General features: G+C 52.1%; 2 protein-coding genes across 6 annotated transcripts in view; both read right to left on the bottom strand.

Moving 5' to 3' along the window:
- Positions 1-9,842: 9,842 nt before the first annotated feature.
- Positions 9,843-39,851, bottom strand: GIGYF1 (GRB10 interacting GYF protein 1). Of its 4 annotated transcripts, XM_073583683.1 has the most exons (26): positions 38,459-39,849; positions 29,960-30,018; positions 29,384-29,436; positions 26,970-27,099; positions 26,794-26,889; positions 23,188-23,299; positions 22,941-23,049; positions 22,826-22,866; positions 22,568-22,744; positions 22,267-22,487; positions 22,054-22,165; positions 21,630-21,812; positions 21,402-21,541; positions 21,174-21,324; positions 20,840-21,006; positions 20,285-20,376; positions 18,938-19,033; positions 18,460-18,560; positions 18,289-18,371; positions 18,076-18,204; positions 17,830-18,000; positions 17,586-17,749; positions 15,363-15,511; positions 15,104-15,258; positions 14,855-14,984; positions 9,843-14,676 (listed from the first exon to the last, which is right to left on the bottom strand). In XM_073583683.1, the coding sequence occupies exons 3-26, from the start codon at positions 29,416-29,418 to the stop codon at positions 14,624-14,626; spliced, it is 2,997 nt and encodes a 998-aa protein (XP_073439784.1). In that variant the 5' UTR covers positions 29,419-29,436; positions 29,960-30,018; positions 38,459-39,849; the 3' UTR covers positions 9,843-14,623. The 4 variants fall into 4 exon arrangements, with proteins under 4 accessions (XP_073439784.1, XP_073439783.1, XP_073439782.1 ...); XM_073583682.1 differs by having other exon boundaries at positions 18,076-18,198; positions 22,568-22,866; positions 38,459-39,851; XM_073583681.1 differs by having other exon boundaries at positions 22,568-22,866; positions 38,459-39,850.
- Positions 39,852-63,638: 23,787 nt separating this feature from the next.
- CAMTA2 (calmodulin binding transcription activator 2) overlaps positions 63,639-70,576 on the bottom strand; it is a 109,266-nt gene continuing 102,328 nt past the window's right edge. For both annotated transcript variants that reach the window (XM_073583679.1, XM_073583680.1), the window contains 2 exons: positions 65,531-65,605; positions 63,639-65,448 (listed from right to left, as the gene is read on the bottom strand). In XM_073583679.1, coding sequence (XP_073439780.1) covers positions 65,385-65,448; positions 65,531-65,605 — 139 coding nt within the window. In that variant the 3' untranslated portion in view covers positions 63,639-65,384. The remainder of the gene's footprint in view (positions 65,449-65,530; positions 65,606-70,576) is intronic.

The following is a 70,576-nucleotide window of genomic DNA, read 5'->3' as shown; positions in this document are numbered from 1 at the left end:
GAGTGCGGCTCTGCGGGTGGAGGTCGGTGCTGGAGGCTCCATTATCCTCTATGTGGAGTGCGGCTCTGCGGGTGGAGGTCGGTGCTGGAGGCTCCATTATTCTCTATGTGGAGTGTGGCTCTGCGGGTGGAGGTCGGTGCTGGAGGCCCCATTATTCTCTATGTGGAGTGCGGCTCTGCGGGTGGAGGTCGGTGCTGGAGGCCCCATTATTCTCTATGTGGAGTGCGGCTCTGCGGGTGGAGGTCGGTGCTGGAGGCTCCATTCTCTATGTGGAGTGCGGCTCTGCGGGTGGAGGTCGGTGCTGGAGGCCCCATTATTCTCTATGTGGAGTGTGGCTCTGCGGGTGGAGGTCAGTGCTGGAGGCCCCATTATTCTCTATGTGGAGTGCGGCTCTGCGGGTGGAGGTCGGTGCTGGAGGCCCCATTATTCTCTATGTGGAGTGCGGCTCTGCGGGTGGAGGTCGGTGCTGGAGGCTCCATTATTCTCTATGTGGAGTGCGGCTCTGCGGGTGGAGGTCGGTGCTGGAGGCTCCATTATTCTCTATGTAGAGTGTGGCTCTGTAGGTGGAGGTCGGTGCTGGAGGCTCCATTATTCTCTATGTAGAGTGTGGCTCTGCGGGTGGAGGTCGGTGCTGGAGGCTCCATTATTCTCTATGTGGAGTGTGGCTCTGCGGGTGGAGGTTGGTGCTGGAGGCCCCATTATTCTCTATGTGGAGTGTGGCTCTGCGGGTGGAGGTCGGTGCTGGAGGCCCCATTATTCTCTATGTGGAGTGCGGCTCTGCGGGTGGAGGTCGGTGCTGGAGGCTCCATTATTCTCTATGTGGAGTGTGGCTCTGCGGGTGGAGGTCGGTGCTGGAGGCTCCATTATTCTCTATGTGGAGTGCGGCTCTGTGGGTGGAGGTCGGTGCAGGAGGCCCCATTATTCTCTATGTGGAGTGCGGCTCTGCGGGTGGAGGTCGGTGCTGGAGGCTCCATTATTCTCTATGAGGAGTGTGGCTCTGCGGGTGGAGGTCGGTGCTGGAGGCTCCATTATTCTCTATGTGGAGTGTGGCTCTGCGGGTGGAGGTCGGTGCTGGAGGCTCCATTATTCTCTATGTGGAGTGCGGCTCTGCGGGTGGAGGTCGGTGCTGGAGGCTCCATTATTCTCTATGTGGAGTGCGGCTCTGCGGGTGGAGGTCGGTGCTGGAGGCTCCATTATTCTCTATGTGGAGTGCGGCTCTGCGGGTGGAGGTCGGTGCTGGAGGCTCCATTATTCTCTATGTGGAGTGTGGCTCTGCGGGTGGAGGTCGGTGCTGGAGGCCCCATTATTCTCTATGAGGAGTGTGGCTCTGCGGGTGGAGGTCGGTGCTGGAGGCCCCATTATTCTCTATGAGGAGTGTGGCTCTGCGGGTGGAGGTCGGTGCTGGAGGCCCCATTATTCTCTATGTGGAGTGGGGCTCTGCGGGTGGAGGTCGGTGCTGGAGGCTCCATTATTCTCTATGTGGAGTGCGGCTCTGCGGGTGGAGGTCGGTGCTGAAGGCTCCATTATTCTCTATGTGGAGTGTGGCTCTGCGGGTGGAGGTCGGTGCTGGAGGCCCCATTATTCTCTATGTGGAGTGCGGCTCTGCGGGTGGAGGTCGGTGCTGGAGGCTCCATTATTCTCTATGTGGAGTGCGGCTCTGTGGGTGGAGGTCGGTGCTGGAGGCTCCATTATTCTCTATGTGGAGTGCGGCTCTGCGGGTGGAGGTCGGTGCTGGAGGCTCCATTATTCTCTATGTGGAGTGTGGCTCTGCGGGTGGAGGTCGGTGCTGGAGGCTCCATTATTCTCTATGTGGAGTGCGGCTCTGCGGGTGGAGGTCGGTGCTGGAGGCTCCATTATTCTCTATGTGGAGTGTGGCTCTGCGGGTGGAGGTCGGTGCTGGAGGCTCCATTATTCTCTATGTGGAGTGGGACTCTGTGGGTGGAGGTCGGTGCTGGAGGCTCCATTATTCTCTATGTGGAGTGCGGCTCTGCGGGTGGAGGTCGGTGCTGGAGGCTCCATTATTCTCTATGTGGAGTGTGGCTCTGCGGGTGGAGGTCGGTGCTGGAGGCCCCATTATTCTCTATGTGGAGTGCGGCTCTGCGGGTGGAGGTCGGTGCTGGAGGCCCCATTATTCTCTATGTGGAGTGTGGCTCTGCGGGTGGAGGTCGGTGCTGGAGGCTCCATTATTCTCTATGTGGAGTGCGGCTCTGCGGGTGGAGGTCGGTGCTGGAGGCCCCATTATTCTCTATGTGGAGTGTGGCTCTGCGGGTGGAGGTCGGTGCTGGAGGCTCCATTATTCTCTATGTGGAGTGCGGCTCTGCAGGTGGAGGTCGGTGCTGGAGGCTCCATTATTCTCTATGTGGAGTGGGGCTCTGCGGGTGGAGGTCGGTGCTGGAGGCTCCATTATTCTCTATGTGGAGTGTGGCTCTGCGGGTGGAGGTCGGTGCTGGAGGCCCCATTATTCTCTATGTGGAGTGCGGCTCTGTGGGTGGAGGTCGGTGCTGGAGGCTCCATTATTCTCTATGTGGAGTGCGGCTCTGCGGGTGGAGGTCGGTGCTGGAGGCCCCATTATTCTCTATGTGGAGTGCGGCTCTGCGGGTGGAGGTCGGTGCTGGAGGCTCCATTATTCTCTATGTGGAGTGCGGCTCTGCGGGTGGAGGTCGGTGCTGGAGGCTCCATTATTCTCTATGTGGAGTGCGGCTCTGCGGGTGGAGGTCGGTGCTGGAGGCTCCATTATTCTCTATGTGGAGTGCGGCTCTGCGGGTGGAGGTCGGTGCTGGAGGCTCCATTATTCTCTATGTGGAGTGCGGCTCTGCGGGTGGAGGTCGGTGCTGGAGGCCCCATTATTCTGTATGTGGAGTGGGGCTCTGCGGGTGGAGGTCGGTGCTGGAGGCTCCATTATTCTCTATGTGGAGTGCGGCTCTGCGGGTGGAGGTCGGTGCCGGAGGCCCCATTATTCTCTATGTGGAGTGGGGCTCTGCGGGTGGAGGTCGGTGCTGGAGGCTCCATTATTCTCTATGTGGAGTGCGGCTCTGCGGGTGGAGGTCGGTGCTGGAGGCTCCATTATCCTCTATGTGGAGTGCGGCTCTGCGGGTGGAGGTCGGTGCTGGAGGCTCCATTATTCTCTATGTGGAGTGTGGCTCTGCGGGTGGAGGTCGGTGCTGGAGGCCCCATTATTCTCTATGTGGAGTGCGGCTCTGCGGGTGGAGGTCGGTGCTGGAGGCCCCATTATTCTCTATGTGGAGTGCGGCTCTGCGGGTGGAGGTCGGTGCTGGAGGCTCCATTCTCTATGTGGAGTGCGGCTCTGCGGGTGGAGGTCGGTGCTGGAGGCCCCATTATTCTCTATGTGGAGTGTGGCTCTGCGGGTGGAGGTCAGTGCTGGAGGCTCCATTATTCTCTATGTGGAGTGCGGCTCTGCGGGTGGACGTCGGTGCTGGAGGCCCCATTATTCTCTATGTGGAGTGCGGCTCTGCGGGTGGAGGTCGGTGCTGGAGGCTCCATTATTCTCTATGTGGAGTGCGGCTCTGCGGGTGGAGGTCGGTGCTGGAGGCCCCATTATTCTCTATGTGGAGTGTGGCTCTGCGGGTGGAGGTCAGTGCTGGAGGCCCCATTATTCTCTATGTGGAGTGTGGCTCTGCGGGTGGAGGTCAGTGCTGGAGGCTCCATTATTCTCTATGTGGAGTGCGGCTCTGCGGGTGGAGGTCAGTGCTGGAGGCCCCATTATTCTCTATGTGGAGTGTGGCTCTGCGGGTGGAGGTCAGTGCTGGAGGCTCCATTATTCTCTATGTGGAGTGCGGCTCTGCGGGTGGAGGTCAGTGCTGGAGGCTCCATTATTCTCTATGTGGAGTGTGGCTCTGCGGGTGGAGGTCGGTGCTGGAGGCTCCATTATTCTCTATGTGGAGTGTGGCTCTGCGGGTGGAAGTCGGTGCTGGAGGCCCCATTATTCTCTATGTGGAGTGCGGCTCTGCGGGTGGAGGTCGGTGCTGGAGGCTCCATTATTCTCTATGTGGAGTGTGGCTCTGCGGGTGGAGGTCGGTGCTGGAGGCTCCATTATTCTCTATGTGGAGTGCGGGTGGAGGTCGGTGCTGGAGGCTCCATTATTCTGTATGTGGAGTGCGGCTCTGCGGGTGGAGGTCGGTGCTGGAGGCTCCATTATTCTCTATGTGGAGTGCGGCTCTGCGGGTGGAGGTCGGTGCTGGAGGCCCCATTATTCTCTATGTGGAGTGCGGCTCTGCGGGTGGAGGTCAGTGCTGGAGGCTCCATTATTCTCTATGTGGAGTGGGGCTCTGCGGGTGGAGGTCGGTGCTGGAGGCTCCATTATTCTCTATGTGGAGTGCGGCTCTGCGGGTGGAGGTCGGTGCTGGAGGCTCCATTATTCTCTATGTGGAGTGCGGCTCTGCGGGTGGAGGTCAGTGCTGGAGGCCCCATTATTCTCTATGTGGAGTGCGGCTCTGCGGGTGGAGGTCGGTGCTGGAGGCTCCATTATTCTCTATGTGGAGTGCGGCTCTGCGGGTGGAGGTCAGTGCTGGAGGCCCCATTATTCTCTATGTGGAGTGTGGCTCTGCGGGTGGAGGTCAGTGCTGGAGGCTCCATTATTCTCTATGTGGAGTGCGGCTCTGCGGGTGGAGGTCAGTGCTGGAGGCTCCATTATTCTCTATGTGGAGTGCGGCTCTGCGGGTGGAGGTCGGTGCTGGAGGCTCCATTATTCTCTATGTGGAGTGCGGCTCTGCGGGTGGAGGTCGGTGCTGGAGGCTCCATTATTCTCTATGTGGAGTGCGGCTCTGCGGGTGGAGGTCGGTGCTGGAGGCTCCATTATTCTCTATGTGGAGTGTGGCTCTGCGGGTGGAGGTCGGTGCTGGAGGCCCCATTATTCTCTATGTGGAGTGTGGCTCTGCGGGTGGAGGTCGGTGCTGGAGGCTCCATTATTCTCTATGTGGAGTGCGGCTCTGCGGGTGGAGGTCGGTGCTGGAGGTTCCATTATTCTCTATGTGGAGTGCGGCTCTGCGGGTGGAGGTCGGTGCTGGAGGCCCCATTATTCTCTATGTGGAGTGCGGCTCTGCGGGTGGAGGTCGGTGCTGGAGGTTCCATTATTCTCTATGTGGAGTGTGGCTCTGCGGGTGGAGGTCGGTGCTGGAGGCCTCATTATTCTCTATGTGGAGTGCGGCTCTGCGGGTGGAGGTCAGTGCTGGAGGCTCCATTATTCTCTATGTGGAGTGTGGCTCTGCGGGTGGAGGTCGGTGCTGGAGGCTCCATTATTCTCTATGTGGAGTGCGGCTCTGCTGGTGGAGGTCAGTGCTGGAGGCCCCATTATTCTCTATGTGGAGTGCGGCTCTGCGGGTGGAGGTCGGTGCTGGAGGCTCCATTATTCTCTATGTGGAGTGCGGCTCTGCAGGTGGAGGTAAGTGCTGGAGGCCCCATTATTCTCTATGTGGAGTGTGGCTCTGCGGGTGGAGGTCGGTGCTGGAGGCTCCATTATTCTCTATGTGGAGTGCGGCTCTGCAGGTGGAGGTCGGTGCTGGAGGCCCCATTATTCTCTATGTGGAGTGGGGCTCTGCGGGTGGAGGTCGGTGCTGGAGGCCCCATTATTCTCTATGTGGAGTGCGGCTCTGCGGGTGGAGGTCGGTGCTGGAGGCTCCATTATTCTCTATGTGGAGTGCGGCTCTGCGGGTGGAGGTCAGTGCTGGAGGCTCCATTATTCTCTATGTGGAGTGTGGCTCTGCGGGTGGAGGTCGGTGCTGGAGGCTCCATTATTCTCTATGTGGAGTGCGGCTCTGCTGGTGGAGGTCAGTGCTGGAGGCCCCATTATTCTCTATGTGGAGTGCGGCTCTGCGGGTGGAGGTCGGTGCTGGAGGCTCCATTATTCTCTATGTGGAGTGCGGCTCTGCAGGTGGAGGTAAGTGCTGGAGGCCCCATTATTCTCTATGTGGAGTGTGGCTCTGCGGGTGGAGGTCGGTGCTGGAGGCTCCATTATTCTCTATGTGGAGTGCGGCTCTGCAGGTGGAGGTCGGTGCTGGAGGCTCCATTATTCTCTATGTGGAGTGGGGCTCTGCGGGTGGAGGTCGGTGCTGGAGGCCCCATTATTCTCTATGTGGAGTGCGGCTCTGCAGGTGGAGGTAAGTGCTGGAGGCCCCATTATTCTCTATGTGGAGTGTGGCTCTGCGGGTGGAGGTTGGTGCTGGAGGCTCCATTATTCTCTATGTGGAGTGCGGCTCTGCGGGTGGAGGTCGGTGCTGGAGGCTCCATTATTCTCTATGTGGAGTGGGGCTCTGCGGGTGGAGGTCGGTGCTGGAGGCTCCATTATTCTCTATGTGGAGTGGGGCTCTGCGGGTGGAGGTCGGTGCTGGAGGCTCCATTATTCTCTATGTGGAGTGCGGCTCTGCGGGTGGAGGTCGGTGCTGGAGGCCCCATTATTCTCTATGTGGAGTGCGGCTCTGCGGGTGGAGGTCGGTGCTGGAGGCTCCATTATTCTCTATGTGGAGTGCGGCTCTGCGGGTGGAGGTCGGTGCTGGAGGCTCCATTATTCTCTATGTGGAGTGGGGCTCTGCGGGTGGAGGTCGGTGCTGGAGGCTCCATTATTCTCTATGTGGAGTGCGGCTCTGCGGGTGGAGGTCGGTGCTGGAGGCCCCATTATTCTCTATGTGGAGTGCGGCTCTGCAGGTGGAGGTCAGTGCTGGAGGCTCCATTATTCTCTATGTGGAGTGTGGCTCTGCGGGTGGAGGTCGGTGCTGGAGGCTCCATTATTCTCTATGTGGAGGGGGGCTCTGCGGGTGGAGGTCGGTGCTGGAGGCTCCATTATTCTCTATGTGGAGTGGGGCTCTGCGGGTGGAGGTCGGTGCTGGAGGCTCCATTATTCTCTATGTGGAGTGCGGCTCTGCGGGTGGAGGTCGGTGCTGGAGGCCCCATTATTCTCTATGTGGAGTGCGGCTCTGCGGGTGGAGGTCGGTGCTGGAGGCTCCATTATTCTCTATGTGGAGTGGGGCTCTGCGGGTGGAGGTCGGTGCTGGAGGCTCCATTATTCTCTATGTGGAGTGCGGCTCTGCGGGTGGAGGTCGGTGCTGGAGGCCCCATTATTCTCTATGTGGAGTGCGGCTCTGCGGGTGGAGGTCGGTGCTGGAGGCTCCATTATTCTCTATGTGGAGTGCGGCTCTGCGGGTGGAGGTCGGTGCTGGAGGCTCCATTATTCTCTATGTGGAGTGCGGCTCTGCGGGTGGAGGTCGGTGCTGGAGGCTCCATTATTCTCTATGTGGAGTGTGGCTCTGCGGGTGGAGGTCGGTGCTGGAGGCCCCATTATTCTCTATGTGGAGTGCGCCTCTGCGGGTGGAGGTCGGTGCTGGAGGCTCCATTATTCTCTATGTGGAGTGGCTCTGCGGGTGGAGGTCGGTGCTGGAGGATCCATTATTCTCTATGTGGAGTGGCTCTGCGGGTGGAGGTCGGTGCTGGAGGATCCATTATTCTCTATGTGGAGTGGCTCTGCGGGTGGAGGTCGGTGCTGGAGGCTCCATTATTCTCTATGTGGAGTGGCTCTGCGGGTGGAGGTCGGTGCTGGAGGCTCCATTATTCTCTATGTGGAGTGGCTCTGCGGGTGGAGGTCGGTGCTGGAGGCTCCATTATTCTCTATGTGGAGTGGCTCTGCGGGTGGAGGTCGGTGCTGGAGGATCCATTATTCTCTATGTGGAGTGGCTCTGCGGGTGGAGGTCGGTGCTGGAGGCTCCATTATTCTCTATGTGGAGTACGGCTCTGCGGGTGGAGGTCGGTGCTGGAGGCTCCATTATTCTCTATGTGGAGTGCGGCTCTGCGGGTGGAGGTCGGTGCTGGAGGCTCCATTATTCTCTATGTGGAGTACGGCTCTGCGGGTGGAGGTCAGTGCTGGAGGCTCCATTATTCTCTATGTGGAGTGCGGCTCTGCGGGTGGAGGTCGGTGCTGGAGGCCCCATTATTCTCTATGGGGAGTGCGGCTCTGCGGGTGGAGGTCGGTGCTGGAGGCTCCATTATTCTCTATGTGGAGTGCGGCTCTGCGGGTGGAGGTCGGTGCTGGAGGCTCCATTATTCTCTATGTGGAGTGTGGCTCTGCGGGTGGAGGTCGGTGCTGGAGGCTCCATTATTCTCTGTGTGGAGGTCGGTGCTGGAGGCTCCATTATTCTCTATGTGGAGTGCGGCTCTGCGGGTGGAGGTCAGTGCTGGAGGCTCCATTATTCTCTATGTGGAGTGCGGCTCTGCGGGTGGAGGTCGGTGCTGGAGGCTCCATTATTCTCTATGTGGAGTGCGGCTCTGCGGGTGGAGGTCGGTGCTGGAGGCCCCATTATTCTCTTTGTGGAGTGCGGCTCTGCGGGTGGAGGTAGGTGCTGGAGGCTCCATTATTCTCTATGTGGAGTGCGGCTCTGCGGGTGGAGGTCGGTGCTGGAGGCCCCATTATTCTCTATGTGGAGTGCGGCTCTGCGGGTGGAGGTCGGTGCTGGAGGCCCCATAATTCTCTATGTGGAGTGCGGCTCTGCGGGTGGAGGTCGGTGCTGGAGGCTCCATTATTCTCTATGTAGAGTGTGGCTCTACGATTCGTGACCCCCGTCACGTGACGAGGGGGGCCCACAGAGTCTGAACTGCCCCGGGCCCTGGCTACCCTTAATCCACCCCTGTGGGCACCCCTAGACATCCGACCTCTCTGGGACGCTCATATTGACATGGGCAGCCCTGGACTCCCAGCCTGATGTGGGCACCCCTAGACATCCGACCTCTCTGGGACCCCGGGACGCCCATATTGACATGACCAGCCCTGGACTCCCAGCCTGATGTGGGCACCTCTAGAATGACATGGGCACCCCTAGACATCCGACTTCTCTGGGACCCCGGGACACCCATATTGACATGGGCAGCCCTGGACTCCCAGCCTGATGTGGGCACCTCTAGAATGACATGGGCACCCCTAGACATCCGACCTCTCTGGGACCCCGGGACACCCATATTGACATGGGCAGCCCTAGACTCCCAGCCTGATGTGGGCACCTCTAGAATGACATTGGCACCCCTAGACATCCGACCTCTCTGGGACACCCATGTTGACATGGGCAGCCCTCGACTCCCAGCCTGATGTGGGCACCTCTAGAATGACATGGGCACCCCTAGACATCCGACCTCTCTGGGACCCCGGGATGCCCATATTGACATGGGAAGCCCTGGACTCCCAGCCTGATGTGGGCACCCCTAGACATCCAGTCTCTCTGGGACCCCGGGATGCCCATGTTGACATGGGCAGCCCTGGACTCCCAGCCTGATGTGGGTACCTCTAGAATGACATGGGCACCCCTAGACATCCGACCTCTCTAGGACCCCGGGATGCCCATATTGACATGGGCAGCCCTGGAATCCCAGCCTGATGTGGGCACCTCTAGAATGACATGGGCACCCCTAGACATCCGACCTCTCTGGGACCCCGGGACGCCCATATTGACATGGGCAGCCCTGGACTTCCAGCCTTTCTGGTACCCCCTTACACGCCTGGTCTGACAATGGCACACCTGGATGTCTGGCTTCTCTGGGACCCCCCAGACTGATGTGAGCATTCCTGGATGTTCGGCCTCTCTGGTACTCCACGGACACCCACCCCTGGACGCTCGGACTGACGTGGGCACCCCTGGAAGTCCAGCCTCTCTTTGGGCCATGCACAAGCTATAACCTGCTCACCCGTTACCTAATCTGTACAATGCCGGCAACTGGGTATGGGGGGGGGGGGGTCTGTACTGTGATTGGTAGCTCCTGCTGCAATGGAAATCACTAGCCCCCGTGCTGTCCGCTGGGTCCGTGGCAACAGTGGCCACCCCAATCCCCCACCAGCAGAGAACACACACAGCCTTTGTACAGTCAGATTTATTATCACATTTTCTACGATCGGCAAATACATGGGCGACAGCTTAATATCTGCACAGAGAAGCTCTTTATTCATTATAGTGGTAGCGGCTCCATCAGATATCAATACAACGGCGCCATCCCGTGGTCATAAGGAAAAAACACCTAAACAAATGGTTCCTAGCCTCCAACCGACCCGCCGTGACCTCTGTGGTTCATGTCACCAACGTGCATGGAGTCCTAGGGCAGTCGCTGTTGTTGTCCTAGGTCTACGCCTAGCTGTGTGTGTGTGTTACTGCAGCGCTCCACCTCTGATCGCCATTCTCCAGGTCTATCCCTACGCCTAGCACTACATATATATATATATTTCTGCAGGGCTCCACCTCTGATCACCATTCTCCAGGTCTATCCCTACGCCTAGCACTACATATATATATTTCTGCAGGGCTCCACCTCTGATCACCATTCTCCAGGTCTATCCCTACGCCTAGCACTAAATATATATCTCTGCAGTGCTCCACCTCTGATCACCATTCTCCATGTCTATCCCTACGCCTAGCACTAAATATATATCTCTGCAGTGCTCCACCTCTGATCACCATTCTCCATGTCTATCCCTACGCCGAGCACTACATATATTTCTGCAGCGCTCCACCTCTGATCGCCATTCTCCAGGTCTATCCCTACGCCTAGCACTACATATATGTATTTCTGCAGCTCTCCACCTCTGATCACCATTCGCCAGGTCTATCCCTACGCCTAGCACTACATATATGTATTTCTGCAGCTCTCCACCTCTGATCACCATTCTCCAGGTCTATCCTTACACCTAGAACTACATATATGTATTTCTGCAGCTCTCCACCTCTGATCACCATTCGCCAGGTCTATCCCTACGCCTAGCACTACATATATGTATTTCTGCAGCTCTCCACCTCTGATCACCATTCTCCAGGTCTATCCCTACCGCCTAGCACTAAATATATTTATTTCTGCAGCGCTCCACCTCTCATCACCATTCTCCAGGTCTATCCTTACACCTAGCACTACATATATATATTTCTGCAACGCTCCACCGCTGATCACCATTCTCACGGTCTATCCCTACCGCCTAGCACTAAATATATTTATTTCTGCAGCGCTCCACCTCTGATCACCATTCTCCAGGTCTATCCCTACCGCCTAGCACTAAATATATTTATTTCTGCAGCGCTCCACCTCTGATCACCATTCTCCAGGTCTATCCTTACACCTAGCACTACATATATATATTTCTGCAACGCTCCACCTCGGATCACCATTCTCCAGGTCTATCCCTACGCCTTGCACTACATATATGTATTTCTGTAGCGCTCCACCTCTGATCACCATTCTCCAGGTCTATCCCTATGCCTAGCACTACATATATATATTTCTGCAGCGCTCCCACCTCTGATCACCATTCTCCAGGTCTAGCCCTACGCCTTCCACTACATATATGTATTTCTGTAGCGCTCCACCTCTGATCACCATTCTCCAGGTCTATCCCTACGCCTAGCACTACATATATATATCTCTGCAGCGCTCCACCTCTGATCACCATTCTCCAGGTCTATCCCTACGCCTAGCACTACATATATATATCTCTGCAGCGCTCCACCTCTGATCACCATTCTCCAGGTTTAATGTACAAAAGAAAAAAAATAAATGACACTGCTCTATGTTCTAGGTCTTGCCTGTAAATTACATCACGTCTTCCTATACTCCAGTCACATCCAGAGCTGCAGACACAAATCTACCGGCTTCGTGTGAAGGCTACACGATGCAGCCTGCTGTGAGGCATTATGGGAGATATGGTGTTTTACCAGGCACTGTATGGTTAAATGAAAAAAAAAAAAAGAAAAAACACAAAACTAAACACTACAACCCACACGACACAGCTGAGCGGGACCGATGCTCGGCAGCCGCGTGACTGCAGCTCTGGATGCAGCTCCGGTAGTGACTAGAGTAGGCCACCGTCCATAGAGCTTTAACACTCAGGTTAAGTCGCTACGTGGAGCCGTGAGGGTGTTGTAAAATATGCGACTACCAGAGGCTGCGACTATCCCTCTGTCCGCCCCCTAGTCTGGACACCACGTCATAAGCAGAGGGGTGCACATAATTCGTCAGACCAAGGTAGCCCAGTGACTGGATTCGCGGTGCGCAGCGATCGCTCGCGGCGAAGCTGACCTGCGAGCAGGTAAAGCTAATTCTGTTCACTTCAACCTTTTTTTTTCTTTTTTTTTTTTTTAATACTGAAATAAGGCAAAAATATCACAAAAAAACAAGAAACAAAAAACCTTAAAGAGGAATTAACCAGGCAAAATAGCAGTAGAGTGAACGCGGACGTACGCCATAACACGTACGGAGATGGAGACAGACCCCCGAATTACAGGACGGACAGGAGCCCGCACCCAGAATCCGGGGGCCACATATCGGGGTAGATACGGTCACACAGCCAACAGCCCGGCTCTGGGAGCGTACCTGCCACAGGTCTGTATGTAGGAGCAGGGGGCTGCGGCGGTACAGTATTGCGGTGTGCCGCCCCCCACCCGGCTCATACATACAGACGTTATATATACACATTATACATTCAGCACAATATACTTGTAATAAGCTGTACGAGAATTATATACAAGCAGTGAGCGCGGGGGCGTCACTGTACACAACCCCCAGAAAACAAGGGCACCGATTATATACACGTGGCCCCCCCATGATGGCGGGGCCAGGAGCAGCGGACGTGCTGGATACCAGCTCCTGCCCTAATACATTCTTGTGGGGAAGGGAAACATGAAGCCCACAGCAAACAGACGCTTTTCCCCCCCCTCTCTTTTTAGGCAAATTAGCGTTTTTTTTTTCCTTTGAAGTCCTATGTACACAGTATAGCTCCAGAAAGTTTGCAAGGGCTTTCTATTATTTTGGAGGGTGGGGTGGGAGACATGAAGGTCCCCATCCCGGGCCCCCGGGAAGTCCTAACAATGTCCAGCGGCCTTGGTCAGCCTTTAAACACTGCTTTGTCGGAGAGCACCTCCTGGAAGGGTTCACTTTGCGATTTCCCCCACTGGTGGGTACAAATCTCTCGGCCAGTCCACAGATAAACCCTTTTAGCTTGTTAGAAGGTGGCACTCCTGAAGTTTTCGTAGGGACCCACAGCCGCTAAGACGCCTTCCCGACTGCCGGAGAAGCTCCTGAAGAAGGTTCGTAGAGCTGGTCCCGTCTGCTCCGCAGAAGGGTGGCGGAGAGCGGCGGTGTCAATATTAAGGCAACGGCACCGTACACGCCCCAAAGCTACGTCGGCTTTTCCTCCGGACCCTTGAGAAAGTCTGTCCGAGGGGGTCCGTCATCCCATCATCTCCGCCATTGGTGTCCACGTTGGGACGGTTTGTAAACAAAAGCAGAATAAAAACATTAACTGAGGAGGAAGGGAAGAACACAAACGGTCTGGGAAATCAGGAGTAAGAACAGGTACCGGGTCCTCAGACAACAAAAATTAAAAAAATAGGTTCATAAAAAAAAAAAAAAAAAACAACACAGTCACACAGAAGGCAAAGGTGCAAATCCTCCAAATAAACACTGAAAGGCCCAAAACTGGGGGGCGGTCCCGTGTGGGCCCCGGACAGATGTGGCCGAGGGCCCCAAGTCCTGGCGCCCAGTAATGCTCCAGATCCTGCTAACAGCGTATGCCATCCTTCATGGGCATCGTCTATTGAAAAGTAAGTGCATCCTTTATGAGCAGAAGGGAAAATAGCACAATTTTTTAACAGTTCAAAAAGGGATCAGGGTTTTTTTTTTTTCTTTTTTTTTTTTTCAGCTGTTTTTGTAACAAAAAAAAAAAAAAATCACAACATTTTACATCTGTGCAAAAAATAACCATTAAAAATGAAGATCCCCCCTTCAAAATTGCTAAGTGCATTCTTCAAGTTTTGATGGATTAACCCCCCCCCTTTCGACCCTCCCCAAATTCGACAGAACTCAAAGCAGGGCGTTGCCGTTTTGCAAGAAGCGCTGAAAACTTTTTTTTCTTTGTTTTTAATTCCTTTTTTTTAATTATTATTTTTTGTTCTTTTTTATTTTTTTTTCTCTTTATTCTTTTTTTTATTTTTTTTTAAACAAAATATATTTAGCAAAAAAAAAAGAAAAATATTTTTTGAGGAAAGTGTATTTGGCTGTATTTCTTCTTTTCCCAAAATAATATATATATATATTTTTTTTTTTTATATTTTACCATATCCGTTGCCGGAATACTTAACTTTCATACAAAAAAAAAAAGAAAATGGAAGAAAAAAACAAAAAAAACAAAAACTCCAAAATCAGAAACTGTCACGTTAAAAAAAAAACAACTTAAGAAATTAAAGAAAGTCAAAAATACAAAAGGTCCATTTCTAACAAACAGTCAAAGGTCAATAAATCCAGTTTACCCTCCTTTCGGGTGTTTTTTTTTTTTTTTTTTTTTTTAATTTTCTTAGTTTAAAAAAATATATTAAAAAAAAAAGGAAAAAAAAGAAAATTAGATTTTTGATCAGTTTCTGTAAAGTGCATTTTTTAAGGTGCTTTAAAATGAGTGCATTATGTTTAGGGGAGTGGGGAGGGAACGCAGACGCCCCCCCCCCTCCCTGGCTCTGGGTGGGATTACACCCACCCCCTCCTTTTCTAAGTCTCTGCCCCCCCTCGTGCGGAGGAAGGGTAAAGTTTGCAGTGCAGTACACCTGCCGAAAACAAGAGAAGTCGGCAGCTTAGGTAAAGATGGCGTCAGAGGAAGACGAGCGCCTCAGTAGTCGTCGATAGCTTCCATCTCGTTAGGGGAGCCATGTAGGGAGTAACCTGGGGGGCAAACACAAAAATAATCACTATAGCAATGGCTGGACGCCGCGTCATGGCAGGTCCTCCAGTGCACAGCGCCCCCCAGCAGTGACTGTGATGCCCCTCACAATATGGGCAGGGCACCACTAAGGTGGGCAGGGAGTTGCATGGTAAGGGGCCGCAGGACCACCATACCTACCCAGTATGCTGGGGTCTGAGTGTAACATGTGAAACCGCCTCTTCATCTTACTGCTCTGGACGTCGTATCCGCTGCTCGGCTTGGAATTCTGCGGTGGTGGAAACATGGAGGGCGCTAACCAGGCGGCTTCCTGCAGCGGGAGAGGGCGAAGGTGAGGCATCATGGCTGCTCCTCACCTAACATTGTCTCCGTAACTACATGCAGTGTACCGCTGTGAACACAGATCTGGGTGTGACTGGAGGACCCTACCTGCTGACGTTGGCTGGCTTTGTACTTTGCTCGTCGTTCCAAGAACTGTTTAGCGAATTCTTTGGCTTCAAGTGTTTCCCCAAGACAGGAGCGGATGTAATCATGGACGTCGTACGGAGACTCCAGTTCTTTCAGGAAGGCCACTAATGTGGGGACTGAGGAGAGAGGGACACAGAAGGCATCAGCCGAGCGGCCACAGGGGGACGTCAGCGCGGGCACAGGGGGACGTCGGCGCAGCCAATTAACAGCAGCATCTCACCGTCCAGGTTGTTGGATGTGTTCAGGATGTGTAACATTTGCTCGCACCACTGAGTGAACCCGTCTGAAGGCTTAATTCCCTGCAGTAGTTTCAGGAGCTTCTCCTCGTCATCTGTTTTCTTGCGCCGGGCAGAAGCAGAATACGAGTCACTGGGGGTGAAAGAAGCAGTTCAGGGTTGCAGGGCTGGTGGGGCTGGAGTGACACACAGGGCTCCGGGAAAGGTGGTAGAGCGACACACAGGGCGGCGGGGGGTTGGGGGGTAGAGCGACACACAGGGCGGCGGGGGGTTGGGGGGTAGAGCGACACACAGGGCGGCGGGGGGTTGGGGGGGGTAGAGCGACACACAGGGCGGGGGGGGTAGTAGAGCGACACACAGGGCGGGGGGGGGGTAGAGCGACACACAGGGCGGCGGGGGGGTAGAGCGACACACAGGGCGGCGGGGGGGTAGAGCGACACACAGGGCGGCGGGGGGGGTAGAGCGACACACAGGGGGGGGGGGGTAGAGCGACACAGGGCGGCGGGGGGGGTAGAGCGACACAGGGCGGCGGGGGGGGTAGAGCGACACACAGGGCGGCGGGGGGGGGGTAGAGCGACACACAGGGCGGCGGGGGGGGGGGTAGAGCGACACAGGGCGGCGGGGGGGGGGTAGAGCGACACACAGGGCGGCGGGGGGGGGGTAGAGCGACACACAGGGCGGCGGGGGGGGTAGAGCGACACACAGGGCGGCGGGGGGTAGAGCGACAGGACAGGCGGGGGGTAGAGCGACAGGACAGGCGGGGGGTAGAGCGACAGGACAGGCGGGGGGTAGAGCGACAGGACAGGCGGGGGGTAGAGCGACAGGACAGGCGGGGGGTAGAGCGACAGGACAGGCGGGGGGTAGAGCGACAGGACAGGCGGGGGGTAGAGCGACAGGACAGGCGGGGGGTAGAGCGACAGGACAGGCGGGGGGTAGAGCGACAGGACAGGCGGGGGGTAGAGCGACAGGACAGGCGGGGGGTAGAGCGACAGGACAGGCGGGGGGTAGAGCGACAGGACAGGCGGGGGGTAGAGCGACAGGACAGGCGGGGGGTAGAGCGACAGGACAGGCGGGGGGTAGAGCGACAGGACAGGCGGGGGGTAGAGCGACAGGACAGGCGGGGGGTAGAGCGACAGGACAGGCGGGGGGTAGAGCGACAGGACAGGCGGGGGGTAGAGCGACAGGACAGGCGGGGGGGTAGAGCGACAGGACAGGCGGGGGGGTAGAGCGACAGGACAGGCGGGGGGTAGAGCGACAGGACAGGCGGGGGGGTAGAGCGACAGGACAGGCGGGGGGTAGAGCGACAGGACAGGCGGGGGGTAGAGCGACAGGACAGGCGGGGGGTAGAGCGACAGGACAGGCGGGGGGTAGAGCGACAGGACAGGCGGGGGGTAGAGCGACAGGACAGGCGGGGGGTAGAGCGACAGGACAGGCGGGGGGTAGAGCGACAGGACAGGCGGGGGGTAGAGCGACAGGACAGGCGGGGGGTAGAGCGACAGGACAGGCGGGGGGTAGAGCGACAGGACAGGCGGGGGGTAGAGCGACAGGACAGGCGGGGGGGGTAGAGCGACAGAACAGGCGGGGGGGTAGAGCGACAGAACAGGCGGGGGGTAGAGCGGCAGAACAGGCGGGGGGTAGAGCGGCAGAACAGGGGGGGGTAGAGCGGCAGAACAGGCGGGGGGTAGAGCGGCAGAACAGGCGGGGGGGTAGAGCGGCAGAACAGGCGGGGGGTAGAGCGGCAGAACAGGCGGGGGGTAGAGCGGCAGAACAGGCGGGGGGTAGAGCGGCAGAACAGGCGGGGGGTAGAGCGGCAGAACAGGCGGGGGGTAGAGCGGCAGAACAGGCGGGGGGTAGAGCGGCAGAACAGGCGGGGGGTAGAGCGGCAGAACAGGCGGGGGGTAGAGCGGCAGAACAGGCGGGGGGTAGAGCGGCAGAACAGGCGGGGGGTAGAGCGGCAGAACAGGCGGGGGGTAGAGCGGCAGAACAGGCGGGGGGTAGAGCGGCAGAACAGGCGGGGGGTAGAGCGGCAGAACAGGCGGGGGGTAGAGCGACACACAGGGCGGCGGGGGGGGGGGGGGGGAGATGGGAGGATTACAATGCTATGCAGGTAATAAGGCCAATTCCCTTAAGCGTTATGTGCCTCCAGCAGAGAATGGCGGCACACAGTCTGACACTTTATGGCAGCACAGGAGATGGGCAGTACTCACGTCAGTGATGGGCTACTTCTGCTGTTCCTTAGGCCTCTGCTACTCGCCCCAGTTTTGACACTTTCCTCCCAGGGGCTCTTCTCCAGGCCACCCCACAGAGATCCTGAATCAGAGCCCCACTGCGAGGGAATGATGGGGGCACCGGACATCCCAAGACCTCCATGCTGTGGAGGAAGACAATGAAGTCAATGCAGCCACCACATGCATACGCCACATCCATCCACCATATCCATCCACAACCCACCGTCCTTGATGACTGCGCTCTCTGCTTCAGCATCTGTCCCTCACGCTCCTGCATTTCCAGCATGGCTTTGAGAGAGACCCCTTTGCCGTGAGCGGCCCACATCGGCGATGAGGACGATGACTGCCCGCTCTGCTGGATCAGTTTCAGAAGCAGCTCTTGCTGTTGACGACACTGGATAAAGCAGAGGGATCAGGACCTCGGTGTAAGGAAGCTTCAGGGTCCAGGGAACGAATGAGGACCACTCACCTGCTTCCTCCTGTACATCTCCTCCTCATCCCGGCGCTTCTGCTCCTCCTGGCGCCGCTTCTCCTCCCTCCTCTTCCTCTCCTCCTCCTCTCTCTTGGCCCTGAGTTCAGCTTCTCTGCGCTCCTGCAACTGAGAGACACCTTATCAGCGTGGCCCCCCACACCCACCGCGCTGCCCCCCACACCCGCCTTGTCCATGTGCAGACATTGATACCTTCTGTTGCAGCTGCAGCTGCTCCAATATTGGCCCCTGAGATACGGCAGTCACTGGCAGGTCCCACAGAGCGGAGTCCCCACCTGGCAGAGAACAAGTGGGTTACTGGCCGGAGGGCAGAGCCTGTACCCCCACCCCGGGCAGATGTCACACCAGAGCGGTGACACTTACCTGCTGTCGATGTACTTGAGGTATTCAGATCCCACAGGGATCCAGTGTCTGGCACAGAGAGAGATCGGTTCATAGCGGGGAGGAGGGCAGCGTCGGACCCCCTGCAGGATAGCACAGAACAGAGGAGTTAATAGACAGAAGTCTGGAAACATCAACCACGAGAAGAGGACAGAGTAGGGAGGAGGAAGGGATTAAGCAAGGGAGATTCTCCTGTCTGCCCTGCAAGTACAAGGATTGGAGCAGCGCTCAGTCTTACGCTTCTACCGCGGGGTGCATTACAAGCAGCTGACTGACACTCTGGACTACCCCCACCATGCTCTATGGGGTGCATGCAGATTAATAGCCCCCACATGCAGAAAATTTATCCAATCCAACAGCGCCCAGGTCAGTCCGTTTCCATAACAGAAGGCGTCAGTCACTGACTAGTGTCTGTTGGGGGAAGTAGTAATGGGCCTGACGGGTGAAAGGAGGACACTACCTGGATTTTGAGGGGTTCAGTTGCTGGAGAAACAGTGTCAACTGCTGCTGTTGCTGAGCGGTTAGATCACTGGCTTTCTGCTGAGAGTACTGCTGCCTGCAGGCGACACGAGCATTAAGAGTGATCTACGGGAAGAGCCTATGCTGCAGGAAGTAATGGAGCACAGAGATGATGTGCGGGAAGAGCCTATGCTGCAGGAGGTAATGGAGCACAGAGATGATGTGCGGGAAGAGCCAATGCTGCGGGAAGTAATGGAGCAGCACAGAGATGATGTGCGGGAAGAGCCAATGCTGCGGGAAGTAATGGAGCACAGAGATGATGTGCGGGAAGAGCCAATGCTGCGGGAAGTAATGGAGCAGCACAGAGATGATGTGCGGGAAGAGCCAATGCTGCGGGAAGTAATGGAGCAGCACAGAGATGATGTGCGGGAAGAGCCAATGCTGCGGGAAGTAATGGAGCAGCACAGAGATGATGTGCGGGAAGAGCCAATGCTGCGGGAAGTAATGGAGCAGCACAGAGATGTGCGGGAAGAGCCAATGCTGCGGGAAGTAATGGAGCACAGAGATGATGTGCGGGAAGAGCCTATGCTGCAGGAAGTAATGGAGCACAGAGATGATGTGCGGGAAGAGCCTATGCTGCAGGAGGTAATGGAGCACAGAGTTGATGTGCGGGAAGAGCCAATGCTGCGGGAAGTAATGGAGCAGCACAGAGATGATGTGCGGGAAGAGCCAATGCTGCGGGAAGTAATGGAGCAGCACAGAGATGATGTGCGGGAAGAGCCAATGCTGCGGGAAGTAATGGAGCAGCACAGAGATGATGTGCGGGAAGAGCCAATGCTGTGGGAAGTAATGGAGCACAAAGATGATGTGCGGGAAGAGCCTATGCTGCATGAAGTAATGGAGCACAGAGATGATGTGCGGGAAGAGCCAATGCTGCGGGAAGTAATGGAGCACAGAGATGATGGGCGGGAAGAGCCAATGCTGCGGGAAGTAATGGAGCACAAAGATGATGTGCGGGAAGAGCCAATGCTGCGGGAAGTAATGGAGCACAAAGATGATGTGCGGGAAGAGCCTATGCTGCATGAAGTAATGGAGCACAGAGATGATGTGCGGGAAGAGCCTATGCTGCATGAAGTAATGGAGCACAGAGATGATGTGCGGGAAGAGCCTATGCTGCGGGAAGTAAAGCAGGGTGGTGGACAATGGCAAAAGCGAGGGTAGAAAAGGTAAAATGTGAAGGGTAAAAGGTATAATAGAGATGAACAGGAGGCAGGAATAATGAGAAGACTTACACAAGAGAAGGGAAATCCGGGGGTACAAGAGCAAGCACACGTTATAGCGGCATTACCTGCTGATGAGCTGCAGCAAGTACTGATGTTGCATCTGCTGATACAAAGCTAATTCCTGCTGTTTTTTCAGGCACTGCTGATCAATGTTACCCTAGAAAGAAGAAAAGATGCGTTACAGCCCCTGCTGGGGGTACTCTATCCGCAGGGTAGGAGGGCGCATGCGTTCTGCATGGCATGTGTCATTACGCGGTTTCACGGCACCGCGGACGGCAGACAGGCGCGTCACGGCACCGCGGACGGCAGACAGGCGCAAACTGCGCGTCACGGCACCGCGGACGGCAGACAGGCGCAAACTGCGCGTCACGGCACCGCGGACGGCAGACAGGCGCAAACTGCGCGTCACGGCACCGCGGACGGCAGACAGGCGCAAACTGCGCGTCACGGCACCGCGGACGGCAGACAGGCGCAAACTGCGCGTCACAGCACCGCGGCCTAGGCTCTGCTACATCAGCATCCAGCAGAGACCAGCCGGACGGCTCACTGTGAGGACAAATAATCCATCAGACTGTTCAACATTTGGCAAAATAAAATTCTGAGAAATGCACAGGACTCACCAGCAGGGGCGGCGGAGACGGTCCTGGGGCAAAAGGTACCCGACCCCACATCTTGATGACCTCACCCAGGGGCTGAAAGCCCTCGTCACAGCCTCTCTTCACCAGGAGTGACATGGTGAAGTATCCTGCCTGGCACCACTCCGCCATCTCTTGAGTACTGAACGGACCTGCGGGCAGCAGAAAAAGAAGGTGGTCAGATACGAGCAGCGGTGTGTGATGCTGGTGTGCGAGCCACAGTCAGCAGTGGATGCAGCAGAAGTACGAGCACTCCACGTATGTTGCCCTATCCTGCATCCACCACCAGCAGCAGCAGACCATCGGACACAGCGGGCACCTTGGATCTCCCCCTGAGGGTCCTTGTAGAACCACTTCATGGCGGCCTCATGGGACAGGGGCAGAGCAGCAGCACTATGGGAGCGGCTGGAGGAGAAGCCGTCTTCTTCTAGGGAGGAATCTTGCAGGGAAGCCACCAACTTCTCGGCCTCCTTTGAGACACACAGAGGGGACATCGTGAGGTTGAGCCGGCCAGGCACAGCGATGGCAGCAGCGGGGAGACACCTACCTGCTGGAGATGTTTCATGCCTTCGTCCTCCTCCGGATCCCCCACAGAAAATTCAGTAGCAGCAACTGTGGGTGGAGATGGAGGGGTCGGCAGAGAGGAAAGTGGGGAGACGGAGGAAGGGACAAAGGCTCCAGGGTTTCCTACAAGTCAGGGGCAAAAGAGGAACATATTGTGGGTGGTCTTCAGCCATCTGAAAACCCGGACCAGCACAGGTGTCCCACCGCTCACCATCTTCTATTGAGCACGGTGGAGGCTCCACCAGGGCCCCATCCTCTCCATTTGTAGAGGTGTCGTGGGCGTGCTCGCTCTCCTCCGAGTACACCCCAGCAGCCCAAACAGACCCGCTCTGCTCCGGAGACTGGCACGGCGGCTCCTGCTGAGAGTCCTCTGAGGCGGCCAACTGTTCATCACCTGGAGAAAGAGTGCAAGAGTCAGGAGACCGCTCCTGAAATACTCTGCGCTGCAGAGGACCTCACTCTTATCCTGTGATCTCCCCAAAGATGCCAAAACATTGCTTCCCTGAAATCATCTGTGCTGCTGGAAGATCCTGTGCCCTCACAGGTGGTCTGCACAGTCTACATCTGAAATCCTCTGTGCTGCTGGAGGATTCCATACCCTCCCACCCACGCGGTCAGCACCCTCCTGCCCTTACTGATCATTCCGGGCCGGTCTGCACCTTCCTCCGCCCGGTCCTCATCCTCCTCTTCCTCCACACCCTGGAACTCCAGCTCCTGCTCTTCCATGATGGTCTCTTTGGGGCTTTTCTGTGGAAGATAACAGCCGTTATTGTTCTACCAGAAGAGCCCTCCTGTAACGACGGCCTTGTTACTGCTCCACCTCCGGTGATGACCCACCGTCCACTCACCTTGAAGGATAAGAAGGCCCCGGAGGAATCGAATGTTCCCATCTCGTCGTCCTCATCCTCCATGCACCACTCAGGAAGCCCGTCACGGTCGTCTTCCTGTGCGTTTTCGCCACCACGTCCACTTCCTCTCGGGGCAGCACTGCCTTCTTCGCGCACCATTTCGAAATCAAATTTCCGCCGCCGGTCCCCGTGCTCCCTCCATCCTGCGGACCGCGGCCCCTCTGAAAAGTAAAACACGTGACAGGTGAGATGCACGAGCCCCAGCAGAGGCGCGGGTCACCGGGCCATCAACGGGACCGACCTGTGCTGCCTCCAGGGCTCGTAGAGCGCCAGCGGTCGTCTCTCCGGGAGACGGACAGCCTCCAGTTGCCTTCCTCATCCTCCTCTTGCCCATCACGCAGGGTGCGCCAGTTGTCACTGTCTGAACGAGCAAACTCTTTTCTCGATGGTACCGCGCTCTCCTCAAAGCCCACACGCACTGCAGGAGAAGAGGACCAGAGTGAAGAATGCATCCAGGATAAGGGCTCAGGGATGGGGCGGCTTGAATCACATGACGTACCGGCTTCCCTCCTGATAGGCTTCTCAAACCTCCTCTCCCCTCTGAAATGAGAGTAGCAATTACAAAGTGACCCCAGAGCCCCCCGATGTGCGCCCATAGGGAGCGGTGCCCCCACCTGTCATCCCAGCTCTGGCTCCGGTGAATCTCCCGAGCTCCACGGCCAAATCCAGAGTCTCCATCATCCAGAGCTCGCTGGTAGACAGCAGGATCCCCACGGCCGCGGCCTGAAGGAGCGGACAGTGATCAGCATGAGTGCACGCAGCGGACCCTCAACTAGTGACGCCTGATCAGCGGGGTCCAACCGGTGATACAGAAGGAGGCAGACGCAGACCTCCGATCACCAGACATTTATAGAGCCTTACCCCGGCCCCGTGCGGTGCCCCGGCCTCGGCTCACCCCTGTGGGGGCCGGGGCTGCTCCTTTCCCCATCAGTCTCAGCACAGGAACGCTGTTCACAGACAGGGAGAAGTTCCTCTGCAAAGAAATGTGGAGAAAAGTGGTGAAGGCTGGCGGGCGAGGGGGAGAGAGCGCGAGGGGGAGAGAGCGCGAGGGGGAGAGAGCGCGAGGGGGAGAGAGCGCGAGGGGGAGAGAGCGCGAGGGGGAGAGAGCGCGAGGGGGAGAGAGCGCGAGGGGGAGAGAGCGCGAGGGGGAGAGAGCGCGAGGGGGAGAGAGCGCGAGGGGGAGAGAGCGCGAGGGGGAGAGAGCGCGAGGGGGAGAGAGCGCGAGGGGGAGAGAGCGCGAGGGGGAGAGAGCGCGAGGGGGAGAGAGCGCGAGGGGGAGAGAGCGCGAGGGGGAGAGAGCGCGAGGGGGAGAGAGCGCGAGGGGGAGAGGGAAAGAGGGCGAGGGAAAGAGGGAAAGAGGGCGAGGGAAAGAGGGAAAGAGGGCGAGGGAAAGAGGGAAAGAGGGCGAGGGAAAGAGGGAAAGAGGGCGAGGGAAAGAGGGAAAGAGGGCGAGGGAAAGAGGGAAAGAGGGCGAGGGAAAGAGGGCGAGGGAAAGAGGGAAAGAGGGCGAGGGAAAGAGGGAAAGAGGGCGAGGGAAAGAGGGAAAGAGGGCGAGGGAAAGAGGGCGAGGGAAAGAGGGAAAGAGGGCGAGGGAAAGAGGGAAAGAGGGCGAGGGAAAGAGGGAAAGAGGGCGAGGGAAAGAGGGAAAGAGGGCGAGGGAAAGAGGGCGAGGGAAAGAGGGCGAGGGAAAGAGGGAAAGAGGGCGAGGGAAAGAGGGCGAGGGAAAGAGGGCGAGGGAAAGAGGGCGAGGGAAAGAGGGCGAGGGAAAGAGGGAAAGAGGGCGAGGGAAAGAGGGCGAGGGAAAGAGGGAAAGAGGGAAAGAGGGAAAGAGGGAAAGAGGGAAAGAGGGAAAGAGGGCGAGGGAAAGAGGGAAAGAGGGCGAGGGAAAGAGGGAAAGAGGGCGAGGGAAAGAGGGAAAGAGGGCGAGGGAAAGAGGGAAAGAGGGCGAGGGAAAGAGGGAAAGAGGGCGAGGGAAAGAGGGAAAGAGGGCGAGGGAAAGAGGGAAAGAGGGCGAGGGAAAGAGGGAAAGAGGGCGAGGGAAAGAGGGAAAGAGGGCGAGGGAAAGAGGGAAAGAGGGAAAGAGGGAAAGAGGGAAAGAGGGAAAGAGGGCGAGGGAAAGAGGGAAAGAGGGCGAGGGAAAGAGGGCGAGGGAAAGAGGGCGAGGGAAAGAGGGCGAGGGAAAGAGGGAAAGAGGGCGAGGGAAAGAGGGCGAGGGAAAGAGGGAAAGAGGGCGAGGGAAAGAGGGCGAGGGAAAGAGGGAAAGAGGGCGAGGGAAAGAGGGAAAGAGGGCGAGGGAAAGAGGGAAAGAGGGCGAGGGAAAGAGGGCGAGGGAAAGAGGGCGAGGGAAAGAGGGAAAGAGGGCGAGGGAAAGAGGGAAAGAGGGCGAGGGAAAGAGGGCGAGGGAAAGAGGGAAAGAGGGAAAGAGGGAAAGAGGGAAAGAGGGAAAGAGGGAAAGAGGGAAAGAGGGAAAGAGGGAAAGAGGGAAAGAGCGCGAGGGAAAGAGGGAAAGAGCGCGAGGGAAAGAGGGAAAGAGCGCGAGGGAAAGAGGGAAAGAGCGCGAGGGAAAGAGGGAAAGAGCGCGAGGGAAAGAGGGAAAGAGCGCGAGGGAAAGAGGGAAAGAGCGCGAGGGAAAGAGGGAAAGAGCGCGAGGGAAAGAGGGAAAGAGCGCGAGGGAAAGAGGGAAAGAGCGCGAGGGAAAGAGGGAAAGAGCGCGAGGGAAAGAGGGAAAGAGCGCGAGGGAAAGAGGGAAAGAGCGCGAGGGAAAGAGGGAAAGAGCGCGAGCGAAAGAGGGAAAGAGCGCGAGCGAAAGAGGGAAAGAGCGCGAGCGAAAGAGCGCGAGCGAAAGAGGGAAAGAGCGCGAGCGAAAGAGGGAAAGAGCGCGAGCGAAAGAGGGAAAGAGCGCGAGCGAAAGAGGGAAAGAGCGCGAGCGAAAGAGGGAAAGAGCGCGAGCGAAAGAGGGAAAGAGCGCGAGCGAAAGAGGGAAAGAGCGCGAGCGAAAGAGGGAAAGAGCGCGAGCGAAAGAGGGAAAGAGCGCGAGCGAAAGAGGGAAAGAGCGCGAGCGAAAGAGGGAAAGAGCGCGAGCGAAAGAGGGAAAGAGCGCGAGCGAAAGAGGGAAAGAGCGCGAGCGAAAGAGGGAAAGAGCGCGAGCGAAAGAGGGAAAGAGCGCGAGCGAAAGAGGGAAAGAGCGCGAGCGAAAGAGGGAAAGAGCGCGAGCGAAAGAGGGAAAGAGCGCGAGCGAAAGAGGGAAAGAGCGCGAGCGAAAGAGGGAAAGAGCGCGAGCGAAAGAGGGAAAGAGCGCGAGCGAAAGAGGGAAAGAGCGCGAGCGAAAGAGGGAAAGAGCGCGAGCGAAAGAGGGAAAGAGCGCGAGCGAAAGAGGGAAAGAGCGCGAGCGAAAGAGGGAAAGAGCGCGAGGGAAAGAGGGAAAGAGCGCGAGGGAAAGAGGGAAAGAGCGCGAGGGAAAGAGGGAAAGAGCGCGAGGGAAAGAGGGAAAGAGCGCGAGGGAAAGAGGGAAAGAGCGCGAGGGAAAGAGGGAAAGAGCGCGAGCGAAAGAGCGCGAGCGAAAGAGGGAAAGAGCGCGAGCGAAAGAGGGAAAGAGCGCGAGCGAAAGAGGGAAAGAGCGCGAGCGAAAGAGGGAAAGAGCGCGAGCGAAAGAGGGAAAGAGCGCGAGCGAAAGAGGGAAAGAGCGCGAGCGAAAGAGGGAAAGAGCGCGAGCGAAAGAGGGAAAGAGCGCGAGCGAAAGAGGGAAAGAGCGCGAGCGAAAGAGGGAAAGAGCGCGAGCGAAAGAGGGAAAGAGCGCGAGCGAAAGAGGGAAAGAGCGCGAGCGAAAGAGGGAAAGAGCGCGAGCGAAAGAGGGAAAGAGCGCGAGCGAAAGAGGGAAAGAGCGCGAGCGAAAGAGGGAAAGAGCGCGAGCGAAAGAGGGAAAGAGCGCGAGCGAAAGAGGGAAAGAGCGCGAGCGAAAGAGGGAAAGAGCGCGAGCGAAAGAGGGAAAGAGCGCGAGCGAAAGAGGGAAAGAGCGCGAGCGAAAGAGGGAAAGAGCGCGAGCGAAAGAGGGAAAGAGCGCGAGCGAAAGAGGGAAAGAGCGCGAGCGAAAGAGGGAAAGAGCGCGAGCGAAAGAGGGAAAGAGCGCGAGCGAAAGAGGGAAAGAGCGCGAGCGAAAGAGGGAAAGAGCGCGAGCGAAAGAGGGAAAGAGCGCGAGCGAAAGAGGGAAAGAGCGCGAGCGAAAGAGGGAAAGAGCGCGAGCGAAAGAGGGAAAGAGCGCGAGCGAAAGAGGGAAAGAGCGCGAGCGAAAGAGGGAAAGAGCGCGAGCGAAAGAGGGAAAGAGCGCGAGCGAAAGAGGGAAAGAGCGCGAGCGAAAGAGGGAAAGCGAGAGGGGCCAGAGAGGGGGAAGAAAACAGGGAGGGGGAGCAGAGAGAAGTGGTGAGGTTGGTGCAGGAACACCTGACCAGGGGATCGGCCCATCATCTGTACCTGCTCCTCCTCGGTCAGCGGCAGTAGGGCGAGGGGTTGCAGCGGCTCATCGTTCAGGATCACAGCAAACTCCTTATCTTGCATTTCTTCGGGAACCTGCAGAAAGGAAGGAAAAGACCTTCTAGCGCCATGGTCACATGACACACAATACCCCGCTGCCATGACGCAGTGCCCACCTTGTTCTCTTTTATATAAAGTGCCAACATCTCCTCTCGTCCATAGCGATACTCCGCCAGTTTATACTTTGGCATAGCGGGGGAAGGAGGAGGGGAAGCAACGGACCCCCCACTGGATAGTGCACGAAGCCTGGGGGGAGAAAATGAAGATTACTATATGTCACCTTCAGGGGCCGCCCTCCGCATGAGCCCCATGTTAGACGAGCCTCCCATGAATTCCCCAGATCCGAGCCTTCCTGAGGATCTAGCTCTGCTCAGCAGTGACGTCGGCGGCGCTCTGCAGAACCGCCGGGGAGAATAGCTCGCTGTGTGAAGAGGCTTATACAATGCAAGTCTATGGAGCGCAAGACAGACCCCATACAGCGTCAAAGACTACAGGATCAAGCAAAGCACAGAGCACCCCCCCCGGAGAGAGTCAGCAGGGCGGCCGCCCCGGAGAGAGTCAGCAGGGCGGCCGCCCCGGAGAGAGTCAGCAGGGCGGCCGCCCCGGAGAGAGTCAGCAGGGCGGCCCCCCCGGAGAGAGTCAGCAGGGCGGTGATGTCACTGAAGAGCTGGATCCTGGCTGTAGTCTATCAACACATTTACACTACATATACATTGTCTAGAAACAGGAGGCGAGCACCATCACAACAGTCCACAAATCCGAACCATCACACGTGTATAAAAGAGACGCAGCCGGCAACACGACTGCTTTACCCTTAGGTGCACATTCATGGAAAATGAGCTAATCCGCACAGCAAAAAACGGTAGAAAAGAGAGCGGCACTCACCGGGTGGTGCAGTCAAGGCGTTATTATAAAAGCATATCAGCGGGAGAACGGGTGCAAAAAGGAGATAGCGGGGGGCCTCCTCACTGACCATTATACACGGGGGGGCCTCCTCACTGACCATTATACACGGGGGGGCCTCCTCACTGACCATTATACACGGGGGGGGCCTCCTCACTGACAATTATACACGGGGGGGCCTCCTCACTGACAATTATACACGGGGGGGCCTCCTCACTGACCATTATACACGGGGGGGCCTCCTCACTGACAATTATACACGGGGGGGCCTCCTCACTGACAATTATACACGGGGGGGCCTCCTCACTGACCATTATACAAGGGGGGGCCTCCTCACTGACCATTATACAAGGGGGGGCCTCCTCACTGACAATTATACACGGGGGGCCTCCTCACTAACCATTATACACGGGGGGGAGGGGGCCTCCTCACTGACCATTATACACGGGGGGCCTCCTCACTGACCATTATACACGGGGGGGCCTCCTCACTGACCATTATACACGGGGGGGGCCTCCTCACTAATCATTAAAAACGGGGGGGGCCTCCTCACTGACCATTATACACGGGGGGGCCTCCTCACTGACCATTATACACGGGGGGGCCTCCTCACTGACCATTATACACGGGGGGGCCTCCTCACTGACCATTATACACGGGGGGGCCTCCTCACTGACCATTATACACGGGGGGGCCTCCTCACTGACCATTATACACAGGGGGGCCTCCTCACTGACCATTATACACGGGGGGGCCTCCTCACTGACCATTATACACGGGGGGGCCTCCTCACTGACCATTATACACGGGGGGGCCTCCTCACTGACCATTATACACGGGGGGGCCTCCTCACTGACCATTATACACGGGGGGGCCTCCTCACTGACCATTATACACGGGGGGGCCTCCTCACTGACCATTATACACGGGGGGGCCTCCTCACTAATCATTATACACGGGGGGGCCTCCTCACTAATCATGATACACGGGGGGGCCTCCTCACTAATCATGATACACGGGGGGGCCTCCTCACTGACAATTATACACGGGGGAGCCTCCTCACGGACCATTATACACGGGGGGGCCTCCTCACGGACCATTATACACGGGGGGGCCTCCTCACTGACCATTATACACGGGGGGGCCTCCTCACTAATCATTATACACGGGGGGGCCTCCTCACTAATCATTATACACGGGGGGGCCTCCTCACTAATCATTATACACGGGGGGGCCTCCTCACTAATCATTATACACGGGGGGGCCGCCTCACGGACCATTATACACGGGGGGGGGGGGCCTCCTCACGGACCATTATACACGGGGGGGGGGCCTCCTCACTGACCATTATACACGGGGGGGCCTCCTCACTGACCATTATACACGGGGGGGGCCTCCTCACTGACCATTATACACGGGGGGGGCCTCCTCAGACCATTATACACGGGGGGGGCCTCCTCACTGACCGCCCCTTGTACACGGGGGGCCTCCTCACTGACCATTATACACGGGGGGTGGCCTCCTCACTGACCGCCCCTTGTACACGGGGGGCCTCCTCACTGACCATTATACACGGGGGGGTGGCCTCCTCACTGACCGCCCCTTACTGCAGGACATCAGCACTCACCATTCCGGCCCGAAGTTTAGTGTTTCAGCAGCCATGATGTGAAGAAAAGGTACCTGGAGGAAGAAGAAGGCGCAGAGTGAACCCGACGTCCACAGGAAGTTCTCATTCAGACCCCCGCCAATGATGCACCTGGGGGTCTCGTCACATCTCACTGCTGATCTGGAACCTGCTGTCAGATTACTGGACGGATGAAAACAAAGCTGCTTTTAGGGGAGGTGGATGTGTCCACCATGGATGCAGCGCTGACGTCCCGGACCACCAGTGAGACGCTGCAGACAATCGGGACCCAAGTGTGTAACTCCAGCACGGCACTATTAATTGCCAGTTCCTGCATTATCAGACAGGATAGCGGTATACACCGCACACGCCCAGAGCAAGAACGGCGGTGACTGGAGGAAGCCCTCCACCACGTGGGCCTGTGTCTGGCTGTTACACAGCTCCGCCCACCTGGAGTCCGGCTCCGCCCACCAGACACGTGATGACACATGGGCTAATATTAGACTCCACCCCCAGACAATATCAGACAAGCATTTACATAAGGTGGGCTATTATTAGGCTCTGCCGAAACGTACACACCTGTGTGTGGAATGCTCCGTCAGCGATCTCGGTTCATGGGATGAATCTGCCGATCGGACCTGATGAGGCAAACATTTACCATTAGTGCACAGCATTTCTGGATACATGGGGGGATGCAGCTGCAGCTTCTCCACCTGGGGGGGGGGGGGGGAGACGTGATTGGCTCAGGGCACAGAGCACTGCATGATGGGCTGGGAGCAGCAAGGTGCCCACTCGCACAGCAAATAACTGACAGAACCGAGACCCCCAAAACCTGCCCACTAGACTCAGGACGGGACTCACTATCAGCGGCACACGCCCAAGAGGAGGCCGCGAGAGGTGGAGAAAGCAACCGGCTGTCATTATCCAGAACGACGACTCGGCAGAAAAACAACAAATCCAGAACGATTGTGATATGACATCACTGCACAGAAGGACGACGACCAGAAGACGCCGAGAAGCAAGTGTGTGGACACCAACCAATGACGGAGGAAACAGTCAGCAAGCTGGGGAAGAGACTGGATCCAAACACATACAGGAGATGCTGCTACAGGGTGCAAAGCCGGCCCGGCCCAAACACGGCAGCAGCACTAACAGCGCTGCAGACACCAACACGACAGGCTGGGAGAGTGCAGCACCGAAGTGGCAGAATGCAGCTCTGCAGGAGGCAGTGAGCACGAGCAAAGGCGCCAAAAATCTGACAAAACTCACGGTCTGCACATTTCACAACTACAGGGTCAGTCCAGCGCTTCAATGGTTACTGATGAGAACTGCAAACATTCCACAAGGATCTACACTGCGGAAAAGCCTCACAGCACCCAGCGCTGCCCCTGGTCACCCACACTCCTGCCCTCCCCATCACTAATGTATGTAGACAGTGACTGCACCAGCAGAATAGTGAGTGCAGCTCTGGAGTATAATACAGGATGTAACTCAGGATCAGTAATGTATGTACACAGTGACTGCACCAGCAGAATAGTGAGTGCAGCTCTGGAGTATAATACAGGATGTAACTCAGGATCAGTAATGTAATGTATGTACATAGTGACTGCACCAGCAGAATAGTGAGTGAGGCGCTGGAGTATAATACAGGATGTAACTCAGGATCAGTAATGTAATGTATGTACATAGTGACTGCACCAGCAGAATAGTGAGTGAGGCGCTGGAGTATAAGGCTAAGTGCACACGTACCGGAACTCTCGCGGAAATTACAGCGAGAATTCCGGAATTCCAGTCCGCGGGAAAATCGCATTTTAAATTCCCGCTGAAAAACTAGCATTTTGCAAGCGTAATTAGCTTGCAGAATGCTAGCGTTTTCCAAGCGATCTGTAGCATCGCTTGCAGAACTGATGGACAGGTTGGTCACACTCGTCAAACATAGTGTTTGACGAGTGTGACCAACTTTTTACTACTGAGGCCGCCTATGCAGCATCAGTAGTAAAAGATAGAATGTAAAAAAAAAATAAAAAACGGTGTTATTTAATATTCTTACCCTCCAACGTCCCGCGCAGCCGTTCCCAGTAATCCTTTGCGAAAATGCCCGCGATGACGTCCGTTCTCGCGGGATCGCGATGTCTCGCGGTCATTCGCGATGACGTCGCGCGAATGACCGCGAGACTTCGCGATCCCGCGAGAACGGACGCCATCGCGGGCATTTTCGCAAAGGACTACTGGGAACGAGAGCGTGAAGAGAGGCGGGAAGGCTGCGCGGGACGCCGGAGGGTGAGAATAACAATATTTTTTATTTTAAATTCTATTTTTTACAGGGATATGGTACCCAAAGCCCGGAGGACAGTCTCCTCTCCTCCGGACCGTGGGTACCATCCGCAAATGTTCTGCTTACTTTCCGCATGGTGTGCACAGCCACATGCGGGAAGTAAGCGGAACAATGCATTCCTATGGGTGCGGGATCGCCGCGATTCCGCAAATTAATGAGCATGCTGCGGTTTTTACCGCGAAGCGATTCCGCCGCGGTAAAAACCGCAGCATTAGCACAGCATTGCGGAATCCCATAGGAATGCATGGGATGCTTATTTTTCGCGTTTTCGCGGCAAAATCGCGCGGTTAAAACCGCCGCGGAAACGCGAAAAAGACGCCACGTGTGAACTCAGCCTAATACAGGATGTAACTCAGGATCAGTAATGTATGTACACAGTGACTGCACCAGCAGAATAGTGAGTGCAGCTCTGGAGTATAATACAGGATGTAACTCAGGACCAGTAATGTAATGTATGTACACAGTGACTGCACCAGCAGAATATTGAGTGCAGCTCTGGAGAATTATCTATATACACTGCTCAAAAAAATAAAGGGAACACTTAAACAACAGAATCTAACTCCAAGTAAATCAAACTTCTGTGAAATCAAACTGTCCACTTAGGAAGCAACACTGAGTGACAATCAATTTCACATGCTGTTGTGCAAATGGAATAGACAAAAGATGGAAATTATTGGCAATTATCAAGACACACTCAAAAAAGGAGTGGTTCTGCAGGTGGGGACCACAGACCACATCTCAGTACCAATGCTTTCTGGCTGATGTCTGGTCACTTTTGAATGTTGGTTGTGCTTTCACACTCGTGGTAGCATGAGATGGACTCTACAACCCACACAAGTGGCTCAGGTAGTGCAGCTCATCCAGGTTGGCACTTCAATGTGAGCTGTGGCAAGAAGGTTTGCTGTGTCTGTCAGCGTAGTGTCCAGAGGCTGGTGGTGCTACCAGGAGACAGGCCAGTACACCAGGAGACATAGAGGGGGCCTTAGGAAGGCAACAACCCAGCAGCAGGACTGCTACCTCAGCCTTTGTGCAAGGAGGAACAGGAGGAGCAGGCCCTCCAAAGAAATGCCACCCCACACCATTACTGACCCACTGCAAACCGCTCATGCTGAAGGATGTTTCAGGCAGCAGATCGCTCCCCACACACTGTCACATGTGCTAAGTGTGAACCTGCTTCCATCTGTGAAGAGCAAAGGGCACCAGTGGCGAATTTGCCAATCCTGGTGTTGTGGCAAATGCCAAGCGTCCTGCACGGTGTTGGGCTTTGAGCACAACCCCCATCTGTGGATGTTGGGCCCTCAGACCATCCTCATGTAGTCGGTTTCTAACTGTTTGTGCAGACACATGCACATTTGTGGCCTGCTGGAGGTCATTTTGCAGGGCTCTGGCAGTGCTCCTCCCGTTCCTCCTTGCACAAAGGCGGAGGTAGCAGTCCTGCTGCTGGTTTGTTGCCCTCCTACGGCCCCCTCCATGTCTCCTGCTGTACTGGCTTGTCTCCTGGTAGCGCCTCCAGCCTTTGGACACTACGCTGACAGACACAGCAAACCTACTTGCCACAGCTCGCATTGATGTGCCATCCTGGCTGTTCCGCCTTCATACACGTTGACACGGTGTGCACTCCAGCATACAGCATAAACCACGTCTCTGTCTTCCAAATAAGCAGACTGTTCTCTGTAGTCTAACTTGTTTATTGGTGAAGAGTATAGAACATGCGGTAAAACAATAAAGAATACAAACGACATGGGTAAGTATTGGGCAGATGTTCACACAGCTAACACAATTACAGGAAGTATACAGTGTGATGCAAACTTTACACAGAATACACAGGTGTCTAATTACACCTACTGAGCACTGGTTATACAGTTAATAACATCTCTGTAACACTGCAAGAAAAGATATTAATCTTACCAGATATGCGTTACCCGGATATCGAACTCAAGTTGGGGAGTTACTGGAGGACAAGTAAACAACGTGCGTCCTATGAAATACACAGAAGAAAATGGCATCTCCCTCATCCCAGAATACATTGCTTCAATCCCACAATGCATTGCTCTGTTAAAGACACAGGCTATAAAGCTATTTAAGACAGCTATAAATTCAGCCACCACTAGATGGTGATAACTAAACCAGCACATAATACAAACATATTGCCCTATACTCAGAGGGCAGAACACCGGATGAGCTGCACTACCTGAGCCACTTGTGTGGGTTGCAGAGTCCGTCTCATGCTACGACGAGTGTGAAAGCACAACCAACATTCCAAAGTGACCAAAACATCAGCCAGAAAGCATTGGTACAGAGATGTGGTCTGTGCACCCACCTGCAGAACCACTCCTTTATTGAAGGTGTCTTGATAATTGCCAGTAATTTCCATCTGTTGTCTATTCCATTTGCACAACAGCAGGTGACATTGTCAGCCAGTGTTGCTTCCTAAGTGGGCAGTTTGATTTCACAAAAGTTTCATTTACTTGGAGTTAGATTCTGTTGTTTAAGTGTTCCCTTTATTTTTTTGAGCAGTGTATATAAAAACGAGTGTATGTGTGTATGTATATCCACGATGTTGTCATAATGGTTGCCATAGTGACAATGTCATAGAATCGTAGAGTTGGAAGGGACCTCCTGGGCCATTTGGTCCAACCCCCTGCTCAAAGCAGGATTCGCTAAATCATCCCAGTCAGATGTCTGTCCAGCCTCTGTTTGAAGACTTCCATTGAAGGAGAACTCACCACTTCTCGTGGCAGCCTGTTCCACTCATTGATCACTCTAACTGTCAAAAAGTTATAATAGGTTGCAATGGTGACAGTGATGTCATAATGGGATTGAGGATGGGTATATGGGCACGGGACTATGGGATGGAGGATATGTATGATGGGTATATGGGCATGGGCCTATGGGATGGAGGATGTGTGATGGGTATATGGGCACTGGACTATGGGATGGAGGATGTGTGATGGGTATATGGGCACGGGACTATGGGATGGAGGATATGTATGATGGGTATATGGGCATGGGCCTATGGGATGGAGGATGTGTGATGGGTATATGGGCACTGGACTATGGGATGGAGGATGTGTGATGGGTATATGGGCACGGGACTATGGGATGGAGGATATGTATGACGGGTATATGGGCACGGGACTATGGGATGGAGGATGTGTGATGGGTATATGGGCACAGGACTATGGGATGGTGGATATGTATGAAGGGTATATGGGCACGGGACTATGGGATGGAGGATGTGTGATGGGTATATGGGCACAGGACTATGGGATGGAGGATGTATGATGGGTATATGGGCACTGAACTATGGGATGGAGGATGTGTGATGGGTATATGGGCACAGGACTATGGGATGGAGGATATGTATGATGGGTATATGGGCACAGGACTATGGGATGGAGGATATGTATGATGGGTATATGGGCACTGGACTATGGGATGGAGGATGTATGATGGGTATATGGGCACGGGACTATGGGATGGAGGATGTGTGATGGGTATATGAGCACAGGACTATGGGATGGAGGATATGTATGATGGGTATATGGGCACAGGACTATGGGATGGAGGATATGTATGATGGGTATATGGGCACGGGACTATGGGATGAAGGATATGTATGATGGGTATATGGGCACGGGACTATGGGATGGAGGATATGTATGATGGGTATATGGGCACGGGACTATGGGATGGAGGATATGTATGATGGGTATATGGGCACGGGACTATGGGATGGAGGATATGTATGATGGGCTTATGTGCACGGGACTATGGGATGGAGGATGTATGATGGGTATATGGGCATGGGACTATGGAATGGAGGATGTGTGATGGGTATATGGGCATGGGACTATGGAATGGAGGATGTGTGATGGGCTTATGTGCACGGGACTATGGGATGGAGGATGTATGATGGGTATATGGGCATGGGACTATGGAATGGAGGATGTGTGATGGGTATATGGGCATGGGACTATGGAATGGAGGATGTGTGATGGGTATATGGGCATGGGACTATGGAATGGAGGATGTGTGATGGGTATATGGGCACGGGACTATGGGATGGAGGATGTGTGATGGGTTTATGTGCCTGGGACTATGGGATGGAGGATGTGTGATGGGTATATGGGCACGGGACTATGGGATGGAGGATGTGTAATGGGTTTATGGGCACGGGACTATGGGATGGAGGATGTGTGATGGGTATATGGGCACTGGACTATGGGATGGAGGATGTGTGATGGGTTTATGTGCCCGGGACTATGGGATGGAGGATGTATGATGGGTATATGAGCATGGGACTATTGGATGGAGTATGTGTGATGGGTATATGGGCAAGGGACTATGGGATGGCGGATATGTATGATGGGTATATGGGCAAGAGACTATGGGATGGAGGATATGTATGATGGGTATATGGGCACAGGACTATGGGATGGAGGATGTGTGATGGGTATATGGGCACGGGACTATGGGATGGAGGATATGTATGATGGGTATATGGGCACGGGACTGTGGGATGGAGGATGTGTATGATGGGTATATGGGCACTGGACTATGGGATGGAGGATGTGTATGATGGGTATATGGGAAGGGGCCTATGGGATGGCGGATATGTATGATGGGTATATGGGCACGGGACTATGGGATGGAGGATGTGTGATGGGTATATGGGCACAGGACTATGGGATGGAGGATGTGTATGATGGGTATATAGAATCATAGAGTTGGAAGGGACCTCCTGGGCCATCTGGTCCAACCCCCTGCTCAAAGCAGGATTTGCTAAATCATCCCAGTCAGATGTCTGTCCAGCCTCTGTTTGAAGACTTCCATTGAAGGAGAACTCACCACTTCTTGTGGCAGCTTGTTCCACTCATTGATCACTCTGTCAAAAAGTTTTTTCTAATATCTAATCTGTGTCTCCTCCCATTCAGTTTCATCCCATTGCTTCTAGTCTTTCCTTGTGCAAATGAGAATAAAGTTGATCCTTCTGCAATGTGACAGCCCTTTAGATATTTGTAGACAGCTATTAAGTCTCCTCTCAGTCTTCTCTTTTGCAAACTAAACATTCCCAAATCCTGCAACCTTTCCTCATAAGACAGGGTTTGCAGACCGGTCACCATTCTGGTCGCTCTTTTCTGAACTTGCTCCAGTTTGTTGATGTCTTTTTTAAAATGTGGTGCCCAAAACTGGACACAATATTCCAGATGAGGTCTGACCAAAGAGGAGAAGAGGGAAATAATGACTTCACGTGATCTAGACTGTATGCTTCTGTTAATACATCCTAGAATTGCATTTGCCTTTTTTGCTGCTGCATCACATTGTTGACTCATATTCAGTCTGTGATCTATTTGTATACCCAAGTCTTTTTCACATGTGCTGTTGCTTAGCCCTATTCCTCCCATTCTGTATATGCTTTTTTCATTTTTATTGCCCAGATATAGTACTTTGCATTTCTCCCTGTTAAAAACCATTCTATTAGTTGCTGCCCACTTCTCCAGTTTATTTATATCTTTTTGAATCCTCTCTCTCTTCTCTAGTATATGGGCACAGGACTATGGGATGGAGGATGTGTGATGGGTATATGGGCACTGGACTATGGGATGGAGAATGTGTGTGATGGGTATATGGGCACGGGACTATGGGATGGAGGATGTGTGATGGGTATATGGGCACGGGACTATGGGATGGAGGATGTGTATGATGGGTATATGGGCACTGGACTATGGGATGGAGGATATGTATGATGGGTATATGGGCACTGGACTATGGGATGGAGGATATGTATGATGGGTATATGGGCACTGGACTATGGGATGGAGGATATGTATGATGGGTATATGGGCACTGGACTATGGGATGGAGGATATGTTTGATGGGTATATGGGCACGGGCCTATGGGAAAGAGGATATGTTTGATGGGTATATGGGCACGGGCCTATGGGATGGAGGATGTATGATGGGTATATGGGCACTGGACTATGGGATGGAGGATGTATGATGGGTATATGGGCACTGGACTATGGGATGGAGGATGTATGATGGGTATATGGGCACTGGACTATGGGATGCGGATATGTATGATGGGTATATGGGCACGGGACTATGGAATGGAGGATATGCATGATGGGTATATGGGCACTGGACTATGGGATGGAGGATGTATGATGGGTATATGGGCACTGGACTATGGGATGGAGGATATGTATGATGGGTATATGGGCACTGGACTATGGGATGGAGGATGTATGATGGGTATATGGGCACTGGACTATGGGATGGAGGATATGCATGATGGGTATATGGGCACTGGACTATGGGATGGAGGATGTATGATGGGTATATGGGCACGGGATAATGGGATGGCGGATATGTATGATGGGTATATGGGCACGAGACTATGGGTTGGAGGATAATCATTATAATTTGTTATAACCACAGTTAGTTACTATGCCCGGGCAACGCCGGGCTCTAGTACAGAACATAACTCAGGATCAGTAATGTAATATATGTACACAGTGACTACACCAGCAGAATAGTGAGTGCAGCTCTCGAGCGTAATACAGGCGGTAACTAGGGATCAGTAAGTGACAGCAGTAAATACAGAGCATTAGATCTTTCACAAAGCTTCTGACACAATGTGACGTTTCCACAGATGTGACAGTATTCTGACCCCACAGGTGGTAATCACATGATGCTTTGCATTTTCTTCCACCCAGTAGCATCCCCAGGTCACTTGCCTTTCTCCTGGACGTCCTGTGGTCCGGCAGCCCTTGGTGTGCTGGTCTCTGTGGTGCGTCTCCTTGTTAACGCCCTGAGAGGGCGCCGCCGTCCAATGTATTAACTTTCTGCAGCATGAACCTTAGTGGGTATTGAGAGACGTAGTAAATGCTGCAGGGGACCCGCAAGCCCGTATGTATGTGACGGCCCCCCAATCAGTGTAAACATGTGCCCGGACTATGGAGATAGAATATACTGCTGGAGCATAGCACAGAACGGCAGCTGTACAGTGGTACACTGCGCTTCTGCGATCACCCCTATGTGTAGGCCCCGGGCAGGTGTATTCCGCCCCCTATATGCAGTACAAGGCCCAGTAAGGTGTATTCCTGCCACTCTATGCAGTGCAGGCACCTGGGCAGGTGTATCCCACCCCCTATATGCAGTGCAGGCCCCCTGACAGGTGTATTCTGCCCCCTATATGCAGTGCAGCCCCCTAACAGGTGTATTCCACCCCCTATATGCAGTGCAGGCCTCCTAACAGGTGTATCCCACCCCCTATATGCAGTGCAGGACCCCTGACAGGTGTATTCTGCCCCCTATATGCAGTGCAGCCCCCTAACAGGTGTATTCCACCCCCTATATGCAGTGCAGGCCTCCTAACAGGTGTATTCCGCCCCCCTATATGCAGTGCAGGCCCCCTGGCAGGTGTATTACTGCCACTCTATGCAGTGCAGGCCCCCGGGCAGGTGTATTCCGGCCCCTATATGCAGTGCAGGCCCCGGGCAGGTGTATTCCGGCCACTATATGCAGTGCAGGTCCCCGGGCAGGTGTATTCCGGCCCCTATATGCAGTGCAGGTCCCCGGGCAGGTGTATTCCGGCCCCTATATGCAGTGCAGGTCCCCGGGCAGGTGTATTCCGGCCACTATATGCAGTGCAGGTCCCCGGGCAGGTGTATTCCGGCCCCTATATGCAGTGCAGGCCCCCGGGCAGGTGTATTCCGGCCCCTATATGCAGTGCAGGCCCCCGGGCAGGTGTATTCCGGCCCCTATATGCAGTGCAGGCCCCGGGCGCCTCCTCTCCGGTAGTCCGGTGTGTCCCCGTCCAGGCCCCGGGCCCGTGTGTCGGGGACGCGCTGTGCCCCGGGCCCGCCGCTCTCCTCAGCGGTCGCCGCTGTGCACGGGCAGAGCTCGGTACTAGGCCGCGGGCCGCTCACGCTCTCGGGCCGGTGACTCCCGGAGAGGCCGCGCTGTCGCTCTTTTCTCTCCTTCTCTGTATCTCTCTCTGTCTGGAGGTAAATTTCAGTGTCGCCACAGTCGCGATAGTCTTCGTTACGTCACGACACGTCACGCACCTCCTCCGTGTGCGGAGGATCCCAAAACAAGATGGCGGCCGCGCCGTGAGGAGGGGGATCACGTGACCTTGGAATTGACTCCGCCCACTAAGAAGGAACGTCGTCTCCCACAGCCAGGCCACGCCCTCTCGTGTCACGTGACCAAACTGTGGCCAAATCCCAGGAAGCAGCGGCTCGGTTTTTTTTAAATCAACAACTTTATTGGTATTTTCTGTTATTGGCGCAGAGTCCGTCCTGACTCCTGTCAGCCAGAGGGCGCCACAGTGTCCGTGCCACACCGGCACCGGGGCTCGCTGGGGGAGGATAACCCCGCCCATAGGGAGTGATTGACAGCGGAGCCTGTGCTTCCTGCCTGACCCCGGCATGTACCAAGTGGCATCAGTGTCTGGGGGGAGAGAACCAACGGCTGCTCCTGGAAGATACCAAAGTACACTGCGGACAACCGGCCAGAGTGGTGTCCGTCCCGCCCCCTGGCGCTGACGTCACTGATAGCGTGCAGTGAGGCCACACCCCTGATACTACAGCCCCGCCCCCTGGCGCTGACGTCACTGATAGCGTGCAGTGAGGCCACACCCCTGACACTACAGCCCCGCCCCCTGGCGCTGACGTCACTGATAGCGTGCCGTGAGGCCACACCCCTGATACTACAGCCCGCCCCCTGGCGCTGACGTCACTGATAGCGTGCCGTGAGGCCACACCCCTGATACTACAGCCCGCCCCCTGGCGCTGACGTCACTGATAGCGTGCAGTGAGGCCACACCCCTGATACTACAGCCCCGCCCCCTGGCGCTGACGTCACTGATAGCGTGCCGTGAGGCCACACCCCTGATACTACAGCCCCGCCCCCTGGCGCTGACGTCACTGATAGCGTGCAGTGAGGCCACACCCCTGATACTACAGCCCCGCCCCCTGGCGTTGACGTCACTGATAGCGTGCAGTGAGGCCACACCCCTTATACTACAGCCCGCCCCTGGTGCTGACGTTAATGACAGCATGACGTGAGGTCACACCCCTTATACTACAGCCCCGCCCCCTGGTGCTGACGTCACTGGCAGCATGACGTGAGGCCACACCCCTTATACTACAGCCCCGCCCCCTGGTGCTGACGTCACTGACAGCATGGCGTGAGGCCACACCCCTTATACTACAGCCCCGCCCCCTGGTGCTGACTTCACTGGCAGCATGGCGTGAGGCCACACCCCTTATACTACAGCCCCGCCCCCTGGTGCTGACGTCACTGGCAGCATGGCGTGAGGCCACACCCCTTATGCTACAGCCCGCCCCCTGGTGCTGACGTCACTGATGGCATGTTGTGAGGCCACACCCCTGATACTACAGCCCCGCCCCCTGCTGCTGACGTCACTGGCAGCATGGCGTGAGGCCACACCCCTTAAGCTACAGCCCCGCCCCTGGTGCTGACGTCACTGATGGCATGTTGTGAGGCCACACCCCTGATACTACAGCCCCGCCCCCTGCTGCTGACGTCACTGACAGCATGTTGTGAGGCCACACCCCTTATACTACAGCCCCGCCCCTGGTGCTGACGTCACTGATGGCATGTTGTGAGGCCACACCCCTGATACTACAGCCCCGCCCCCTGGTGCTGACGTCACTGGCAGCATGGCGTGAGGCCACACCCCTTATGCTACAGCCCCGCCCCCTGGTGCTGACGTCACTGACGGCATGTTGTGAGGCCACACCCCTTATACTACAGCCCCGCCCCCTGCTGCTGACGTCACTGACAGCATGTTGTGAGGCCACACCCCTTATGCTACAGCCCCGCCCCCTGGTGCTGACGTCACTGATGGCATGTTATGAGGCCACACCCCTTATACTACAGCCCCGCCCCCTGCTGCTGACGTCACTGACAGCATGTTGTGAGGCCACACCCCTTATACTACAGCCCCGCCCCCTGCTGCTGACGTCACTGGCAGCATGGCGTGAGGCCACACCCCTTATACTACAGCCCCTCCCCCGGTGCTGACGTCACTGACAGCATGGCGTGAGGCCACACCCCTTATACTACAGCCCCGCCCCCTGGTGCTGACGTCACTGGCAGCATGGCGTGAGGCCACACCCCTTATGCTACAGCCCGCCCCCTGGTGCTGACGTCACTGATGGCATGTTGTGAGGCCACACCCCTGATACTACAGCCCCGCCCCCTGGTGCTGACGTCACTGGCAGCATGGCGTGAGGCCACACCCCTTAAGCTACAGCCCCGCCCCTGGTGCTGACGTCACTGATGGCATGTTGTGAGGCCACACCCCTTATACTACAGCCCCGCCCCCTGCTGCTGACGTCACTGACAGCATGTTGTGAGGCCACACCCCTTATACTACAGCCCCGCCCCCTGCTGCTGACGTCACTGACAGCATGTTGTGAGGCCACACCCCTTATACTACAGCCCCGCCCCCTGGTGCTGACGTCACTGACAGCATGTTGTGAGGCCACACCCCTTATGCTACAGCCCCGCCCCTGGTGCTGACTTCACTGACAGCATGTTGTGAGGCCACACCCCTTATACTACAGCCCCGCCCCCTGGTGCTGACGTCACTGACAGCATGTTGTGAGGCCACACCCCTTATGCTACAGCCCCTCCCCCTGGTGCTGACGTCACTGATGGCATGTTATGAGGCCACACCCCTTATACTACAGCCCCGCCCCCTGCTGCTGACGTCACTGACAGCATGTTGTGAGGCCACACCCCTTATACTACAGCCCCGCCCCCTGCTGCTGACGTCACTGACAGCATGTTGTGAGGCCACACCCCTTATGTTACAGCCCGCCCCCTGGTGCTGACGTCACTGACAGCATGACGTGAGGCCACACCCCTTATGCTACAGCCCACCCCCTGGTGCTGACGTCACTGACGGCATAGCGTGAGGCCACACCCCTTGTTACAGCCCGCCCCCTGGTGCTGACGTCACTGACGGCATAGCGTGAGGCCACACCCCTTATGCTACAGCCCACCCCCTGGTGCTGACGTCACTGACAGCATGTTGTGAGGCCACACCCCTTATGCTACAGCCCCGCCCCTGGTGCTGACGTCACTGACAGCATGTTGTGAGGCCACACCCCTTATGCTACAGCCCCGCCCCTGGTGCTGACGTCACTGACGGCATAGTGTGAGGCCACACCCCTTGTTACAGCCCGCCCCTGGTGCTGACGTCACTGACAGCATGTCGTGAGGCCACACCCCTTATGCTACAGCCCACCCCCTGGTGCTGACGTCACTGACAGCATGTTGTGAGGCCACACCCCTTATGCTACAGCCCCGCCCCTGGTGCTGACGTCACTGACAGCATGTTGTGAGGCCACACCCCTTATGCTAGAGCCCGCCCCCTGGTGCTGACGTCACTGACAGCATGGCGTGAGGCCACACCCCTTATGCTACAGCCCGCCCCCTGGTGCTGACGTCACTGACAGCATGTTGTGAGGCCACACCCCTTATACTACAGCCCCGCCCCCTGGTGCTGACGTCACTGACAGCATGTCGTGAGGCCACACCCCTTATACTACAGCCCCGCCCCCTGGTGCTGACGTCACTGACAGCATGGCGTGAGGCCACACCCCTTATACTACAGCCCCGCCCCCTGGTGCTGACGTCACTGACAGCATAGCGTGAGGCCACACCCCTTATGCTACAGCCCGCCCCCTGGTGCTGACGTCACTGACAGCATGTTGTGAGGCCACACCCCTTATGCTACAGCCCCGCCCCTGGTGCTGACGTCACTGATAGCATGTTGTGAGGCCACACCCCTTATGCTACAGCCCGCCCCCTGGTGCTGACGTCACTGACAGCATGGCGTGAGGCCACACCCCTTATGCTACAGCCCCGCCCCTGGTGCTGACGTCACTGACAGCATGTTGTGAGGCCACACCCCTTATGCTACAGCCCGCCCCTGGTGCTGACGTCACTGACAGCATGACGTGAGGCCTCACCCCTTATGCTACAGCCCGCCCCCTGGTGCTGACGTCACTGACGGCATAGCGTGAGGCCACACCCCTTATGCTACAGCCGCGCCCCCTGGTGCTGACGTCACTGACAGCATGTTGTGAGGCCACACCCCTTATGCTACAGCCCCGCCCCTGGTGCTGACGTCACTGACAGCATGTTGTGAGGCCACACCCCTTATGCTACAGCCCGCCCCCTGGTGCTGACGTCACTGACAGCATGGCGTGAGGCCACACCCCTTATGCTACAGCCCGCCCCCTGGTGCTGACGTCACTGACAGCATGTTGTGAGGCCACACCCCTTATGCTACAGCCCGCCCCCTGGTGCTGACGTCACTGACAGCATGGCGTGAGGCCACACCCCTTATACTACATCCCCGCCCCCTGGTGCTGACGTCACTGACAGCATGTCGTGAGGCCACACCCCTTATACTACAGCCCCGCCCCCTGGTGCTGACGTCACTGATGGCATGTCGTGAGGCCACACCCCTTATACTACAGCCCCGCCCCCTGGTGCTGACGTCACCGACAGCATGACGTGAGGCCACACCCCTTATGCTACAGCCCGCCCCCTGGTGCTGACGTCACTGACAGCATAGCGTGAGGCCACACCCCTTATGCTACAGCCCGCCCCCTGGTGCTGACGTCACTGACAGCATGTCGTGAGGCCACACCCCTTATGCTACAGCCCGCCCCCTGGTGCTGACGTCACTGACAGCATGTCGTGAGGTCACACCCCTTATGCTACAGCCCGCCCCCTGGTGCTGACGTCACTGACAGCATGTCGTGAGGCCACACCCCTTATACTACAGCCCCGCCCCCTGGTGCTGACGTCACTGACAGCATGGCGTGAGGCCACACCCCTTATACTACAGCCCCTCCCCCTGGTGCTGACGTCACTGACAGCATGACGTGAGGCCACACCCCTTATACTACAGCCCCGCCCCCGGTGCTGACGTCACTGACAGCATGTCGTGAGGCCACACCCCTTATGCTACAGCCCGCCCCCTGGTGCTGACGTCACTGACAGCATGTCGTGAGGCCACACCCCTTATACTACAGCCCCTCCCCTGGTGCTGACGTCACTGACAGCATGTCGTGAGGCCACACCCCTTATACTACAGCCCCGCCCCCTGGTGCTGACGTCACTGACAGCATGTCGTGAGGCCACACCCCTTATACTACAGCCCCGCCCCCGGTGCTGACGTCACTGACAGCATGGTGTGAGGCCACACCCCTTATACTACAGCCCCTCCCCCTGGTAGAATCATAGAATCGTAGAGTTGGAAGGGACCTCCTGGGCCATCTGGTCCAACCCCTGCTCAAAGCAGGATTCGCTAAATCATCCCAGTCAGATGTCTGTCCAGCCTCTGTTTGAAGACTTCCATTGAAGGAGAACTCACCACTTCTCGTGGCAGCCTGTTCCACTCATTGATCACTCTAACTGTCAAAAAGTTTTTTCTAATATCTAATCTGTGTCTCCTCCCATTCAGTTTCATCCCATTGCTTCTAGTCTTTCCTTGTGCAAATGAGAATAAAGTTGATCCTTCTACAATGTGACAGCCCTTTAGATATTTGTAGACAGCTATTAAGTCTCCTCTCAGTCTTCTCTTTTGCAAACTAAACATTCCCAAATCCTGCAACCTTTCCTCATAAGACAGGGTTTGCAGACCGGTCACCATTCTGGTCGCTCTTTTCTGAACTTGCTCCAGTTTGTTGATGTCTTTTTTAACCCCTTCACCCCCAAGGGTGGTTTGCACGTTCATGACCGGGCCAATTTTTACAGTTCTGACCACTGTACCTTTATGAGGTGATAACTCTGGAGCTTCCATGGATCCCGGTGATTCTGACATTGTTTTCTCGTGACATATTGTACTTCATGTTAGTGGTAAAATTTCATTCATATAAATTGCGTTTATTTGTGAGAAAAACGGAAATTTGGTGAAAATTTTGAAAATTTCGCAATTTTCCAACTTTGAATTTTTATGCCCTTAAATCACAGGGATACGGCACACAAAAAACTTGATAACTAACATTTCCCACATGTTTACTTTACATCAGCACAATTTTGGAACCAAAATTTTTTTTAGTTAGGAAGTTATAAGGGTTAAAAGTTGACCAGCGATTTCTCATTTTTACACCATTTTATTTTTAGGACCACATCACATTTGAAGTCACTTTGAGGGGTCTATATGATAGAAAATACCCAAAAGTGACACCATTCTAAAAACTGCACCCCTCAAGGTGCTCAAAACCACATTCAAGGAGTTTATTAACACTTTAGGTGCGTCACAGGAATTTTTTTGAATATTAAAAAAAAAAATGAACATCTAACTTTTTTTCACAAAAAATACTTCAGGTTCAATTTTTTTTATTTTACCAAGGGTAACAGGAGAAATTGGACTGCAAAAGTTATTGTGCAATTTTTCCTGAGTACGCAGATACCTGATATGTGGGGGGGAACGACTGTTTCGGTGCATGGCAGAGCTCAGAATGGAAGGAGCGCCGTTTGACTTTTTCAAATGCAAAATTGGCTGCAATTCAGATCGGACGCCATGTCACGTTTGGAGAGTCCCTGATGTGCCTAAACAGTGGAAACCCCCTACAAGTGACCCCATTTTGGAAACTAGACCCCCCAAGGAACTTATCTAGATGTGTGGTGAGCACTCTGAACCCACAAGGGCTTTACAGAAGTTTATAACGTACAGCGGTACAATTAAAAAATCATTTTTTCCACAAAAATGATCTTTTCACCCCAATTTTTATTTTCCCAAGGGTAACAGGACCCTAAAAGTTATTGTGCAATTTGTCCTGAGTATGCTGATACCCCACATGTGGGGGTAAACCACTATTTGGGCGCATGGCAGAGCTCGGAAGGGAAGCAGCGCCATTTGACGTTTTTGGCTGGAATTGAGATCGGACATCATGTCGCGATTGGAAAACCCCTGATGTACCAAAACAGTGGAAACCCCCCACAAATGACCCCATTTTGAAAACTAGACCCCCCAAGGAACTTATCTAGATGTGTGGTGAGCACTTTGAACCCCCAGTGCTTCACAGAACTTTATAACGCCCGGGCGTGAAAATAAATAAATCGTATTTTTTCCACAAACATGATCTTTTAGTCCCCAATTTTTTATTTTCCCAAGGGTAACAGGAGAAATTGGACCCCAAAAGTTGTTGTCCAATTTGTCATGAGTACGCTGATACCCCATATGTGGGAGAAAACTACTGTATGGACACACGTCGGGGCTCGGAAGGGAAGCAGTGACGTTTGGGAATGCAGACTTTGAGGGAATGTTCTGCGGGCGTCATGTTGTCTTTGGAGAGCCCCTAATGTACCTAAACAGTGGAAACACCCCACAAATGACCCCATTTTGAAAACTAGACCCCCCAAGGAACTTATCTAGATGTGTGGTGAGCACTTTGACCCCCCCAGTGCTTCACAGAACTTTATAACGCCCGGGCGTGAAAATAAATAAATCGTATTTTTTCCACAAACATGATCTTTTAGTCCCCAATTTTTTATTTTCCCAAGGGTAACAGGAGAAATTGGACCCCAAAAGTTGTTGTCCAATTTGTCATGAGTACGCTGATACCCCATATGTGGGAGAAAACTACTGTATGGACACACGTCGGGGCTCGGAAGGGAAGCAGTGACGTTTGGGAATGCAGACTTTGAGGGAATGTTCTGCGGGCGTCATGTTGTCTTTGGAGAGCCCCTAATGTACCTAAACAGTGGAAACACCCCACAAATGACCCCATTTTGGAAACGAGACCCCCTAAGGAACTTATCTAGATGTGTGGTGAGCACTTTGAACCCCCAAGTGCTTCACAGAAGTTTATAACGCTCGGACGTGAAAATAAAATAATCATTTTTTTCCACAAATATGATATTTTTGCCCCCAATTTTTTATTTTCCTAAGGGTAACAGGAGAAATTGGACCCCAAAAATTGTTTTGCAATTTGTCCTGAGTACGCTGATACCCTACATGTGGGGGTAAAACACTGTTTGGGCGCATGGCAGAGCTTGGAAGGGAAGGAGCACCATTTGACTTTTTCAACGCAGAATTAGCTGGAATTGAGATCAGACGCCATGTTGCATTTGGAGAGCCCCTGATGTGCCCAAACAGTGGAAACCCCCAATTCTAACTCCAACCCGAACCCCAACACACCCCTAACCCTAATCTCAGCCCTAACCCTAACCCTATCCCTAACCCTAGCCCTAACCCTAATGGAAAAATGGAAATAAATACATTTTATTTTATTATTTTTCTCTAAGGGGGTGATATCGGGGGGTTTGATTTACTATTTATGGCGGTTTTTATATTTGGCGGCTGTCGCACGCTAAAAGACGCTTTTTATTGTAAAAATAGTTTTTGCATCACCACATATTGAGCGCTATAATTTTTCCGTATTTTGACCCACCGAGTCATGTGAGGTCTTATTTTTTGCGGGACGAGTTGATGTTTTTATTGGTACCATTTTCGGACACGTGACATTTTTTGATCGCTTTTTATTCCGATTTTTGGGACGCAGAATGAACAAAAAACAGCGTTTCATGAATTTCTTTTGGGGGGGTGCGTTTACACCGTTCCGCGTGCGGTAAAATTGATAAAGCGGTTTTATTCTTCGGGTCAGTACGGTTACAGCGATACCTCATTTAGGTCGTTTTTTAATGTTTTGTTGGTTTTATGCAATGAAAACTATTTTATATAAAAAATAATTATTTTTGCATCGCTTTATTCCGCGAGCTATAACTTTTTTATTTTTTCGCTGATGATGCTGTGTGGCAGCTCGTTTTTTGCGGGACAAGATGACGTTTTCAGTGGTACCATGGATATTTATATCCGTCTTTTTGATCGCGCGTTATTACACTTTTTGTTTGGCGGTATGATAATAAATCATTATTTTTTGCTTCGTTTTTTATTTTTTAAGGGGTTCGCTAAAGGGGTTAACTAATGGGATAGTTTTATAGGGCGGGTCGCTACGGAGGCGGCGACACCTAATATGTATTGTATTACTTTTAGTCCCTTTAAAAACAGGGTGGCCCATGTTAAGGAGCTGAAATTCCTAAACCCTTCATCCAATGTTAATGTGGATACCCTCAAATGAAAGCTGAAAGTCTGAACTTCACCTGCAGCTGAATGGTTTTGTTTAAAATTCATTGTGGTAATGTCTAGAACCAAAACTAGAAAAATGTTGTCTCTGTCCAAATATATATGGACCTAACTGTATGTGATGTCATTGAACTCTGACACTGCGTCATCTGACTTGTTGACACTCATTTTTTTGAAATCCAGTGTCCTCTCAAAACTATTTATGTCTGTGATGCCTGTATGTACAGTGTGGTGTTTCCTGATGAAGGGGGCATGAGACCCCTGAAACGCGTTGAATAAAAACAATGCAATCCTGCAGCATTCTCCTGGAATTGGTCTCAGCGGCAGCGCGGAAAAAAACTACGAATTCCCTTTGGATATATCTGTCCTCTACAGGGCAGAGCAGTACGCCTGCGCCGAAGCCGCACCGGGAAGCAAAGAAGAGGACATCATCACTAGAAGATGAGAGGCACCGGACCTGTGACACCCATCAGACCGGACCGCCTCTGGGTGAGTATAATCTAACTAATTTTTCTTATCTTTCAGGTTACAGGGGGGGGGGGCTTATCTACAGCATTACAGAATGCATTACAGAGTGCTGTAGATAAGCCCCTAATGGCTGTTGGTGTGAGATACTTTGTCAAATGCTTTGCTGAAGTCAAGATATATTATATCTACAGCATTTCCATGATCCACCCAGTCAGTGATTCTGTCATAGAAGGAAATTAAGTTAGTCTGACATGACTTAGTTACAAACCCATGCTGACTCTGTTTGTCATGATCTGAAGTGATCTGACAGTTTTAAATTGCACTGGGTGAACTTTTTTTACTTTGGAAAGTTCCAAGGTGTCTTGACTGTCCCTGGTGGTGGTGAGTGGTATTGCACTTTAGGGTTTTTTGCACTTAATTATGGATCAGGTGTGACACCCTATAAAGGTGTGCTCAGGGTGTTCACTCACTGCCTGTGATATTGTGAGATTGTTTTCACTCTGAGTGGGAGAGCCTGGAGGAAGGATGGAGCTGGTGAGGAGTCCTGCGCAGCTTAGCCAGGGGGGATGTGTTTCAGCTATGGTGTCTGGACGAAGGGCTGGCATGGCGTGGTGGAGTCGCAGTGATGGTGTCGGCGGGAAGTGTCTGCATGGACTGGTGGAGTGGCGACTATGTAGAGTGGCACTCACCATGTGGGACTTGGCCGCTGAGCTGGACTCAAGCATGCTCGACTTCGGGTCAGAAGCTGAACTCATCCTTGGGACTCTGGTTCTAAGCAGCTGCAACTGGTGGTGGTCTCTGCTCCAAGGCTGCACTAAGGTGAAGGATCCTGTTATGGTGATGGATCCGGGTGGAGAAGACGCACGCAGGTGGTGGGCTTTGTTGCTAGGAGCGCACGCAACAGAGCAAAGCTAAGTGGTGTTTCCCCTGTATTGTCTCTTTCCTCATGTGTGTTGTTAGTGAAGTGGTGGGATTAGTCTCCGCATCGACCCATTCCCTAGTGAGGGTTTAGGGTCAGGGTGAGCAAGGGCGTTAAGGTACGCGTGCGGCGACAGGTGCGGAGCCTGTTTAGGGAATGTAAGGAGTGCAGGGACACTGGCTCAGGGGAGCTTAGGAGGTCTCCATGTCCCCATTCCCTATCGCAGGGCCCACCATTGTTAAAGTTTCCCAGGTTCCCTCCTTTATTATTTAAATGCGCCTTACTGGAGGCGGTGTTTCCAGAAATATATTTATAACGTGTAATACCTAAATTCGCCAGGTGGAGGCGGCGTATCCACCTGCACGTTTTATTATTTAAATTCGCCCCACTGGAGGTGGAGTATCCAGGGTCACGTGTGTTATGGGTTCGCCTTGCGGCATCATCTGCGTCCTGACACACGTGACCATGACATTATCACAGGCCCTTACTTTTTTTCTGGTGAGCTTTGGCCATGTGGAGACCTGTGGTAATTGCTGCCGGGCCTCACTGAGGTGAGTGGGGAGCGGCATGGTGTGTTAGAGCCGCTGCAGCAGCAGTTATCAGGGTCTGGGGCCTCTGCTCAGATAACCAGAGAAACAAAAATGGCGGCTGCGGTCTGGCAAAAGCCCCTAGAGTCGCTGCTGGGGAGCGGGACTTGCTCTTACAGGGGAGGTACCCAGGCAGGTGGGAGGAATGGTGCCCCACGGAGCTGCCTGGTATTCCCCGAGGTGAAGGGGTGCGTCCCTGTAGTGAGCAGATTGGTGAATAGTCCGCGGGGCTCATGCCAAATCTTCGATGCCGCCCCTCCTGGTCGTGTGGAGGCGACCAGCGAGTATATATATTTTCCTCCATATTCCTGCAGCTATGGTACTAAAACCCCCTAGAGTCGCTGCTGGGGAGCAGGACTGGTTCATGCAGGCGGGCGCACCCAGGCAGGTGGGAGGAATGGAACTAACTGAGCCTAAAGTCAGAAAGGTGAAATCTAAACTGCCCCAGAGCAGATCCCCAAAGGAATAGACAGCCCCCAAACATATATTGTTGGTGAGACAACATGAGACACAAACACAGGCAGAGAACAGACTAAGCAAATGGTGGGGCTGTCTAGACAGGACAGGATAGAAAAGATACTGTCTGCAATCACGCACAAAAACCCTAAAAACATCCAACACATCCGATATACAAAAAACCTGAGGCCACACGATCTCACCCCCGCTAAATCAGCACTCTTGGTATGGACTGGAAGCAAAGCAAAAGATACTAACATAACAGGGGACTGAACAAGCTGTAACATATGGAGCGGGGCCCATAGCTGCCCCAGCAGGGAGCACGCTGAACCCCAGCAGCAAAGCAGAAAGCAAAAAAAAAGGCACTACCAGATTAGATGCAAAGGATTAGCAAAAGAATGACTTAACTGAACCATGCAGATCAGGCAGGAGACAAAGGAACTCCAAATGCACAAGGAGGAAATCACCAGCAACCTCCAAGAGCAGCCAGCTCCATTATATGCTCCCAGCCAATAATCCCAGGTTCCCAATTATCGTTGTCAGGTGGGAAACTTCCATCAACCTGGCCAGCTCCACTACTTCCAGTAACCACCAGAGGGAGCTTTGGCTCAGAAGTCCAAGCAAGGGAATTCACAACAGTCCACCTTCTTCCCCTTTTTGAAGATAGTAACAACATTTGCTTTTCTCCAATCTTCTGGAACTTCTCCTGTTCTCCAAGACTTTTCAAAGATTATGGCAAGTGGTTCAAAAATTTCTTCTGCTATCTCCAGTACTCTGGGGCGTAATTCCTCAGGTAGTGACATCACTGATCTAATGACATGAGGCCCCAGCCCTTATACTACAGCTCCGCCCCCTGGTGGTGATATCACTGACATAAGGCCACACTTGGTATAATGTCCTCCATCCTGGGATAATGTGCCTTATTCTGCTGATGTCCTATGTCCTGGGCTCTTTCATTGTATAATGTTCCACATCCTGTGCAACATCCTGGTATAATGCCCCGATCCTTGCCCCATTTGGTATAATGTTCTCCATCTTGGGCTCCTCCCTTGTAGAATGTCCTCCACTCTTTAATGTCACCATCCTGGACCCCTTCCTGGTATACTGTTCCCCATCCTGGGCTCCTCCCTGGTTTAATTTTCTCCATTCTAATATACTGTCCTCTATCCTGGGCTCCTCCGTGGTATAATGTTTCCCATCCTGATATAATTCCCCCATCCTTGTATAATGTGCCCCTTGTTGGTATGTCTCCATCCTGGGCCAATGCCTGATATGTTCCCCATCCTGGTATAATTCCCCCAATCCTGGGCTCCTTCCTGGTATAATGCCCCCAACCCTGGGCTCCTTCCTGGTATAACTCCCCCATTCTTGCCCATTTTGGTATAATGCCCCCATCCTGGGCCCCTTCCTGATGTAATTCCTCCCATCATGGGCCCCTTCCTGATATAATGCCCCTCATCCTGATATAATTCCTCCCATGCTGGGTTCCTTTCTGATATAATGCCCCCATCCTGGGTTCCTTCCTGATATAATGCCCCCATCCTGGGTCCCTTCCTGATATAATGCCCCCATCCTGGGTCCCTTTCTGGTATAAAGCTCTCCATCCCAGGCCCTTTCCTGGTACAATGTGCCCCATGTTGGTATGATGTTTCCATCCTGGGCCAAGTCCTGGTATAATGTGCCCCATCCTTGTATAATGTCCTCTATCCTCGTCCCTTTTCTGCAGATCTTCTCAAGAAATATAAAAATAAAGTTATTTTCACCTGCCACCGCTCCCACTGCACATGGTGTCTGCTTATACAGCTGACGCAGAAGCCGACAAATTACTTTAGCGTGCAAGCAAAGGGCAGCGCATGACGTGTGTGTGTCCTTGGATGGTCATCCAACTGAAATAGCTGTCGGTGTCAGCCGCTTCCCCTCCCACATGGGCCTAGTTGTTCCCTCTGAGACTGCCCAAGTGTTGGAAAGTTAGTCCACTCGTCTTTAATGGCTGTGTGAAGATTTTGAGATGCCCATCATACTCCCTGGATGTGTCACCCAGTGATTGTCACAGGTCTACTGAGAGAGTGCAGAAGACCGCAGCATCTAATTCCACATACTCCTACACTGATTAGCAGGGGTTAATTTGTTCAACCTGGAGTTTCTGAATCTTTCCTGCATGGATGATCTCAGCTGTTCAGTGTTGGCCACTCCCCCGCTGTTCAGTGTTGGCCACTCCCCCCTGCTATATACATACACTGCTCACAAAATCTGAATATCGTGAAAAAGTGAATTTTTTTCCATTTCTTCCGTCCATAAAGTGACTCTCCTCTATTCTATAGAGTCATTACACACAGAGGGATCTCACGGGTTTATTTCTGTTAGTGTTGATGATTATGGCTTACAGCCAATGAGAACCCAGAAGTCATTATCTCAGGAAATTAGAATAACTAACAATAAAGCTTGCAGCTTAATGACCGGGCCAATTTTTTACCGTTCTGACCATTGTCCCTTTTTGATCCCGCTGATTCTGTGAATGCTTTTTCGTGACATCTTGTACTTCATGTTGGTGGTAAAATTTCTTTGATACGACTTGTGTTTATTTATGAAAAAAAATGGAAATATGGCAAAAAACGTTAACATTTTGCAATTTTCAAACTTTAAATTTTTATGCCCTTAAATCAGAGAGTTATGTCACACAAATTTCTTAAGAAATAACATTTCCCACATGTTTACTTTACATCAGTACAATCTTGGAACCAAAATTTTTTTTGTTATGAAGTTATAAGGGTTAAAAGTTGACCAGCGATTTCTCATTTTTACAACAAAATTTACAAATTTTTTTTTTTTTTTTAGGGACCACCTCACATTTGAAGTCACATTGAGTGGTCTATATGACAGAAAATGCCCAAAAGTGACACCATTCTAAAAACTGCACCCCTCAAGGTGCTCAAAACCACATTCAAGAAGTTTATTAACCCTTTACGCGTTTCACAGGAACTGAAGCAATGTGGAAGGAAAAAATTAACATTTAACTTTTTTTTTCCTTTTACAAAAAATTTACTTCAGAGCCAATTATTTTATTTTCACAAGTGTTAAAAGAGAAAATTATCCACAAAAGTTGTTGTACAATTTGTCCTGAGTACGCTGATACCCCATATGTGGGGGTAAACCACTGTTTGGGCGCATGGCAGAGCTCGGAAGGGAAGCAGCGCCGTTTGACTTTTTCAAAAAAGAATTGGCCGGAATGGAGATTGGATGCCATGTTGCGTTTGGAGAGCCCCTGATGTGCCTAAACAGTGGAAACCCCCCACAAGTGACCCCATTTTGGAAACTAGACCCCTTAAGGAACTTATCTAGATGTGTGGTGAGCACTTTGAGCCCCCAAGCGCTTCACAGAAGTTTTTAACACAAAGCTGTAAAAATAAAAAAATAAAAATTTCCACAGGAGATGTTTTCACCCCAAAATGTTTACTTTCACAAGGGTAGCAGGTGAAATTGGAACACAAAAGTTGTTGTGCAATTTGTCCCAAGCGTGCCGATACCCCATATGTGAGGGGGAACTACTGTTTGGGCATATGGCAGAGCTTGGAAAGGAAGTAGTGATGTTTTGGAATGCAGACTTTGGTGGAAGGGTCTGCGGGCGTCATGTTGCGTTTGCAGAGCCCCTGATGTGCCTAAACAGTAGAAACCCCCAAATGACCCCATTTTGGAAACTAGACCCCCCCATGCAGCTTATCTAGATGTGTGGTGAGAACTTTGAACCCCCAAGTATTTCACTAAAGTTTATAACGTAGAGCAGTGAAAATAAAATAATTTTTTTCCACAAAAATGATTTTTTAGCCCACAATTTTTTATTTTCACAAGGGTAACAGCAGAAATTGGACCCCCAAAGTTGTTGTGCAATTTGTCCTGAGTACGCTGATACCCCATATGTGGGAGAAAACTACTGTATGGGCGCATGGCAGAGCTCGGAAGGAAAGTAGTGAATTTTGGAATGCAGACTTTGATGGAATGGTCTGCGGGTGTCATGTTGGGTTTGGAGAGTCCCTGATGTGCCTAAACAGTAGAAACCCCCCACAAGTGACCCAATTTTGGAAACTAGACTCCCCAAGGAGATTATCTAGATGTGTAGCGAGCACTTTGAACCTCCAAGTGCTTCAAAGAAGTTTTTAACATAGAGCCGTGAAAATGAAAAATCATTTTTTTTCACAAACATGATCTTTTAGTCCCCAATTTTTTATTTTCCCAAGGGTAACAGGAGAAATTAGACCCCCAAACTTGTGCAATTTGCCCCAAGTATGCTGCTACCCCATATGTGGGGGAACCACTGTTTGGGCGCACGGCAGAGCTCATAAGGGAAGGAGCACCGTTTGACTTTTTGAACGCAAAATTGGCTGGAATCAATGGTGGCGCTATGTCGCGTTTGGAGACCCCGTTTTGCCTAAACAGTGGAAACCCCTCAATTCTAACTCCAACTCTAACCCCAACACATCCCTAACCCTAATCCCAACAACACCCCTAACCCCAACCATAATCCTAACTCCAACAAGCCCCTAACCATAACCCTAATCACAACCCTAACCCCAACACACCCCTAACCCTAATCCCAACCCTAACCCCAACCCTAATCCTAACTCCAACACGCCCCTAACCCTAATCCCAACCCTAATCCCAACATACCCCTAAGCCTAATCCCAACCCTAAGGGTATGTTTCCACACTGTGTGCTGGCAGCGCTTTGGACGCAATGGATACCCGGCTCTGCCCAAAGCGCTGCTGGCTTTTGTACACACGGTGATTCTGGATGTGTTCATTGAACACATCCAGTATCACTGCACCCTATCCATAGACTGGGTTATTTATCTTGCAGAGACGGAGTGTCTCCGCAAGATAAATAGACATGCTGCAGTCTAGAAAGACACGCCGCATGTCCGTAATTTTGGGTGTGACACCAGCGTCCCTGCACGCATAGTGGAGATGAGATTTCAAAAAATCCCCTCTACTATGCTGCAACATCTGGATGCTGCAGATGGAACGCTGCGGCTATACACAGCGTTCAATCCGCAGCAAATCCTTACAACATACGCTACGTGGAAACATACCCCAACCCTAATCCCTACTCCCCACCCTAATCCCAACCGTAACCCTAACTTTAGCCCAAATGTAACCCTAATGGAAATAAATATTTTTTATTTTATTATTCCCTAAGGGGGTGATAAAGGGGGTTTACTTTTTTATTTTGATCACTGTGACAGGGTTTATCACAGTGATCAAAATGTACCTGGAATGAATGAATGGAATCTGCCAGGTGCCTGCCAGTAGATCTCGGCTGGCGCACTGCACATGCGCCCGCCATTTTTACAGGAAGATGACGCCGGGAGCTGCAGGACAGGGGGGATACCGTGAAGTATGGGGGGGGGCAGATTGTGGACCCCGGGAACTCTATCTCTCCTCTGATGTGCGATCACATCAGAGGAGAAATTAAATGTGAAATCGCAGCTTGTTTTGTTGCAGTTGCCGTTATATGATTAATAACAGCGATCGCAACACCGGGTTCGGAGAAATTCTGACTCTGGGGGGTGCTATTTACTTTTTCCACAGCGCCGCTAATTAAGTTTAAGTACCCTTAACGACCGCCGTTAAAAGGCGTATCGGCGATCGTTAAGGGGGTTAAAATCTGACATGATGTCCTACTGAAATGTATGCTCAGTACTTGGTCAGGCTCCTTTGGCATCAATGCGGCGTGGCATGGAGGCGATCAGCCTGTGGCACTGCTGAGGGGTTATGGAAGCCCAGGTTTCTTTGATAGCAGCCTTCAGCTCGTCTGCATTGTTGGGTCTGGTGTCTCTCATCTTCCTCTTGACAATACTCCATAGATTCTCTGTGGGGTTAAGGTCAGGCGAGTTTGCTGCCAGTCAAGCACAGCGATACTTTTGTTTATACACCAGGTATTGGTACTTTTGGCAGTGTGGACAGGGGCCAAGTCCTCCTGGCTTCCCTTCCTTGTGGAGTGTGTCAGTGACTGCCTTCTGGACATCTGTCAGGTCAGCAGTCTTCCCCATGATTGTGGAGCTACTGAAACAGACTAAGGGACCTTTATAAACACTTAGGAGCCTTTACAGGTGTTTATTGTTAGTTATTCTAATTTCCTGAGATAATGACTTTTGGGTTCTCATTGGCTGTAAGCCATAATCATCAACATTACCAGAAATAAACCCGTGACATAGATCCCTCTGTGTGTAATGACTCTATAGAATAGAGGAGAGTCACTTTTTGTATTGAAGAAGTGAAATAAATTCACTTTGATGATATTCTGATTTTGTGAAAATCACTTGTACATACATACAGAATGCCCAGATAGATCACACACATAATATACAGGGTGGGCCATTTATATGGATACACCTAGATAACATGGAAATGGTGACAGTTTTCTTGCATTGAAATCTACTGCAATGACCCGGGTGCTGCAGTCACCAGACATCAACACAATTTCCATCCGCTTCTCACATGTTAACCTCTGCGACATGTCAATGGCTGTAAACAAAGAGAAACTTGTAAATAACTCATGAAAGGATAAAGTTACGTTAAAACCAAGCACACCATTGTTTGTCTTGCAAAATTCTCAATAAGTTTGGTGTGTCACATATATAGCTCACCCTGTGTGCGTATATATATATACACACACTGCTCAAAAAAATTAAGAGAACACAAACAACAGAATATAACTCCAAGTAGATCAAACTTCTGTGAAATCAAACTGCCCACTTAGGAAGCAACACTGATTGACCATCAATGTCACATGCTGCTGTGCAAATGGAATAGACAACAGATGGAAATAATTGGCCCACACAAGTGGCTCAGGTAGCGCAGCTCATCCAGGTTGGCACATCAATGCGAGCTGTGGCAAGAAGGTTTGCTGTGTCTGTCAGCGTAGTGTCCAGAGGCTGGAGGCGCTACCAGGAGACAGGCCAGTACACCAGGAGACATGGAAGGGGCAACAACCCAGCAGCAGGACCGCTGCCTCCGCCTTTGTGCAAAGAGGAACAGGAGGAGCACTGCCAGAGCCCTGCAAAATGACCTCCAGCAGGCCACAAATGTGCAGGTGTCTGCACAAACGGTTAGAAACCGACTCCATAAGGATAGTTAGAGTGCCCGACGTCCACAGATGGGGGTTGTGCTCAAAGCCCAACACCGTGCAGGACGCTTAGCATTTGCCACAGAACACCAGGATTGGCAAATTCGCCACTGGCGCCCTGTGCTCTTCACAGATGAAAGCAGGATCACACTGAGCACACGTGACAGAGTCTGGAGACTCCGTGGAGAGCGATCTGCTGCCTGCAACATCCTTCAGCATGACCGGTTTGGCAGTGGGTCAGTAATGGTGTGGGGTTGCATTTCTTTGGAGGTTCGCACAGCCCTCCATGTGCTCGCCAGAGGTAGCCTGACTGCCATTAGGTACCAAAATGAGATCTTCAGACCCCTTGTGAGACCATATGCTGGTGCGGTTGGCCCTGGGTTCCTCCTAATCCAGGACAATGCCAGACCTCATGTGGCTGGAGTGTGTCTGCAGTTCCTGCAAGAGGAAGGCATTGAAGCTATGGACTGGCCCGCCCGTTCCCCAGACCTGAATCCGACTGAGCACATCTGGGACATCATGTCTCGCTCCATCCACCAACGCCACGTTGCACCACAGACTGTCCAGGAGTTGACGGATGCTTTAGACCAGGTTTGGGAGGAGATTCCTCAGGAGACCATCCGCCGCCTCATCAGGAGCATGCCCAGGCATTGTAGGGAGGTCATACAGGCACATGGAGGTCACACACACAATACTGAGCATCATTTTGACTTGTTTCCACTTTAATTTTGGGGGTCTCTCCAAATCCAGGCCTCCATTGGTTCAAAAAATTTGATTTCCATCGATTATTTTTGTGTGATTTTGTTTTCAGCACATTCAACTCTGTACAGAACAAAGTATTCAATGACAATATGTCATTAATTCAGATCTAGGATGTGTTATTGGAGTGTTCCCTTTATTTTTTTGAGCAGTGTATATACACTCACTGGCCACTTTATTAGGTACACCTGTCCAACTGTGTGTTAAGACTTAATTTCTAATCTGCCAATCACATGGCGGCAACTCAGTGCATTTAGGCATGTAGACATGGTCAAGACAATCTCCTGCAGTTCAAACCGAGCATCAGTATGGGGAAGAAAGGTGATTTGAGTGCCTTTGAACGTGGCATGATTGTTGGTGCCAGAAGGGCTGGTCTGAGTATTTCAGAAACTGCTGATCTACTGGGATTTTCACGCACAACCATCTCTAGGGTTTACAGAGAATGGTCCGAAAAAGAAAAAAAATCCAGTGAGCGGCAGTTCTGTGGCCGGAAATGCCTTGTTGATGCCAGAGGTCAGAGGAGAATGGGCAGACTGGTTCGAGCTGATAGAAAGGCAACAGTGACTCAAATTGCCACCCGTTACAACCAAGGTAGGCAGAAGAGCATCGCTGAACGCACAGTGCGTCAAACTTTGAGGCAGATGGGCTACAGCAGCAGAAGACCACACTGGGTACCACTCCTCTCAGCTAAGAACAGGAAACTGAGGCTACAATTTGCACAAGCTCATCGAAATTGGACAGTAGGAGATTGGAAAAACGTTGCCTGGTCTGATGAGTCTCGATTTCTGCTGCGACATTCGGATGGTAGGGTCAGAATTTGGCGTAAACAACATGAAAGCATGGATCCATCCTGCCTTGTATCAACGGTTCAGGCTGGTGGTGGTGGTGTCATGGTGTGGGGAATTTTTTCTTGGCACTCTTTGGGCCCCTTGGTACCAATTGAGCATCGTTGCAACGCCACAGCCTACCTGAGTATTGTTGCTGACCATGTCCATCCCTTTATGACCACAATGTACCCAACATCTGATGGCTACTTTCAGCAGGATAATGCGCCATGTCATAAAGCTCGAATCATCTCAGATTGGTTTCTTGAACATGACAATGAGTTCACTGTACTCAAATGGCCTCCTCAGTCACCAGATCTCAATCCAATAGAGCATCTTTGGGATGTGGTGGAACGGGAGATTCGCATCAGGGATGTGCAGCCGACAAATCTGCGCCAACTGTGTGATGCCATCATGTCAATATGGTCCAAAATCTCTGAGGAATGCTTCCAGCACCTTGTTGAATCTCTGCCACGAAGAATTGAGGCAGTTCTGAAGGCAAAAGGGGGTCCAACCCCTTACTAGCATGGTGTACCTAATAAAGTGGCCAGTGAGTGTATTCACTAATATATTTGTTTTGTGTGTGTAAACATTGTATTTGAACATGGTATGTAATGATATTTTGGCCTTCAATGAAGGATGTAAAAGAAGAGGTTGGCCACAGAAATTACATCACATCACAGAATCCGCACAGAATTTTACAAAGGCAAATCCGCAACATGCGCACACAGCCTAGAAGCTTTTCCATTATCTCGCTGCCTTTAGACAAACACCGCAGATCCCAACCTAGATCTGTGCACAGTGCAGAGGTTCAGACACGTGTCAGTGCCTGTCTTCTTGCACCCTTATGCTTTGACCACGCTGTGCTTCCGCGCTCTGAAACGCATTGAGAATCTGGGAGCACAAAAGCCTGCGCTCACCAGTCCAAAGACTACCTCCACTTTCCTCGCTTGCTGTCGCAGGCGGGACGGGTAACCCCGGAAGAGAGACAACACTCTCAGATCTCTCACTTTGCACTGACGAGGGGCAGTATCCCAAAACAAACACAGTGTCTGCAAATTGAGATTCTGGCTTGGCTTTTATCCTAAGTCATGTAACGAGGCTCGTTAAAGAGTCAACATTGACTTCTAGGATTGCTCCTTCCAATAGGTGGCACTAGAGTTCTAGTCTTCTTCATCTCTGAAGAAATAATAATTTGCATAATTAACACTCTCAGACGCACACATAATCAGACGGATAAACACAAAAACCTGAGAGTCCTCTGTAACTGGGATTTCTGCCTCAGACCTTGTGCGCAGCACTAGGGTTCGAAGAGGTGCCTGCCCGTTTCTTGCGCCCTCGAGGTTTATCCACGCTGTGCCTCGGAACCGTATCGAGAATCTGGGAGCACACGGAACCTTGCGCTCAGCGTACCGCAGATCACCGCCTCTCCTCCGTGCTTGCTACTACACAGGCAGAACGCAGATAGCCCAGAACACTGATGACACTCTCAAGACACGTACATACAACAGGTTACAGGAAATCTACCACGGTTGGCGTTCCTCACAGCTAGTAGCCGTGGGTTCTTTAAGGCCACCCGAGGGACGTATCCCGCACCCTTCCGTGCCGGGCGACACAAACACAAGTACGGAACTACAAAGACTGGCTTGAGTGACACAAGTAAGTACTACAGATTCACAAGGAAATCAGCAGACTTACCGTGTTCTCATGGAGGTGATCAGTCTCCGAGTCAAACCCCCTCGATCCAAGCCAGGTGTCGATGTCTGGTGAGCATACCTCCTAGGTGGCGCCAAGTTGTTGCACCAAGAATGTTGGGGTGATCTCCAAAGGTGAGATCTTAGTGATTGTCTGCTCCTGATCTAATAAATGTGAGCCAAGTGCACGCTTAGAAGAAAAACATCTGACTCAATGTCAGATGTGTGCGCCTCTCTTGGCAAAAGTTGGCAACACAATGGACTTTATTAGTACAAACAGGAGATCATGTAGTTGGCAGGAGGATGGCGTTGCACAGCTTCAGCCATTGCATCAGTCTGTTAGGTCCGCGCTGGGTCTATTCCATATATGGTCTTCAGTGCATCCACCTCACATTCCAAGGATTCCAGGGTGTAGTACCAGTATGTGGACGCCATCTTGCCACACCACATTTGAACTAGCTTATGTAAGGTTAATAACACAGGTCAACGAAAAAAAATTTTTTTTCTGGTGTCCAAAATATTTTAATGAATTTGGGGTATTTTTGGGGTGCTGATTCTGAATATGTCATCAGTTTTGCCAGATTGGCTCAAGTTTTTGAGATTTTTGGTATCTTATTTATAGCACTTGTTGGTAAATGCGACGCATCATCTCATTAATTTCTTTGGATTAGTACTTGAACTGAGCAGTTCTCAATATAGTTTTGTGTTAATTAGTGTTCTAAAAGTTTGTTCATAGCTTGATTTTTGCACTAACTTTATGTTGTTGTCTGTTTTCCAGTGAAAAGCATGAACTCATCATGAAGAAGTTGTCTTAACGATCCAGACTCATTCTGTTACATTTGTGGTGAATATACACTGCCAAAACATAGAAGAAACATAACAGACTTCGTAAAAAAAGTGTATTTTGCCTATTTTGGGGTTATGCTTGGGGACCAAGACAAGTTTTGGGCACCACACATAGTGTGCAAAGCATGTATCGAATTATTACGAAAATGGAGCAAAGGACAAAGAAAAAGCTTCAAATTTGGTGTTCCAATGGTGTGGAGAGAGCCAAAAAATCATCATGATGACTGTTATTTCTGTGCAGTGCAAGTGCAAGGATTCAATAAGCATAAGAAACGAAAATGGGAGTAACATGGAATCTGCAAGAAGGCCTGTCCCTCATTGTGAAGATGTGCCTGTACCTGTGTTTACCATAAATAACAGTCATCATGATGATTTTTTGGCTCTCTCCACACCATTGGAACACCAAATTTGAAGCTTTTTCTTTGTCCTTTGCTCCATTTTCGTAATAATTCGATACATGCTTTGCACACTATGTGTGGTGCCCAAAACTTGTCTTGGTCCCCAAGCATAACCCCAAAATAGGCAAAATACACTTTTTTTACGAAGTCTGTTATGTTTCTTCTATGTTTTGGCAGTGTGTATTCACCACAAATGTAACAGAATGAGTCTGGATCGTTAAGACAACTTCTTCTTGATGAGTTCATGCTTTTCACTGGAAAACAGACAACAACATAAAGTTAGTGCAAAAATCAAGCTATGAACAAACTTTTAGAACACTAATTAACACAAAACTATATTGAGAACTGCTCAGTTCAAGTACTAATCCAAAGAAATTAATGAGATGATGCGTCGCATTTACCAACAAGTGCTATAAATAAGATACCAAAAATCTCAAAAACTTGAGCCAATCTGGCAAAACTGATGACATATTCAGAATCAGCACCCCAAAAATACCCTAAATTCGATGAAATATCTTTGGCACCAAAAATGCTGTTGACCAGTGTAATTGATTTCCTTAGCCATTCTCTCCTTCCCACAGGGAGGGCAGAGATGATTGGCTGATAATGGCGTGACATCACCTACAGGACACAGTGCATTCTGGGATAGCTCCTCCTTGTATTAATCACCGTTCCAGGTGATAGAATAACCACAAGCGCCTTCATTCCGGCCAATTCAGCATTTTAATGTAAATGGGTACAAAGTCATGCAAATAAAATTAAATAAAAAGAAACAATAAAATAAAAACAATAAAAAATACTCAGAACAAAGCCGGAAATTCTGGATCAAAATCCACTGAGCAATTCTTTGCATTTTCAAAAGGTTTGCATGTGAAGCAGGCAATAAATTCTGGAATATCAGAAAATTTCTATATTACATTATGTACATTTTATTTCCATGCAAATCCCCCTCCCCCCACAAGGTTCGCTCCGAAAAATAGCTTTATTCCTTAAATATAATTTCTCCAGTTCACAATCTGTAGTGTTAAATATTTTAATATTTATTTATTTTTATTTTTTTTATTTCTACAGTCCTCAGCTAAGGAGGATGGGAAACTTATTTAAAGGGGTTAATAATGAACACAAAATAGGGTAAAAAAAAAAAAAAAGAGACCGATCTCCGGGAGAAAACTCTGAGGCAAGGAGGAAAATCAACATTTCTTCAGATATTAAAAATACTGAATTTTTCATAAATCTTTTAAATTTCCTGTAATCTGTGGTGTATCGGGAAGGATTCTCTACGTCACAGCATTGGTATCTAATGTTTCCTGGACAGGGAGAGTTTTGTGCATTTGTACGTCGCTCCTCTGTATTTAGAAATAATTTTTTTTTCTCAGATTTTCTATCTTAAAAAAAAATAAATAATCTAAAAAAAAAAAATTATAGAAAATAGTAAAAAAAAAAAAAAAGAAAAAAGTAAAATAAAAAGTATAAAAAATAAAAATTTAACTTGTGGAAAAAAATTAAACTAATAGAAAAAAAAAAAAATTCTGTTGTTTTTGAATACGGCTAAAGGACAGAAATGAAAACTAATGTCCAAAACCCCATAAACATGAAGCAAAACAGGAGGCCGCACCACGAGGGTCCGGGGACGCTTCCGCTTCTGATCGTTCTTTATCCTGTAATGTTTTTGATATATTTTAATAATTGTCTCGTCTCCCCCAATCTGTACAGCAGTGTGAAACAAGCAGACGTAAAGCGCTAAGTGCCCGTTCCGGCAGCGTCCGACCTGACAGCCGCCGGCAGCAAGAGGACAAAGAAAAATAGTGCAATAGACCCTCCATGACGAAAGCGGTGGCGTCAGCCAGCGAACGTCTGCGGAGACCCCGGATCTGTGCGTCGTCTCCCTCCGCAGGACATCGTGATGTCAGAGCCGCCAAAAATACAAGTACTGAAAAAGCCTTACAAAAACACAATGACAAAAAAAACATGAAAAATTGTCTGAAATAACCGTAAAAAAGAGAAAAACATCACAATCTTATAATATCCGAGTATCAAAGTGCATGAAATGACGCCAGTGAAATAAATAATCCAGCTGCCTGAGGCCACAATGTACAGATATATATATATATACACACAGCCCTATATATATATGTATAGATGTGTGTGCGGATATACACACACCAACACGTACAGCCACATGCACCGGTGAGCGGCCCCCCAGCAGTCACAAACACGCAGGGCGGCAGGAACGTGCAGATATATGGACACATATGTACAAGGGCAAAAATATACAAGCGCCTGCGCACCCGGCGGCTGCACACAGGGGCGCCGCACCCAGCAGCTCATAAGAGGTATGAGTGATACCACCCTTCACCCCGGCTCGCACACGTAGGCAGCGCATGGTATGGCACAGGCCCGCCCGCTCCCGCGCTGCCTCTGACGGTCCGTGATCCAGCAGGACAGAGGGGTTAATTGGTCAGTCCCCTCTTCGGTAGACAGTCCAGGTCCTGCGCCTGCTTCATTTCCTTCATCCTGTGAGGGATCACATAAGTGCGTCAGGTATGAGATTCCCCCCCCAATACTCACAGCAGCGGCCCCCAAACCCTCCCTGTACCTGTGACGGCAGCGGCGGAGGAAGCGCATGATCTTGCGGGCGGCCTGATCCTGCTTCTTGGTGAGAAAAGAGCCCCTAGGAAAGACAGGAGAAGGGTGAGGACCCCCGCGTCACAGAGCTGAGAGCGGCGTCCACCACTCATCAGTGCAAGGCATGCACAGGGGATATACTGCACATAATATGGAGAGTGATCACTGGGCGTCCACCACTCATCAGTGCAAGGCATGCACAGGGGATATACTGCATATAATATGGAGAGTGATCACCGGGCGTCCACCACTCATCAGTGCGAGGCATGCACAGGGGATATACTGCATATAATATGGAGAGTGATCACCGGGCATCCATCACTCATCAGTGCAAGGCATGCACAGGGGATATACTGCATATAATATGGAGAGTGATCACCGGGCGTCCACCACTCATCAGTGCAAGGCATGCACAGGGGATATACTGCATATAATATGGAGAGTGATCACCGGGCATCCATCACTCATCAGTGCAAGGCATGAACAGGGGATATACTGCATATAATATGGAGAGTGATCACCGGGCATCCATCACTCATCAGTGCAAGGCATGAACAGGGGATATACTGCATATAATATGGAGAGTGATCACCGGGCGTCCACCACTCATCAGTGCAAGGCATGAACAGAGGATATACTGCATATAATACATATAATATGGAGAGTGATCACCGGGCATCCATCACTCATCAGTGCAAGGCATGCACAGGGGATATACTGCATATAATACATATAATATGGAGAGTGATCGCCGGGCATCCATCACTCATCAGTGCAAGGCATGCACAGGGGATATACTGCATATAATATGGAGAGTGATCACCGGGCGTCCATCACTCATCAGTGCAAGGCATGCACAGGGGATATACTGTATATAATATGGAGAGTGATTACCGGGCGTCCATCACTCATCAGTGCAAGGCATGAACAGAGGATATACTGTATACAATATGGAGAGTGATCACCGGGCGACCATCACTCATCAGTGCAAGGCATGCACAGGGGATATACTGCATATAATATGGAGAGTGATCACCGGGCGTCCATCACTCATCAGTGCAAGGCATGCACAGGGGATATACTGTATATAATATGGAGAGTGATCACCGGGCGTCCATCACTCATCAGTGCAAGGCATGCACAGCGGATATACTGCATGTAATATGGAGAGTGATCACCGGGTGAAGTACAGTATTCAGATTTACGGGACATCATGTTCTCCAGGATCCATTTTTGTGCTTGCGACGCCATTTTGTTGTTTACAAGATATATTTTGTAATTAGGTGAAAGTTCTCAGCTGTTATGAAACCAGACTGTTCCAGCTTGTACAAGATATGAGACCCTAAAAGAATGTGCTATTGTTCTATTTTCTACGTCACGCAGCTAGGGACATATTCCGATTTTCTTGCAACACTATTTGGTTATAAAGTGAATGTATTACGGCGATGCTATTGGTAGCTGAGTACTTTGCATAATTATGCAAAATACTATAAAAAGGTGACATAATAAAGGGGCTCAGTGATCTGCCTGGATCCTCCCGTACAGAGACCCCCGTCTCCGTGTGGTCATTCCCAGTTGTTAGCAACGCCATGTGAATTAATTTGGAAATCATTGGATCAACTGTGAAGGGTTAATTTAGCCCTACCTCAACAACCGGGCGTCCATCACTCATCAGTGCGAGGCATGCACAGGGGATATACTGTATATAATATGGAGAGTGATTACCGGGCGTCCATCACTCATGAGTGCGAGGCATGCACAGGGGATATACTGTATATAATATGGAGAGTGATTACCGGGCGTCCATCACTCATCAGTGCGAGGCATGCACAGGGGATATACTGTATATAATATGGAGAGTGATTACCGGGCGTCCATCACTCATCAGTGCGAGGCATGCACAGGGGATATACTGTATATAATATGGAGAGTGATTACCGGGCGTCCATCACTCATCAGTGCGAGGCATGAACAGGGGATATACTGTATATAATATGGAGAGTGATTACCGGGTATCCATCATTCATCAGTGCGAGGCACGCACAGGGGATATACTGTATATAATATGGAGAGTGATTACCGGGCGTCCATCACTCATGAGTGCGAGGCATGCACAGGGGATATACTGTATATAATATGGAGAGTGATTACCGGGCGTCCATCACTCATCAGTGCGAGGCATGAACAGGGGATATACTGTATATAATATGGAGAGTGATTACCCGGCATCCATCATTCATCAGTGCGAGGCACGCACAGGGGATATACTGTATATAATATGGAGAGTGATAACTGGGCATCCATCACTCATGAGTGCGAGGCATGCACAGGGGATATACTGTATATAATATGGAGAGTGATTACCGGGCATCCATCACTCATCAGTGCAAGGCACGCACAGGGGATATACTGTATATAATATGGAGAGTGATAACTGGGAGTCCATCACTCATGAGTGCGAGGCATGCACAGGGGATATACTGTATATAATATGGAGAGTGATTACCGGGCGTCCATCACTCATGAGTGCGAGGCATGCACAGGGGATATACTGTATATAATATGGAGAGTGATTACCGGGCGTCCATCACTCATCAGTGCGAGGCATGAACAGGGGATATACTGTATATAATATGGAGAGTGATTACCCGGCATCCATCATTCATCAGTGCGAGGCACGCACAGGAGATATACTGTATATAATATGGAGAGTGATTACCGGGCGTCCATCACTCATGAGTGCGAGGCATGCACAGGGGATATACTGTATATAATATGGAGAGTGATAACTGGGCATCCATCACTCATGAGTGCGAGGCATGCACAGGGGATATACTGTATATAATATGGAGAGTGATTACCGGGCATCCATCACTCATCAGTGCAAGGCACGCACAGGGGATATACTGTATATAATATGGAGAGTGATAACTGGGAGTCCATCACTCATGAGTGCGAGGCATGCACAGGGGATATACTGTATATAATATGGAGAGTGATTACCGGGCATCCATCACTCATCAGTGCAAGGCACGCACAGGGGATATACTGTATATAATATGGAGAGTGATAACTGGGCGTCCATCACTCATCAGTGCGAGGCACGCACAGGGGATATACTGTATATAATATGGAGAGTGATTACCGGGCGTCCATCACTCATGAGTGCGAGGCATGCACAGGGGATATACTGTATATAATATGGAGAGTGATAACCGGGCATCCATCACTCATCAGTGCGAGGCATGCACAGGGGATATACTGTATATAATATGGAGAGTCATTACCGGGCATCCATCACTCATCAGTGCAAAGCACGCACAGGGGATATACTGTATATAATATGGAGTGTGATAACTGGGCGTTCATCACTCATCAGTGCGAGGCACGCACAGGGGATATACTGTATATAATATGGAGAGTGATTACCGGGCGTCCATCACTCATGAGTGCGAGGCATGCACAGGGGATATACTGTATATAATATGGAGAGTGATAACCGGGCATCCATCACTCATCAGTGCGAGGCATGCACAGGGGATATACTGTATATAATATGGAGAGTGATTACCGGGAGTCCATCACTCATCAGTGCAAGGCACGCACAGGGGATATACTGTATATAATATGGAGAGTGATAACTGGGTGTCCATCACTCATCAGTGCGAGGCACGCACAGGGGATATACTGTATATAATATGGAGAGTGATTACCGGGCGTCCATCACTCATGAGTGCGAGGCATGCACAGGGGATATACTGTATATAATATGGAGAGTGATAACCGGGCATCCATCACTCATCAGTGCGAGGCATGCACAGGGGATATACTGTATATAATATGGAGAGTGATTACCGGGAGTCCATCACTCATCAGTGCGAGGCATGCACAAGGGATATACTGTATATAATATGGAGAGTGATAACTGGGCGTCCATCACTCATCACTGCGAGGCACACGGCAGCTCAGGTGTTATACAGCTATGGCTTAAAGTGTTGGCACCCTTAAAATTGTCTCAGAAAATGAAGGCATCCAGTGCCAGAGGCTGCAAAACAACCCCAAAACATGTGACCCTCCACTATATTTGACTGTAGGCACTGAAACAGTAAAATGATGTGTTTTACCAAAAAGCTCTATCTTGGTCTCATCTCTCTACTAGACGCATTCCCAGAAGGATTTTGGATGACTCGCGTACATTTTGGAAACTGCAGTCTAGCTTTTTATGTCTGTGTCAGCAGTGGGGTCCTCCGGGGTCTCCTGCCATAACGCTTAATTTCAGTCACATGTGGACAGAGAGTTGACGCTGACACGGATGCCCCCGGAGCCTGCAGGACTGATTGCATTTCTTTGGACCTTGATTGGGGCTTAGCCACCATATCTGGACTATCCTGCGTTACAACCTTCCATCAATATTTCTCTGCCGTCCAGGGAGATTATCTACAGTGCCATGGGTTGTAAACTTCTGGATTATGTTGGGCATCATGGACAAAGGAACATCAAGATCTCAGGAGATGGAGTTCTAACCTTGAGCTTGTTGATATTCTTCATCAATGTTACTTCTCAAGTCCTCAGACAGTTCTCTTCTCCTCTTTCTGTTCTCCATGCTTAGTGTGGACACACAATGCAAAGATTGAGTCACCTTCTCCCCTCTTTATCTGGTTTCAGGTGTGATTTCCATATTGCCCACACCTGTTACTTGCCACAGGTGAGTGTGAACGAGCATCACATTCTGGAAACAAAGATGTTTACCCACAATTCTAGAAAGGTGTCAACAATTTTGTCCGGCCCATTTTGGGGGTTTTGTGCGAAATTCTGTTTAATTTGCCTTTTTTTCCCCCTCAGATTTTTTTTTTGTGTTGTCCTAAAACACACGAAGGAAGTAAACCTGTGTCTAACAATGCGTGTAACTGTGACAATGTTCTGGGAGAAATACTTCATTTTCTGGACCGTTCTAAGGCTGCAAACACTTTTGGCCATGACTGCATATAAATATGGACAGTGATAACCCAAAGTCCAT

This window comes from Dendrobates tinctorius, unplaced genomic scaffold (assembly GCF_039654945.1).
Source record: "Dendrobates tinctorius isolate UK_male_01 unplaced genomic scaffold, ASM3965494v1 ptg000080l, whole genome shotgun sequence".
NCBI lineage: Eukaryota > Metazoa > Chordata > Amphibia > Anura > Dendrobatidae > Dendrobates > Dendrobates tinctorius.
Note: the sequence above shows the minus strand (reverse complement) of the source record. Positions and strands in the feature narration are given on the sequence as shown.

Excerpts from the sequence above, each read along its gene's own strand:
- GIGYF1 (XM_073583681.1), bottom strand. The coding sequence starts at position 29,418 with ATGGCTGCTGAAACACTAAACTTCGGGCCGGAATG. Across the intron at positions 23,050-23,187 it reads GGGCACCGCACGGGGCCGGG|GCCGCGGCCGTGGGGATCCT; the intron begins GTAAGGCTCTAT and ends CCGCTCCTTCAG. Across the intron at positions 18,001-18,075 it reads AGATGTACAGGAGGAAGCAG|TGTCGTCAACAGCAAGAGCT; the intron begins GTGAGTGGTCCT and ends TGCTTTATCCAG.